The sequence below is a fragment of the Nyctibius grandis genome, chromosome 3 (genome assembly GCF_013368605.1).
Source record: "Nyctibius grandis isolate bNycGra1 chromosome 3, bNycGra1.pri, whole genome shotgun sequence".
NCBI lineage: Eukaryota > Metazoa > Chordata > Aves > Nyctibiiformes > Nyctibiidae > Nyctibius > Nyctibius grandis.
In genome coordinates, this window is record NC_090660.1 from 80711720 (window position 1) to 80783808 (window position 72089).

The 72089-nt window shown below is 43.6% G+C and overlaps 1 protein-coding gene across 1 annotated transcript; it reads left to right on the forward strand.

Moving 5' to 3' along the window:
* Window positions 1-9641: 9641 nt before the first annotated feature.
* Window positions 9642-53776, forward strand: STMN2 (stathmin 2). Its single transcript, XM_068396622.1, has 5 exons — window positions 9642-9705; window positions 37648-37743; window positions 38375-38547; window positions 50665-50856; window positions 53717-53776. Exons 1-5 carry the CDS (start codon window positions 9687-9689, stop codon window positions 53774-53776), a joined length of 540 nt encoding a protein of 179 aa, XP_068252723.1. The 5' UTR covers window positions 9642-9686.
* Window positions 53777-72089: the final 18313 nt, after the last annotated feature.

Genomic DNA, 72089 nt, shown 5'->3' on the forward strand with positions numbered 1-72089 from the left:
GAAACTCCGTACTAGCCAAACAACCAACCCTGCCCTAGAGACAGAAAAAGGCACATGGGGCATCAGTATGTTGTTTAAACCCCCTCTTGGAAACCTCTCCTGTACAAGAGTGATAATAACATCTTGTGTCTATGTATTTTGACAGTCTTTAATCCCTATTTTTGCATAGGACCACTGCTTCATTCCCCAAAAAGATAATCAATATTTTGCTTTCACCTCATAACTCACTGTGTGGCCCATGCTTTGTTTACTGCCCATTATTCAATTGTGTTATCACGGCAGAATTATTAATTTCCTCCAGGGCTTCTCAATGGTGCTCATCACTTCAGTATCTGAGTGCTGCACAAATGCAAATTAATTTAGCTTCACAAAAATCCACAGTGGCAAAGAACAGGTAGTACTAAAATATAGGGCATGGAGGCACAGAAAGATTAAGGGCAGAGGTATTCACTGATTTTAGATGTCCTGACTGAGGCATCACAGACCTAATTTAAAAGTACTTAACAGCTTTTCAATAGAGAGGTTGCAGCATCAGCCGCAGGTGTGACTGCTGAGCAAATTGGATTTAGGACTCTAAAGGTGGTCATTAAAAATTAGATAATTAGAAGCTATTAGACTATTAGAGGTTCCACATACAGAGATCACAGAACTGGTTTAAGTTTCTGTATTAGCACTAGATAGGGAAAGTCCAGTGCATCAGTGCATTATTTCACTCACATGACCTTTCTTTACCCTCCCTTGCTTCGTTCATTAACAACTTCCCAGCTCAAGCAATAAATGAGGCAGGAGTCATGCGGGCATCACTCGTCTCTCCTGCACAGCCCTCATACATCCCTAGAGCAGGTCCATCCTGCACAATGCTTGAGCCAGAAATCCTGCATAAAAACAATACGTGATCACACATGTATCATAAGGGGACCAAATCAAGGTTGCCAAGCAACCACCTGCCCACATTATGCCACAAATCCTTGTTCTTCATCTCTTCAGCAAACAAATGCCAGGTCCTGTCGCATAACCCTACTCTTTCCCTAGTCTGCTTCTGCGACCCTAATTACCTGTGCTCCCAAAGGCTTCTTCATTGCAGTTTCTTTGTCCAGCCAGTACCAGCTTTCCCTCATTACTCCAGTTGTTATTCTATCGCTGTATTCTTCATAATTAGCATTTAGTCCATCTCATTTCCTATTTCCCTGACCAGCTCTAAGTCCCAAAAGATGAGACAGACACTGTTAAAAAAATAAAGCATTCTGAGTGAGGAGAGAAACTTCAAAGATTTTAGCTGTTAAGATTTTAGCAAGTGTCTCCAAAAGCAGGACAAAGCACAGTTTTTTCTAAAGCATTAAAATGTTGCCAAGTTTAAGTGGATTTTTACAGTGAAAAGATAGTCCATCTTTCTACCACCAAAACAACTGCCTGTCAGCTTTCAATTATCTATTGCAGAACAGGGCATGTTACTGCATTTCCAAGAAAAGATCAACAGAATGAGCAAAACATTGTCACATTGCATAAAATTTATCCTCAAAACCAGATAAGACATCTCAGCTGACTTTTTTCAAACATAAACAATAATCAATGGGCAAGCAACACTGAAAATGTCAGATGAAGGTAATGAAGTCTGGCAAAACTCTGACCAAAACCAGCTGTAAAATGAAATTCCCTGTAAACATTTTAATGGGCTAAGAGCAAGACTAGAAATAAAAAAGTTCTCCTACACTTCATTGGCAAAGTGGTTTTCTGCTACTGTTTCCCTCTAAGTGTGAATTTCACCCAAATGCAACCAATATCTTCAAAGTCTATTTTATCTATCTTCAGCATATTTTCACTTTATCATCGTCTGTTATCTTTACTGTGATAAATCACAGAGTAAGTCAAAATAAATTTCAGTTGCAAAAAGAATAGACGATGAGCCTGATATCAGGAACTGGATCCTTCTTTGAGAGCCAGCAAAAACGTAACACTTACTGTCCTAAAATGCACATATCTGTGGATATGCCTGACTACATAAGGAAAAATGCTCTAGAAGATACTTGGAGCATCAAATGGTCTATTGGTCTTCTCCAAGGGGCGTGAAACAAAAGCCATGATGAAACAGCTGATAGCCAGCCAACAGTCACAAGAAATATAGGCAATTAGAAGAGCAAAAACAGCAAAAAAAGTTAAAATAGTCATGTACTTTCTCACTGAAAATAGTAAGGGAGACAGAGCAAAGTGAATTAGGCACTTTGTGGCATAATTTTCTTGTTGATTTCTTGTTACACAAGGCATTTTGCTGTTCACGAAACCAAATCGGACACATGCCAGTATACACCTCATTTCAACAGGACACTTGGAGGACACTTTTAATCTAGGCCTCCTGGTCTTGGAATGACTTGTGATTTAGTTCTGCTGAACATTTGCACTTTTTTTTTTCTAGGAAAATTTCACTGTGAACCTCTGAGGTGTAGCGGATGGCACTGACCCCCATCAGCCGAATCTAACTCCTTCTGCACCATCTACTTGCTTTCTCCCATTTTAAAAGGAGCATTGGATCTGGTATTCTTCCCTCCATTACTTTTTACTTAAAAGAGTGAAGAACCCTATGATTCTAGGACTGAAAGCGTACTTAGTATCCCACATCTGGATAAACATAATGGGTCTTTGTAGGACAAATGCTTAAAATAAGCAAAAGAAGATGTCTCTTTACACAGCAAGGAGCTGGCCTGTGGAACCGACTGCCACAGGACATCGTGGACATTGTAGAAGAAATAAGATCCGTCAAGGGTTACTGTGTAGGAAAACTTTATCAGGCTCAGGCATCTCCTGAGAGCAGTCAGCGGCTGGAATGATCCCTGGGGGAGTACAGCACGTGCTTCTCCTACTCTCAGCCTTCCCCTAGCGTTCACCTACAGCCAGTGACAATAGGGAGAGGCTGGACTACTAGAGGGTTACTAAACATGTGGAGACAACAGGAAGGCCTCAAACCACATATACTGGGAGAACAACGAGAGCTCCATCATATATTCTTGCCCTCCGCCGCTACTCCTAGGCCTGTGTTTATGGCTGCTCTTCCTACACGGTTTCCCATTACAGAGACAGGTGTCAGCTCTTCCCTAAAAAAAAAAATCTTAAGACTTTACCTGTGAACAGTGAACTAAAGAGGAAAGAAATTAGGGAAAACAAATGCAAGGGAACATGGAAGTGGAAACAAGAAGGCAGGGAAGACTCAGAGGATTACAAATGTAGGAAATAGGAATTCACAGGGGGACATCAAGCTGAGCATCTCTAACAGCACTTCAGTGAGCACTCTGAACGTATGCAAGGTCGTGAGGAGGCTGCCCAGTGGTGGCTTAGCCAGAGATGGGTCAGGATAAGAAAACCAAAGTACATCCACAGGCACTGGGATTCCCCTTCAAGTTGCCCCCTCTAAGAGCTGCTGATGACAGGTTCACCCAAGGCAAGAACGTCACTGACTAGAAAATCCTGTATCTGGTGGGGCTTTGGAAGGGAAGGATATGCAATTTACAGGCCCCTTGTCTGATCCCACACAACAGTCCTCATGATCTCATGAACATGCTGTCCTCATTCACAGAATCACAGAATCACAGAATGTTAGGGATTGGAAGGGACCTCGAAAGATCATCTAGTCCAATCCCCCTGCCGGAGCAGGATTGCCTAGACCATATCACACAGGAACGCGTCCAGGCGGGTTTTGAATGTCTCCAGAGAAGGACACTCCACTACCTCTCTGGGCAGCCTGTTCCAGTGTTCGGTCACCCTCACCGTAAAGAAGTTTTTCCTCATATTTATGTGGAACCTCCTGCGTTCCAACTAGCACCCATTGCCCCTTGTCCTGTCAAGGGATGCCACTGAGAAGAGCCTGGCTCCATCCTCATGACACTTGCCCTTTCCATATTTAGAAACATTAATGAGGTCACCCCTCAGTCTCCTCTTCTCTAAGCTAAAGAGACCCAGCTCCCTCAGCCTCTCCTCATAAGGGAGATGTTCCACTCCCTTAATCATCTTCGTGGCTCTGCGCTGGACTCTCTCTAGCAGTTCCCTGTCCTTCTTGAACTGAGGGGCCCAGAACTGGACACAATATTCCAGATGCGGCCTCACCACGGCAGAGTAGAGGGGGAGGAGAACCTCTCTCGACCTGCTAACCACACCCCTTCTAATACACCCCAGGATGCCATTGGCCTTCTTGGCCACAAGGGCACACTGCTGGCTCATGGTCATCCTGCTGTCCACTAGGACCCCCAGGTCCCTTTCCCCTACGCTGCTCTCCAACAGGTCTGTCCCCAGCTTATACTGGTACATGGGGTTGTTCTTGCCCAGATGCAGGACTCTACACTTGCCCTTGTTATAGTTCATTAAGTTTCTCCCCGCCCAACTCTCCAGCCTGTCCAGGTCTCTCTGAATGGCTGCGCAGCCTTCCGGTGTGTCAGCCACTCCTCCCAGTTTGGTGTCATCAGCGAACTTGCTGACAGTGCACTCTATTCCCTCATCCAAGTCATTAATGAATATATTGAATAGTACTGGTCCCAGTACCGACCCTTGAGGGACTCCGCTAGACACAGGCCTCCAACTGGACTCTGTCCCATTGACCACCACTCTCTGGCTTCTTTCCTTCAGCCAGTTCACAATCCACCGCACTACTCATTCAGAACCACACAACTCATTTCTGCCTCAATTTGCACCATCTTCCCCCAGAAGGCCTATGATTATTTATGTATCTGCAACACAGAACAGAGTCTAGATGCAACCAAGTCACTCCCGTCATGAGGCCTTGCACTGCTCTAGCTCACATCCCACGGACAAGGGTATTGAGGGAGATCTCATTATGTACAAACCCCATGTTAGCATTAAGCCATTGCTTACAGATTTCTAGGACAAAAAATATCCACAAATACCGTAATACCATTATTCAGCTTCCCCATGGTGATCCTGAATGCTGCTGAAAGGAACACCATGTGCAGCTGCCAAGTATAAAATCCTGCATGAAACCAGGCGAGCACTAAAGCTGCACTATTCCAGCATGGATGTGGAATGAGCAGCAACTGAAATCACTAACGGTGACATAGTTTGCAATTTCAGACGCAGAGAAATGCTAATAGAAACGTAACAGCACCTTACTGCTTTATAACGCGAATGTTACACAGGAAAATGAAAAGATGAGAAAAATATAATTCAAGAAGAAAATGGTGACCGTGCTTCAGATATAAGACACAGTTTCACATACGTATCTGTGCTCGCTCTTTCTCCCTGTGCTTTCAGTATACAGCTAATCTTTTCATCTGCTTGGTATATTTACAGTGTTCTGCAGAAAATTTCACAAAGAGTTACAAAAAAAGCCAAAACATTACAAAAATTACAAAATTACACATGTGTACGTTTGTAGTCTTCTCTCTCTAAATTTCACATTAAAATACGCAAGGTTTACTTGCTTACTGAAAGATAAACTATGCTAACATCTTCTAATCTATATTTAACCTGCTGTGAAGAATAAGGCTAGACAAAAGATTTTTTCACCCATGTTAGGAAAATATTCTGGAAAACATTCCTGCACGAAAATCTTTCTTGTACCCATGCTTTCAAGGGCACAGAGAACTGTGTCAAGGTTCTGTTTTATGAGAACAGAATGAAAATAAAATATCAACTAGTGCTCACCAAGAGAGTACCATCCCTCTTGTTATGTATGTAGGGAGAATCTGGTGGAAAAAAATAGCATATGAGTATACAACTAAAAACTATATCATGATATATATGCATAGGAAGGTTAATTAAGGATAATTAAGGCTGCACAGGCACCATTCTTCTCTGACTTTTGAGGACTTCATCGTACAGTCTGAATAATATCTTTTACCATAGGTTTTGGTGAAAGGCTGGAAGCAATAGGGATGAAAACAAGCTAATCATGAACTAATTACTAATTAATTTTCTAAAATTGCACAGGCACAAAGAGAAATTGCTCCGGGAGGCCTAAAGAAGTAGGAGTGACCAAAGAAAAAAAAAATCAGCTGCTCTAAATAAGGTCTGTTACATTTCCTAATGACAAAGGCTAAGTGTAAACAAGTCTCCCAAAAGACAATAAGAAAAGGGTGAATTTCTCTAGTTATTGAAGAAAGATAAACAAGGTTGCGAGTCTCCCAGCCTATGCAGCAGAGACACAAAGCACAGGCAGGGAGTGAGAGATTCATGACCTACTCCCATCTCTGCCATTTGTATTGTTTCAGTGCCAATATAGTTCATTTACCTACCAACAACAGTCTTCAAAGCACAAACATTCATCTTTCCAGTATCACCTCCCCTTCTCCCTTGTCTGCATGGGGGTAAAAAGTAAGATCCTTTCCAACAAAGGGAGAAAAGAAGAAATGGGAAAAGAGCACAAAAGTTTTTCAATGATCTGGCCAAGGCCACAGAAGAAGTGTCCAGCAAAAGTGGGATGAAAGCCTCAGTTACATCCCACTGCTATTTAGAAGCAGTTAAGGATTGCTTCGCTCAGCAGCACATCCTTACAGCCCGTACAGCCACAGACCTGGAGGTAGGCTGACCTGCAAATGCATTTTAATGTCTAATCAGGAGAAGGCCCAGCCTGTGAAAGAAAACAAGTCCTAGCCCTGCTAGGACATGCTGGAGCTTAATTCGTGCTCCTCTAAAATTTATGTGAAACACAACATTAAAAGGTGGCAGTGGCTCAGAAATGATACATGGAGTGTCTAATAACTGCCCCCGTATATGCCAAGGGTTTGACGTGACACTGATTGCCATGCAATTTCTTGCACCGCTTTCTCCACAACCCCCACCCCAGGAGCCTGGTACCCCCTTCCCGGGGGAGAGCCGAGCTGCCCCCCTCCGCCCCCGGCCTGACAACCCTCAAAGGCAGCAGGGAAACGCTGCGGTGCCTGCGGCGGTGGGAGCCGAAGGCGAGCTCCCTCCCGCCCTGCCTGCCGCCCTCTGCTGCGGGTGCAGAGGAAAAACAATTAAATCAAAAAGGCAGATGCCAGAGCGGGCTCGCTGCGTGCTGGGCGCGCCGGCTGTCGCGGCGGGGGATGGGGGGAGCCGAGATGCGTTACGGCAGCGCAGCCCCGGTGTCGTCCCCTCCCGCCCCCGGGGCAGCTGAGCCCCGCAGAGCCAAGCCGAACACAGCCGCTTTCCCGGTGCCGCCCCGTGCCGGGAAGGCAGCAGGGCGGCGGGCAGGGGCGGGGAGCGGCCGGGCCGGGCGGAGCCGGCACCGCGGCACCTCACCCATCCGCGCTGCGGCGGCCGCCGTGGTGCAGGGCCCGCAGGGGGAGCGGGGGGAGACAGTCTGCACCGCGCTGGGCTGCCGCACCTAACCCCTCCCGTCCCCGCCTGCCTCCCCCCTGCCTGCCTCCTGCCCCCAGTCTGCCTCCCTGCCTGCCCGTCCCCCACCCCGCCTACCCGCCCCGGCCGGGACGCGGCTGCCCCGGGGAGCGCCGCCGCCTCCAGCACCACGGAGAGCGTCTGGGCACCGCCCGCCCCCCCCCCCGCCCCGTGCAGTGAAGTGCCGGGCCGGGCCGGGCTCGCCGCCTGCTGCCCCGCCGGGCCAGCCCCCCACCACGGCATGCATCCGCCTGAGCCCGCGGTAGGGCCACCCCTGCCGGGGTACTGGGCGCCGAGGGGTGTCTCTCGGTTAGGGCGAGGCTGCCCAGCCCTGTGAGGCGTCCCCCTCCCTCCGCCCCTATATGCGCAGCACTCGGTCGTTTCAGGAATAAGCTGCTCTCGCTACAGACATCCCGGCACAATTAGATCTCTGTCTCCTGCGCACCCCACCCCACACGCAGCCACACAGCTGAAGGCCCAGTAGTGTATCACCCCAAAAGGCCGCAGGGCCCCCGGGGCCGCCTTCCCGCTCTCGGTGAGGGCAGGACCTTCCAGGAAGGCAGATCACCCCCCGCGCCCCACCAAACCTGCCTCATCCCCCTCCCGCCAGCGAGCCGAGGCTGCCTCAGCACGGAGCCATCACAGCATCTGCCGTGCTGCAGCTCACACGCCGCTGAATCACACGCCTCTCGCTGTGCACGCTGCACAGTTTGGGGATGCTCCCTTCCCCCAGCTCACTTCCCGACTTTACTATTCTCGTCTAAAGAAAAAAAAAACTAGTTCCTGCAATTCAAAAATCATCAATAGTGACTCAGAAGAGAAAGCTGCCCTCGGAGTCGTGCTCTAGGCCCTGCTTTACTCAAAAATGCTGTTTACTGACCTCAAGGAAGCTCAAAAAGCATAATCCTGCATTACCTGTCCTAGGGAAGCACACACCGAGGAAGGGCACCGCAGTTAGTGCTGGCATGCTGCGTGGGCTGTGCAGCTGCAAATGGCACCGCTGAAGGAAGGAGAACGGTGCCGATGCCCTGCCTGCTCTGGGAGAGCACACCTCCACCCTGGAGACCTCTGCCTGCTCTCCTACTTTTCTCATCCACCCATACACACCATGAAACAACTCCACGAGGGTTTTGGAGTGTCCTCTAAATTCCAAGCTGAAAAATTGCCCTATGCTCTGTCTGTCTGCAAGCAGTGTGGGAGCCTGTTAGCGCTTTTGACAATAAGGCTGGTTTTCCCCTGGGAGAGGCAAAAGAGCTCCAGTTGGACAATGTAAGGATGAGAAGGTAAAGATGGAGTGTCCTTCTCTTTGTAGCACCGTCTTGGATAAGGTCTGCTCTAGTCCAGCAACTGCTTCCAGCCCCAGGACATGTACAAATAGGTCCCATCACTGCCGTGTTTCTAGCATGAATTTCAACTAACACCCACATTTGTTTAGTGGCTGTCAGTCACATCACTGGCTTTTCTCAAGCTGGGGACAGAGAATCCTTAAAATTAACGTTGAGAATCCTTGGAATGTGTCCATCCCTTTTCATGTAATTATCATATCAGGTCCCATTCTGCACGCTTTATCAAGTGAATCAAGCTCGCAGCTTCCCAGTGGCTCTTGTTATAGTTCATCAGGGAAGTGGTTATTGATAGTTCTTTCCCCATTTATCCTGGTTTTGGCTTTCCAAAGCCCTTCGAGAGTGTGAGCAGGTCCAGCTGCCATTCCCCAAGTTTTAGCAGAGCTTGAGTTGTCCAGGGTTAGGTCTGGGGATACTAAAACAAATACTGAAATGCAGAAACATTCAGTATAAAACAATTTTATATGGTATCTATATACATTTGTAGGAAATGGGATGCAGGGGCGAAAATAATCTGAGCAGCTGTTTTACTGAAGTGATTTAGAAAATCCCTTGCATTGGTCCCTTTTTTTGTCACATCTTTGGAATAAAATGTGTGCAAATGAATTTGTGCATGTTTTACAGGTAGCAACAGCCCAGCCTTCACCACCAATAGGCTTTTTTCATGTAAAACATAAAACATTTGACATGGAATGTACTATTAAAGCCAGACCGAGGGGGGAGAGGCATTCAAGGACTGATTTCCATTTCAAACTGCATTCTGGCACTTTGTACTCCAGCACCATTGGTGGATCAATATTTAATGCCCGGAGATTCTGGCTCTGCAGGAGTCATGTCAGGGGACCTCCAGAGCCAATCTGCTTGGGTAGAGGAGTGATAATTATTCATGGGCTCCTGCCTCTTGCTCCTTCTCTTGCACAGCCCCACTCTGCTGACTCAGTGCCTTATTCAGTCTCTCTCCCTCTCTCCGCTGCTGTAGCCGGACGCCTTTGCCTTCGCCGCCTCTGAGAGCCCGCACGTCCCACCATGGCTAAAACAGCAATGGGTAAGAAACCGCGTCTCTTTTCCTTCAGCCAGTACAACGGCCACTATTTCCTAGGACCGCTACCTACACTGGGTGCTCTTCTCAGTGTCCCGACAGTTTAGAAAAAAATCAAGACCACGCTAAACGTATTTTTAATTTCTTTGATCAGAAAAAAAAAAAGAAAAAAAAAAAAGGGAGGGGGTGTGGGATCCCGGGGCTCTTCTAACGTCCTGAGATCAGATTAATTATTCACTGATGGGTGAGGTCGGCACATGGGCGCAGCCTAACTGTGAAACGGCTTTCGTTATTTTAAAGGTGAATATATATATATTATGGCATTAAAAAAGGAGAAAAGGAACCGGAAAGTTATCGCCGCTATAAATACGCCTCCCACCACCCCCGTAGCCCCCTCGGCCGGGGCCAGCGCTCCCCTCAGCTTCCGAAACGAACCGCGAACGGTGTGGGGCGAAGAGGGAGGAGGGCAGGCACCGCCGAGCGGAACCCGGCACCGCGGCGGCGGGGGGCGGCGGCCCGGGGGGGGCGGACTGGGCCGGCGGCTGGTGGTACCGGGGGGGTGGGGGGGGCTGCAGCGGGGCGGGCACCTGCCGCGGCGCGCACTGCGGGCCGGCCGCGCCCAGCCCGCTGCGGGGGGGCGAGGGGCAGGAGCGGCCGCTCGCCCGCTGCCCCGGCGCTGCCGGCTGCCCGCACGTGCAGTGTGCCGCGGGGCGGGGGACGCTGAAGTAGGTCACTGCATCACGGGTAGCGGGTATTTTCCAGCAGTTCCCACCCCGGTTTTCTGTCCCAGGGGGGCAGCTCACAGGCTGTTGTTATCTTGCGTTTTTCAGCTGCAAGCAAAGCATCCTCTCACCCCTCGCAACCCCCCGCCCCCGGCCAGCAGCCGCACCCTGCGCCCTGCCACCGCCCCCCGCTCGGCCCCGGGGCGCGGCCGGGCGTGGCGGGCTGCGGGAGCTGCGGGCTGCAGCCCGGCCCCGGGGAGCGCTTTGGCCACGGGTCCCTTCTGGCCACGGGGCGCTTGTCCTGGCGCCAGCGGGGGGAGCGAGAGGCAGCAGCCCGGCCCCTTTGTTCGAGGGTGCTGCCGGAGTGGGTGGGGAGTGGAAAATCGCAGTGGAGGGTGCGGGAGCGAGAGAAGAACAACGACCGTGGGGTCAGGCTGCTGAAAGCATCCGAACCGTTTTACTCCTTGATTTTTTTTTTTTTTTTTTGGGGGGGGGGGGGCGGGTAATGAGGCAGGACCTGTGTCTGACGCATTCAAATTCAAGTTTTCACAATCATTCACCATTAAAGTGATGCACACACAAATCCTACAAAATAAGGCTGGAGACCTCCGACGCAATTCTTATCCTTCCCCAAGAAGCAAATCCCATTCAAATTCCCATTCAGTGCAGACTCTGTTATCACTCTTAATCAGGTTGCACGAAGTTGTACCGAATCCTCCTGGCACTGGCTGTAACCGCTGCATTATACATTTATTTGTTTGAATGCTGATGTTCCGCTCCCGAGGAATAATCGGTGTGGACTGAAAGCATTTTAACCTGGCTGTGGTACCCCTGGGAACAAGGCATGAGACAGCTGTAGATGCAAATAGAGGAGGGAGACGAGGGCTGTGGGAGTCTGGCCGGCCCTGCAGTGCCGAGCACGCCGTCCCCTCCCCACTGCAGCAATCTGGTAATCAGGATTGATAATTTGTAGGCAGTCGGGAGACTTATCACTGCAGAAGGCCCTGTTAGGAATTCTGTCACTAGGGAAGAAAGGGCTCTTCAGCCTTTGATTAATGATCTCGCAGCACACAAATACAAAGGTTTCTGCAGCAGGAGAGATGCCTGGAATCATATCATTAGGTTTGCCCAGAGATGAATTGACTGTGTCACGCCAGTTTGCCTATTAAAACCTGGTTAACAAGCTACATACACAAGCAATAAAAAGGACTGTAACTACCTAGGTTTCAAAAAATACTAATTGCAACAGCATTCAATTAAAAAAATTAAAGATACGTTATGAAAAGCATCTTCCCTCTTCAAACTCACAAAGGTTAAGGATCCTCTTCACCATTTCTTTAACCCTTATTCTTCCTTGCTGTACTTAATTGTAGAGAAAATTTGGATCTAGACAGCATATTAGAATAAGCCACTTTCATTTTGAGAGTTTCTTCAAGGCAACAAATTTTATTTTCGTGTGGAAAAATAGATGCATTCTCAGTCATATGCATTTCCAGTTAGTGCTAAATAAGCTACATTTGTTTGTTACTCAAGCTTTACCCAGTAGACCACTGAGAGAACTAGAGTGCCTGATTTTTTTTTCCCTCTTGAGCACCGTATTTCGCAAAGTGGCAATAAAGGCTAGATCCTGCTGCCACTGGAGCCAAGAGAACATTGCTAATCAGCTTAAGCTGGCCCACTATTATGTTTCTGGCCCTGGTCCAGCAAGGCACTTAAGCAGGTGTCTGAGTTTGGGCATATGAATAGTCCTACTGGCTTTGGACAGAACTCTTCACACAACTCAGGTTAGGCTGATGCTAAATACTTTGATAAGCCTGTGTTTATGTTCTGCCATTGAAAGCAAAATTAAGCCTCATTTTCTCTTAGGCTCTGTTAAATAAAAGCTTTTCAAGGAGAGCTCCTTTGACTTGCATAGGAATTTCAATGGCTGCAAGAACTTCTGGAGCTCAGTACACCCTGAACGCCCACAAAGTTCTTTCTTCTGTTTAGTTTACACAGTATATGAATGATACACACCAGGCACACACATGCACATCTCTCTATTTATTTACTTATATTTCAGTGTGTCTTATTTTAAAATTTCATATAATGTGACTGTACAGAAATTCTGGGGGCTTTTAAATTGCATCCTCCCCTTGATGCCATCTTCCAAATGATGTACAGATGTCCTTCATACCTTATGCTCCCTGCCATACAGGTGATGTGTTACAGAAATCAGCTGCTTTTGCAGGTGGGGTCTCTACAGACCTTATGGGCCATGTGCCTGGTTGGATAAACTTTCTTAGGGTATGTACATGGCAGTGTGAGGGTGAAGCAATCAGTGATGCCACTGGAACTAAAAAAGGTGTCTCAAACCATTATTCCATTGTTTCCTTGCAGTGTTTAATTTAAAGAATATTTATTATGAAAACATCTTCAGACAATTATTATACAGAAAGTCTCAGGCCCAGTTATGTTTCTTGTTTATTTTATGGCAAGCTGTTTAACAGAAATACATGGGATATGTATTAAAGTGGTTTAATTCAGACTCCTTTTGAGATAGTGAGGAACTCTGTGAGGTCATAAATGGGTGGGATTATGAGGATACGGGAATTCAGGCAGCCCCACACTGCCTCCTTTGCATATCTCAGTAAGACTGATTAAACTGTTGTAAAAGTGCTTCAGAGATGTTCTTCTATTTATTCATTTGCATTTTAGTTACGAGCTCAGACCTCAATGCTTAGCTTGATGGATGCAATGTCACTGCTAGGTTTGTCTGTTAATGAGTCCTACATTATTGTTTTATCTGGTATGTAAACATACATATGAAGTCATAAATAAGGGTATGGTTGTTGAGATTAACTGGTTCAATTATTTTAATAAGTAGGCTTTTTTTTACTGCAAAAGGGTAAGTGTTTGCCTCTGATCTGCCAGTACACTTAAACAATTGTTTGATCTTCAACAATTGCAGATGAGTAGTCATCTGGACATCAATGTCAGTGACAAGCTTCAAGTTAAACAACATATGGCTAAGTGCCAGGCTGACTTTGGACTGAACATGATCCTTTCCATATTTTGCAGTTTTTAGCAGAAGGTTTTAACCTTTCCTCTTTTATTAATAAATACAGTTCGTCCCCTTTTATAAATAAATGAACACAAGTCAGCACTGAACTATTTTCAGTTGTCAGAAAATTACATATCTGTATAGACAAATACAAAATTACTTTAAGATGAGAAGAATGCAGACAAGATTAATAAAAGAGTTTATTGTCTCATAAAGTTAGCGGAAATGTGATTTGACTGACACCATTATTCAAAATTTTGTCAAGATCTAGCAGAAGAAACATTTCAATTAGTATATTTTTCTGAGAATTTTGATTACTAAGCTAATATGAAGTTGCTGGCAAGTACAGTTTGCTAGAGAACTGAAGGTTAACACCTATTCACATTCTTTTATTGTTTTTAAAGAGTAGATTACTCTTCCTGCTATTGAGAATTCAGGCAGTGATAATTTTAAAAACAGTCCATATGGCTGAGAACTTATATTGCCTCAGAGCAGATCTTTACTTACCCTGTGAAGGGTACAGGCAGGAGGATGGAGCGTCATCTATTCCATCATCGTATGGAAGAGGTCCCATAACATGCTGAGGAAATAAAAATAAAATGCAGCAGCTTGAACACTTCCAAAATGTTCCCTCACCTACACCTCCATCACCTCTTTGTCCCAATATAAGCTCTATTTAGACTAAAGGCTTCCCTGTTTAATAATGTATTCCTGTAATTTGTTCACATTGATTTTTTCAATTTGAATTTCCTTTAATGAATTAATTAAGCCTGGATTTTTTTCATTTATTTGGTATTTGTACTACAATGGAACATTTCTCTAAATCACATTTTGCACACCTATTTTTTACTATAAATATATGTGTAATCTAACCCTATGGTTAGATTTTTCTCAGGTGACATTCATTTCTTTAGAAAAGAATTCTTCATTTTCAAATTAATAGCATTAATTAGAAAAAAATCAGTACAGAAGATGTGACACTAATATCCAGCAATATATTTAGATAGCATTTTAGCCTTCAAAGACTGTACAAAATTAACTAATTAATTCTCCTAAGAGCCTTCTGTGAGAAGTAGGCATTATTATGTAGTCTGAAACACAGAGATCAGAGGGTTCCCACGACAGGTGGGTCTGGGCAATACTTGACCTGTGCAGCATTTTCATGTAGATCTAATTTAACTGCCTTATCAGTTCATAGTCAAAAGGAACAAGAGATGTTCAGCACTCCTGAAAAACATCAAGCCCTAGGCATCCTAAAACGGTGTCACTCCAAATAATTGATACAGTTGGAAAATTAACTCACTGAAAGCTTTGCTAAAGCTTATACAGCAAGAAAACCACCACTTGAATGTAAGGGACTGAGGGTGGCTCCTAGCCAGTAGGCAGCAACACAGCTGGAAGTGAAGTCCTCCAACAAGGCTTCTCACACAGTGTGCTCCCCCCAGGCTGTATATATATTGAGTACATGTGCCTTTTAACTTATGTTATCAGGCTTCAAAGCCCTTTATCCTGGCCCTCTCAGGAGTTCTGCCAGATACTTTAACGAGGAGCAAATGTCACATCATGAACTAGCAGTGCTTACTTACCTCTGCAGTACCTATCTTCAAAAATCCAATATTAGTTCTCCATACAAGTCATCTGTGCAAACAAAATGTGTTGCTGTCATCAGGTGGCTTGTAGAGAACGTCTTCTTCATCAGTATCCATAAAATGAACCAACTTTGAAAATGAGTCTTGCCTTGCTGGAGTCAATGGAGTTCAGCCACTGGCTGCAGCACAATCAGCTGATCCTTAGCCCATGGGGACATGCAAGTTGGCAGCTGATTTGGAGGAATGGCTACTATTCACATTTCTTTCTAGGCTACACACAATCCTCATTTATGAATTCTGTGGATACAGTCTGAGGTGGTATTGGTGAAATTTTATTCAGTTTAAAAATACTGTTGATCCCACTTGGAACTATGAGTCCCCCTGTGAACATCAGCCAGCAATTCTGCCTGGGACACATAACCTCAATCTTGCAAGGTGCTGGGCACCCATGACTACAGTGCAGGCAGTATCTAATGCTCTTATTGCTCAGCACTTTTCAAAACCAGAAAAAAATGCTTTGGAGACCTCAATCTGCACAGACCTGCATCCTCAGTTGAAAAAATGGACTGATGCAGAAACACTGGCCCCTGGGAACAAAATGTTCAAAACATCGTGTGTCTGAGCCATACCAGCATACAGAGCTGCTCTGTAATTATTTCATTTTCTCTTCCATTTATTATGTTTTTCTTGTCTGCTAATACATAATTTAACAAATGAAGTGAATTTAATCCTCTTTCTGCCAGGATGTGCAGTTAAACTGATGCACAGCACCTACACAAAACATTAGGCTTTGCTGAATACATTTAGAAATGTTATTTTTTGAAGGTCTAGCTGTCTAATCCAAGAAGTTCATAAATAAGTTATAGCTTATGCACTCATTCTAACACACAAAACCCATCACTGTCGTAGCAGTTATTGTGTGGAGAAATTGTGATTCTTCACGCACACAATCACAAAATAGGATGGTTGGGTTTCGGTGGGGTTTTTTTCACCAGCTTTGCCCCAAGCAGGTGGTTTAGTTTAGGGAAGTGTCTGAGGATGGAGTTAGTAAAGCTCTAAGGCACCTGTGGTGGGGTACAGGTGTGACTGTACCCCCACAACATGTGGGGAGAGGTCAGCACCTCTGGCGATGGTCGAACAGCACATTGCTGATGTCTGCCCAGAGTGGATGTACAGTCAGTCACACAGAGAGAAATGCAGGAGGGGATGGTGAAACTTCAGTCTTCCCTTGTGCACTTTGCCTGTGGTCATAGAGAAGCCCTGCTTCAGTCTTCACCATTGTGGCAGGAGGCAAAAGAGGTGGCAATGGGTGCATTGCTCCCCCTCAGCCACACAGTTGGTGGCTGGCCTCTGATTGTGGCACTGGGATGTGATGGCCCTCATCCCTATGTGTCTTCCATCCCTGGAGAATGCTGGAGCCACCAAGCTGTGGCCCCTTCCCACCCTCCTGAGGGAATAGCATCATGCTGGAGAGAGGACAAGAGAGCACGCAGGAGGGAGCATGACCTCCATCTGGTAACTGGGAAGCCCTGGCTTACAGGACCATTGCTGGATTTTGCATGATACGGCAAAATAGAAACAGTTGTGGGAGAAGAAAATAAAATTTGAGTTTCTTTGGGTGGCAATTAGGACCCTCCAGCTTGAATCCCCTCATTTCTGACAGAGATTGAAGCCAGCTCTGGCGTTTCCCAGTCCAGGGTGCTCCCTGTAGACAGTTGTCCCAAAGGACAGGAGTAAGACAGCCAGCAACATTTCCCCTCCGCTGCATTTTAAAATAAAGCAGTGGCTGCCCCTGCATTTATGACGGACCCTGTTCTATCTATGTATGTGTGCCACATGCTCTCAGGAGATAGGCTACACAGACCTCTTCAGAGAATGAGGACTGCTTTGGAACAACATCCAACTCCCAGTGTTAGGGGATTAAACATTTAAAGTCTGAGGCACCCTTGCTTGTATAAAAAGTAGCACCCTACAATGCACTACGAATTTGAAGAGCACAAATTGAGGTATTTATGGATTTTTGTGACTTCTCTGCAGCTGTGCAGGAATTTGCAGAATCCATTTTGGACTTACAAGCCTGAATTTTTCTTAAATATCATTTTAGGCACCTAGCTCCTTTGTTGGATTTGTCAGTTCAGTCATTTTATGACCTGACGCTTTCTTCATTAAGATGGGGATAATGTTATGTACTTACCTCCGAATTGTGATGTGAGGTTATGATGTTCCATACTGCATGGAAAGGTATAATATTGCCCTGGTGTTAATAGAAGTTGCAAAAATCCATACTGACCAGATTAGGAAACTTACCTACTAAAGCTGTATCGGCATTCTGTGCTTTTCAGGTACTTTTTATAAAGCTTAGGGAGTTTCGTAGGTAAAGAAAAAAAAATGAAGTATGTAATTTATACTATGCAAATAGGGAAGTTACCTTAAGGTAAGGTATGTTTTACCTGAAGCTGGCTAAGGTACCTTTTAGCATTTAAAGTTTTTACATTTAAATATATTAAGTAGTTACTAAGTGACTACGTAGCTATAACTTTTGATCTTGATACTATTTTTGATCCATTCTAAAGTTATTGAAAACACATATTGTCCTGTTGGGCTAAGTTTTCTGATACACACATGTTCAGATTCATCCTGTGGTTTCTAGTAGGATGGCTCCTGATGAGATTTCATTGGCAGGGCTCCCTGAAGTGTCTAACATAATTACGGTGGTTATTTTTACCTTTTCAAAAGACTGTGGAGACCACAGCCAGGTCAAAGATGTATAAAAATTTTTACCTACATTTGTATATAAAAGTGTAGCAAAAATTAATTTTTTTTATTTATTACTATTTTTGTACTGCAAATTCTCCAGTTCCCTTAATGGAGCTGTAAGAAACATTTGCATACTCCTGGGAAATATTTTAAACTAAAATGAATGCATGAATCAAGCTCTATAATTTTCCAAAGACATTTTTTGGAAGTGAAGTTCATTTCTGTCACTCATTTTATTAGTCTTTAGTAAATATTACATTTAACTATTTTGATATATTTGTTTCCTACATCATTCATGTGAAAAAAAGAGCAACTGATATCACTCAGCAGTCATGTTTATAGTCACCTGAATATACAGTCTTTGTCTCCAGGTACTGGCATTTATTCAATTTATTATGTAGATGGAATACAAAAGACTATTTCTAAGCTAATATCTTTTCTGTGTCTTTAGATATTTTTTGATGCTGTCAAGACTACAGTCAGAGAGCTTTCAAAAGTACACGTTGTCGTTAGGAAAGAAGCCCATACTCATTGTGGTTTAAAAACCGAAGTGTTCAATCTTTGTCAAAAAAAACACTCGTTCTCAAGGCAAATAGCTTCTTGCTGGGGAAACAGTGTTCTACCTCTAAACATCGTTATTTTCTAAGTAAAATATCAATAAAGACTTCTTAAGAAAAGTAATGGTAAGATATCTGCGTTGAGGAGTCAAGTTATTCCCTTTTGAAGTGCATTCACATTTTTTGCAGTGAAACATTAAGAAGGGAAATATCTTTATAATAAGAATAATACTGTGTTAGATTAACAGAATTTCACCTTCTAGTGGTGGGAGGCCTGCAAAACAGCATTAAACATGACAGTGGTACTTTTAAGTGCTCTGCAAAATTGCAATTACCAGTTTGCGTAGCTTGCCAATGCTATTCTAGAGGTCTCAGCTCTGCTAGCATCCTGATTTCTGCACGAAAGATGTGAACAGTACTATCACGGGAAAAAAATTGCAATAATAAGAATAAATACTGAACCCTGGCAGAAAATTCAAGGCATTTAGAGAAGCAAACAGGAGTAATCTACAATACAAAGGTTACAAAATTACAATTAGTACATTTCTATGTAGTTATACAGATATAATTTTCTAGATTAAAACAAAAATTAAGAAAAAGTATCCTGGAAACAGAGTATTATATCAGGTGGACCTCAGTCTGTCCCTGCACTGCTACTCTAATATTTTTATAGTCTTTTAGTGTCATTTACATATTAGAGAAAAGTCTGAGCTAGCAGTCAGAAGGATTTCTGTTTCAGATGACTCTGAACTTTCTTGTGAACATTCTGCCATGCTAATGAGAGTTTCCCATCTGCTCCATCCCCACCAACTGATTTCTAGTCCCAGTCCATTTCCTTGGTACCCTTTCCCTCATTTTCTTAACCCAATCTCATTATCCAGTCGGTCACAGTGTCACTCATTCTTGGTCCAGTTTCAATCATCCCATCCCTTGACTGACTTTATGTTTTGGGTTTTTTTCTTCTTCTTTTTTTTTAATTCATCTGCTCTCAGCAATTTCTTCCACCAGCCAGATTCAACTCTCATCCCTTCACACCGCCCATTCCTTCTGATAATCCCCCACACTTCTGCGGGACCAGAAGGGGAGGAATTAAGACCACAGGATAGTTGTTTCCTCTTCTGTTTCCAGTTTACAGCACTCCTCTGGTCCACAGCGACCAGGAGGAGCAGTGCTTGAAGCATCACTCTCAGCCCATGTGGAATCAGTCATATGTCCAGCACAAAGTGCCTTCAGAGAAATTGGCTGTAAAGCTTGGTCATGTCTCTTCCAGCCATGGGTGAAGCCTGAAATCAGATATTTCAATGACTTATTCCATGGCCAGGCCTGGGCAGATTTTTCAAATGAGGAATGATTTCCTGGCACAAAGTCCTAGAGCCTTTCAAACAAATACAATAAGCACTTGTTTAGTTTACCACGTGCAAGCTATGTATTTATCCCTAGTCATCTTCCCAGAAATAGTGAAATGATTTTTGCTAAAAGCTTCTCCAAAATTCAGCCAGAGGCAGCCCTCCAGCCAAGAAAACTGTAGGCCAAATCATTGTAATTTAACAAAGTGATACTCAGAGAAAGGAGGGCTCCCATATTTTCTAATGCAGTGGAAGTAGATGGGGAATAGCAATGGCTCACTGTGGTGTATGGGTCACACATTTAAGTGACTAAGATGTGCAAAGGCCAGGAACACCAGTGTTGCTGGAATTAGATCCTAAACCAGTGCAAATCTATGGTAGTAGACCCATGTTGATTTATGTCTGGTGAATCCACTTTTTGCCCTTTAAATCTCCTGAAGCAGCAGCTTAGGAAGGAAACATCTCCTTCATTATTTTGAAAAGCCATCTAAAAGCCAGCTACACTAATAAAGGATAATTTGATTATACAGGAAAAGAGACTTTTTAATATGGGAAAAAGAATTTGATTATACAACAAAAGAGAAAAAACAGGCCGTTATGAGTTGTCATTTGGGTATCTCCAGCTCCCGTTACTTTTAGAACATATTGAAAAATGTGACGGCCAAGCCAGTCCTGGAAGTTTGATAAGTCTCTTATAAAGGACGGGCTGAACAACACCAAAAAAAATCTGATTTGCCTTTAATGACAGACTGTTGATGCTGGGATATGCTGGTGCACAGTGCCCTGAAAATCTGGCTGTTGCAAGTGAAGATCCTTTTTTGACAGAAAGCAATGGAGCATCTCTGCAGGGATCAACTCCTCATGTGGTTAATTCAGTAGCAGAGCTGTGTCTCTGAAATCATCAAGATCCTCTTCTGTGTAAGTGGAGGCCAGTACTGCAGAAAAATAAAGACAGGGATACAGATAGAAAGGTAGATAGCTACAGAGAGATAAATAGACTGGCAGAGCAAATGAATTCTAGAAATCTTCAGTAATATTTCAGAACAGGGAAAAAATCACTAAATTGAGAAACAGTATGAAAGAGGGAAGGAGAAGAGAAAGGTGAAAAACAGAGGTGGATCATGAAAGACTTACTTAGGAGCAGTCACATTACTGAAAGTCCGTATAAATTGTTATAGCGTAGATATTTATGCATTAATTTTACATCTTCAAAAATCAATGTATTTCTATCATGCAAATCTGAATAAAGCTACTTAAAACACAGGTCACTTTCTCTGACCAGTGCTTCTTGTTCGAGTTCCATTGTAACATCAGTTATAGCAGAATTATCCCACCAGCAATTGTTCTCTCTCAGCCAATTTAATCAATTCTGAATAATATACTGATTTCTTTGAACCATCAGCATGGTTTCAAAGAAGAGGCTGTCATTCTTTATTTTTCTTTTTTTTTCTCATTCATTTTACACATCTTCTCATTAAAGTACTCAATAATATTTATAATCTGTGTCTAAATATGATAAATTTTAGCAACATGCTGTTGAGTGGTATTATTTTCTTAATGGAGGCAATCAAATGTTTGAATATATGCATAAAGACATGGCAGGATACAATAGTACAGTAGAAGTATAAATCAGGTAATTAGTAATAATAGCTGCATAGTTTAACATCATACAGAAAAATGTGAAAGCCACAGAATAACAGACGTGACAAATAGCTCAAAAATTTCATCTTAGGAAGTCCCCCCGAAAGCATCTATTGGATAAAACTTAAATGCACCGAAGTCAGAGTTTTTAGTTGACTTAAAACAAGGCTGGGATTTCATCCGCGAATGTTCTGATTGCTAATAAAACAGTATTAATCAGCTCAAGATCAGGACTGACAAAAACTTCAAGCTATTGTAATTAATTTTACTGGGAGTTAGGAGAAGTTCACAACAGTAGAATGACGCAGGACATGGGCCATATCTTCTAGATGGGATTCTAGAGGACCACTCATAAATGGCCACAGTTCAGTGGGTGCTCAAGCTGAAGCTTTATTTTAGCATACATGCTTTGCATGTATTTTTTCTCAGGCTAAGAAAGGATGTGACAAATTGGAAAATGCTTGTCACCTAGCAGGAATCAGCATTATTGAAGAATTCAGCACTTCACACAAGTCACTTCATTGATTGTTGTCACTGCCCAGAGCAGTTTTACTAAAAAAAGCAAAGAATGTCCAATTAAATAAAGCTCTCAGATTTATTTTATGGTCTGGATTATGTCTTTAGTTTGACCTGTATTAATGTTTTCAATTGTGCCAATTTCTGGTTAAAATAAGCACATTTATATCTACATGCTCTATTTCCAATATGATTTTATGGTTTCACTCAATAACAAAACTCACAGAAACCCCAGATTTGTTGTGCTACGTAAGTTAATACTCACTGATGACCAGACTGCTATTTTATTTGCAACTATTCCAAGAATGAATTGATCATTTAGACTCTGCAAGTTACACAAAAACTTCCCAGTGAGGCAAAACCAAATTTAAAAGAATGGTGACAATACTCTTTACTTGCTTTTATGTATCTTTTTTATTGCCTGTGTCTATTCTGTATGGCTTATTGCTTGCTTTGCAAGCAAGCTTAAATGCTGAGAGAGTTTTTACCAAATCTGAAAGGGTACTTGGAAGACTGCATTTCAAAAAAGAGGTAGGATGACTGGGGAAGCAGCCTATGGTGACGGCCACATCTGAAGTCCAGCAGCTGAACAGCCGGGGTCTCTTCCTGATGGTACCCCAACAAGGTATTCTTGGAACATGCCAAAAGGAAACTTGAGGTTCTTTGGCAAGAAAGGAGGTAGGATAGAGGGCAGCAAGTGAGTGAGTGGTTGGGGGAAGAGCCAGGAAAGGAGCTCGAGGGATTTGGTTCTGTAATGTGCTGGAAATGAGCTCACCAAGAATCTGCAGCTATTGCACAAACCCTGAATAATAGCAATATGCAGAGGTCCAGTGAGGTGAGATGCTTTTTGTTGGGGTAGCAAGCACTAAAAGATGTGAATAACAAGAGGAGTGGAGCTGGGGCTGTAAGTTGTTAGCAAACCCTCGCTCCCACAAGAGCACACATAAAATTAAGCTCACTCTGGGAACTGAACTGTGGAGAAACTGGTTGGAAGGACATCTAGAGGTTATCTAGCCTGTCCTGCTTGAAGAAGGACCATCGCCACTTTGTCTAGCCAACTCCTCAATGGATGATCTCACAACTTCCCAAGCCACTATTTGTCGCTGTTGTACCTTCTTCTGTTATCTAGAAGTCTGTCATTTCATTGGTCTTTCCTTCCGACTAGTTGTAAGCAGCTAGTATATTGTCTCTTAGCCACCTCTTTGCCCAACTAAACAAACCTGGGCCCCTCCACCACCCTTCACAGACCACATGCTTCAGGTTCCTCACCTGCCTGGTAGCCCTCCACTGGACCTTCACCTGTTCCTCCATGTCCCTCTTAAAGTGAGGGGCCCAAAACTGGATGCAGGACCTCAGGTACAGCTCCACAGCATCAAATACGTTCAACCACTGGTGAACTCAACCTCCCCTCCTGTTGATTCACATACACTTCTGCTTCCAGCCTGCTTCCTCTCTCCATTTTCCCAATATGACCCCTTTAAAAGAAAGGTGGAAGAAATAGCAAAAAACCTCTTCCTTATGAGACTTTCAGAGACAACCTATATATGCTGAATTTATGTCTTTAAATTTATTAAAAAAAAAAAGTCACTGCCCCAGTATCTGTTCCTATTTTGGTGCTTAGACTTCATCTTTCAGCATTGACAGTTATGGGTTTGCATAGCCACACACTGGGACATCATCTGAAATTTCACTTGGGCATTTTTACTGTCTTTAGGACTGTGTAGAAGACTAGCAGAAAGTTATCTTATGTCTTTAAATGCTGTGAAAATAGATTTTCACGGTGAACATGTTGAACACTGACACATCTAGAAGTAGCCCAAGTTTCTAGATTTGAGGACCTGCCGAAAGGTACTTTTCCTAGTCATTCTGCTGCCCACCTGTTAGGAGATAATGCCAAATGAAAAGATGAGTTTTACAGAATCTGCTTTGTATCAACATGGTTGATCAGGGAGTTGCTCTCATTTTTGCTTATTCTGTGCGGTGCTTTCAAAGTCCTTCAAAACCTAAAGACATTATTTTTGAACCAAAAGATTTCTCCAAGGATAAACGCACCCTTGATAGGCTTCCTACATGGGGAGACTTTCTTAAATTAGGGACTAACTTTCTCTAAACCCAGAAATTCAGTCCTTTGGAATATCTTGTAATTAAATAAATACAGCCCCTTGCTTCCATATATGCCCAATTGAGTAGACTCTTAAATTTGTATAAAAGCATTTAAATTTCTATAGTCTTTGTTATGAAAAAAGGAAATTAAACCATACAATATAAAGCACCAGAGTACAAGGCATCTGCAATGCAGTTTCCATTATCACACCTCCTTGGGTTTAAAGCAAAGTCCTGCACAAATACAAGTACATCGACAGACAATTTCTAATATCAAACAGTTTTTTACAGAAATTTAAGTCACTTACTAAGAGCTCATTTTGTTCTGGCATTCAAATTTAAAATGCCATTGTTAATTAACACAATTGTAATGTGTATGCCATTGTTTGTTCACTACAAGGATAGGAACCTTTCATTTTTAAGTAATTACTTACCTATATCATTTGCAATTGTGTACAGAAAGCAAACTAATGCCTTTATTCAAACTGATGAGACAACCTTATTTTAAAATGTCCCACAAAATTAAAATTCCATTCAAAACCCAGAAGAAAACTGGACTTTTCAAACTGTGTCCTTTTATTGTCTTTTGCATTTTGACATTTAGTCAGTAGTCATGGCAGCCAGTAAGAGTGATTGTGTAGCTTAAACATGCAGTTACACGTATTTGACTTTGGGTTAAGTACATTAAATACATGTGGATTGCTCAAAATCAAGCAATAAACTTATGTAAAAAAAGCGGTAGATATACATTTTTATGTATACACATACATATAAAGTAAATAATGAATGCTTCTATGTGTTTCCTATTCAGACACCACAAAATGGGTTTTCTAGGCTATATAAAATGATTAGTTTGAGGAGTACCTTCCACAGCCCTCACAGCAGCTTATTGTCTTTAAAATGGATTCTCCTGATAATTATGGTGTGAAAATAATTGCAATAGGTTCTGCATTCAGTGAAATGACTCAGCAAGCAAGGAATACATTTAATTACTGAAATATAAAGTTCAAGAGCTCAGCCCTACTGCAAATTTATAATTGCATTTATCCCATATAATATAAACACGATTTTCTGCTTAGCTGATTGTCCTCAGTATTTTCTTTGCCTAGAGCAAAAAAAAAAATGCACCTTGAATTTGTTTATTGTTTTCTGAGCCTTAAGTTATGACTAACTAGTATTTTGGCTTTCATCAGTTCAAAGCACAATTTTTAAAATATTGGAAGACATCAAAGATATTTGCACTTTGGAATGGCACAGAATGTGTATTAATGAGAGTTGTGCTTACAACCCCTACATGAGTTATAAAAAAAAAAGTCACATTTTATCTCTGACTTACAGTTCTATTAAAATCACATATATATCTGATCCCAGAAAAACCGCAAGGACCAGACTCTCTGTTAATGGAAACTGGTAGCAGTGCAGCTCTGTTCCCTTCACTGAGGTTCTCCACAACAGTTGAGACTCTCTGAATGATGAAAACAGAAACAGTTGGATTCTTTACCCATTCTTCCTTAATTGCCTGCTTTACTGAAGCATTTTGGGCCATTCCTTTGCTTGATGCTGCATCAATGGCTTGCTTTCAGAACATGTGGGTAATTCCTAAAACTTGCTCTGTTGAGAAGCTCAGTATGGGTCTTAAAACAGTTTGACTCTAATCTCATTCCAAAGATGAGGAGGAGGGATTTCATAATGTAATTGAAATAATATCAGTACAAGTCCAGAAAGGATTACTGTGTCCAGATGAAAAGAAACAGTAGCAGAACTCTTAATTTCAATTGAGAAGACTGACTATGCCAGGATTATGTCATTACTCTCTAGGCATGCTACTACACAGCCGCCATGGAATAAAATGACATCCAGTGTCAGTGGGTGATGCCTGGCTGGGTGATGCAAGACCAGGAAGAGTTTGTCAAACCTACATAAAGGGATCAGAGTGATGAAAAACTAAGTCAGCGGAAGCCTCTGAAGCGATCATTAGGAAAAACTGGATAAATACCACCGTTCCAAACACACATGGCTGAGGGCAAGATTCAGAAAAATAAATGCTGGCAGCCAGCTCTGTCACACCCTGCCCTAGTAACCCAGTCTTACCGTGCTGAAACAGAACCCGCAGCACGATTCATACCTTGGGAAGGTATGTTTGATCGTAGCAAGCTGTGTCACTAAACCATTGCTGTTCTGTTTCATCATACTTGATTTGCATCCTCACTCTAAAGGCTGTTTCACCAGGCAGCACCCGTATTGTCTGCAGCACTCTCAAAGGGACAGCCTGTGCCAACGGAGGTGTCACTCATCCAGAAATCAGGAGACCTGTGTTCTCCACGAAGCTGTCCTGCAGAGCAGGTCTGTGACCTGAGAAAGTTGTTTTCACCTCTGGGTCATTCCCCAACCCAGCATCCCTTGCCTGTCTTTCTCACTTGCACCATAAGCCCTTTGGCTCAGGGTGATCGCATCCAACACGTTTGTACAGAAAGTAACGCAGATCTCAGCTGGGCCTCTGCGTGGTACCACAATACAATAATGAGATGACCTTAAGAGTGTGCTGAGAGACAGCAGCCATATCCGATAGCCTAGTTCCTGACTGCTGGGTGCTCCAGGGGAAACTGGTGTGCTCAACACAAGGACTCACAGAATCACAGAATCAGCCAGGTTGGAAGAGACCTCAGGGATCATCGAGTCCAACCGTTGCCCTGACACCACCCTGTCAACTAGACCATGGCACTAAGTGCCATGTCCAGTCTTTTCTTAAACACGTCCAGAGATGATGACTCCACCACCTCCTTGGGCAGCCCATTCCAATGTCTAATAACCCTTTCTGAAAAGAAATGCTTCCTAATGTCCAACCTGAACCTCCCCTGGCGAAGATTGAGGCTGTGTCTTCTTGTCCTATCGCTAGTTGCCTGGGAGAAGAGGCCAACTCCCACTTCACTACAACCTCCCTTCAGGTAGTTGTAGACTGCAATAAGGTCACCTCTGAGCCTCCTCTTCTCCAGGCTAAACAACCCCAGCTCCCTCAGCCGTTCCTCGTAGGTCAGACCCTCCAGACCCTTCACCAGCTTGGTCGCCCTCCTCTGGACTCGCTCCAACACCTCAACATCTTTCTTGAAGTGCGGGGCCCAGAAATGGACACAGTACTCAAGGTGCGGCCTCACCAGTGCCGAGTACAGAGGGACGATCACTTCCCTAGACCGGCTGGCTACACTATTCCTAATAGAGGCCAGGATGCTATTGGCCTTCTTGGCCACCTGGGCACACTGCTGGCTCATGTTTAGCCGGCTGTCGATCAGCACCCCCAGGTCTCTTTCCACCGGGCCACTTTCTAACCACTCTTCCCCCAGACTGTAGAGCTGCATGGGGTTGTTGTGGCCGAAGTGTAAGACCCGGCACTTGTTCCTGTTGAACCTCATGCCGTTGGTCTCGGCCCATCTATCTGACCTGTCCAGATCCCTCTGTAGGGCCTTCCTACCCTCCAGCAGATCGACACTCCCACCCAACTTGGTGTCATCTGCAAATTTACTGAGGGTGCACTCAATCCCTACGTCTAGATCATCTATAAAGATATTGAACAGCACCGGCCCCAGAACTGAGCCCTGGGGAACACCGCTAGTGACCGGCCGCCAGTTGGACTTTGCCCCATTCACCACCACTCTCTGGGCTCGGCCATCCAGCCAGTTTTTAACCCATCGAAGAGTCCACCCATCCAAGCCCCGGGCAGCCAGTTTGTCTAGGAGGATGCTGTGGGAGACTCGATATTGCATTTCCCACCCAGTGCCTGGATCACCAGCAAGCAGAAAGCTGTAGGCTCGCTGCTGTTGTAGTGACTGATACCTGCATGCCAGGGCTGTGGGGGGAAAGCAGGCTCCTGCAGGCTCTGCAGCCTCTGTCTTTCCAAGCTGTAACTCAGTCCACCCCACACCTCACTTGTAATCCGTTATGAGGACACTGAAGAAGTACTACCTCCTTTGTGCATCCTTCCCTGGTGCTTCAGCCACCAGCACAGACCCAGGACCAAGCCAAGCACCACAGCTTTACATGCAGGAAACACCATGGTTCGGGGGGCTCATAAGCACTACATAGCCACTTCTGAGGGAAGGATTATAAATCTGGGGGTTGTCCTGCTGCAGGGAAGTCCTGAAGCAAACTCCACTAGGCTGCTGTGAAAGCAGGCTAGCAGAGGTGGTAGCCCCAATATCAGAAATGCTGAGACAAGATAACCTGTGTACAGCGGGGCAGTGATGGCTGTGTTGAGGAGACTCTCTGAGAAGCCTTCTGCTTCTCTGGCCGTCACATGTGAACATCATCATTCCTGAAAGCACTCGTTTTAGCCTGAGTGGAGACTTGAGGTTCTGGTTCTGTGCTGCTTACCAGAGGGGATCTTCAAAGTCATGTTAGTGGAAATTTTGGAGTGAAGTATCTGGCTTTTTAAGCCATTTTATATGTAATTTGTTGCAGAAGTAGAAGAGTTTAACAGCTTTATGTGCTGGCAAAAGGGTATGTCACAACCCTTCAGGCATACGATGCAAAGGAAATACATTACACACAGTGAGCATTAAATCATGGAAAGAAATCCGCCCATTCAGAAATTCCAGGGCTTACGGTTTTGATCCTTAAATCATTCACATAAGACTCTGAGTGATAGCTAAGGCGATAGGGATTTTTCTTGAGAACAGGAAAATTAATGTCAGGATCAGACCCAGAATGATAACGTGCAAAATCATTACTACTACTCTATCAGTAGTCCTAAACTAAAAGTAAAAGTGAGGATTTTTCTATAGGATGTGACAGAGCCAAGCTTGCTGCAATACCAGTCAAAAGAGACTGTTTTCGCCGTGTGAAGCTATGTGACAAAACCAACAGCAGTTCTCAAGCAGGTAAGGTGAGCCAAGTAAGGAGGGTTATTTCCTCCTGGTGCAGCTGCTAACGCCTATTCCCTTTTTCCATCCAGTTCACATTCAGGAAAACCTCTTCGGTTTACATCATCCCATAGCTGAATTTCTGCAGTCTTTTGTGCTTCCACAGAATACAGGAGACAGCAGATAGCAGAATGATTACTGGATGGGACTGCCTTAAAGACTTGCAAAGTACTGATGCTAACAGGACTTTCAAGCTTAGGTGATAATAGTGGAACTATCTATGGCTGTGGTGGCCTCTTATGAAGGCAGGCATAAGTTCACCATTTTAAATATCAGCATCCTGCCAAAGCCATCCTGCCATCCCCGGGAAATATGGGGTGGATGCCTTGAGGCAAGGCAGACCTTAAAGAAGGAGGTCTTCTCCCCCTGGGAAAAAATTCTCCAGAATTTTTGTTTTGCACCCTGACTGAAGTTCTTTGAGGTTCAAATGGATTTCAGGAGGACCACAGACCTCTGTATTAGCATTGGGCTTCATTGCCTTCCCCTCAGTCTGCTGGAACTGAACTACCAAGAGCTTCCTCATGCCAGTGTGATGCACTGGCCCTCCAAACGGTTGGCTCAAAGAGAGAGTGCAGTTTCTGGCTCTGCCACTGCTACGGACTAGCAGAACTGGAGGAGGAAGAGAAGCTTACCCATAGCTTTCTTGTCTGGATTACTTCTGTTCTTCCCATGTTTCCACCAGCATGTGATGTCATGAGGCTATCAGGGCCCAAAGCGCACTGACAGGCTCTGGACTGGCACATGTCTGTATTCCTTCCACACTGAACAGACAGTACAATCTGGCCCAAGACCCTCTAATAGTGACTATAGCAAAGCATCTGCATCACTGTTTCAAGTAACTATGACAAGATTTTTTTATCCAAATTCAAAAAACCCTCTTCCATTAAAATCTCATTTTGACAATGTGGTTGCATTAGCCTGACAAATTAGTCCCATTAACTCATGTCACAGATGACCCTAAGAGTTAGGGTTCAGTAAATGGATTTTCTTATTGCTGCAGCAGTGAAAATTGCATAAATTGAAATAATACAATATAGTAACTTCACATCCTAACATTCTCACACCAGAAAATAAAGTGAACAAAGACATTTGAATCCAATCACACACACTAAGTAAAAATCATAGACATGGGAACACTATAGGGCATTAAAGAGGCAGTTCCATCCAGCTCATCTTGAGTGCCTTTGCTTTGAGCCCATGAGCCGTTAGTACAATTTAAAGCAATCTAATTTTTGTTGGGGAGACTGGACAAGTACATATGTACATGAGGTTGTGAGATAGATTCACACCAAATACAGTGTTGAGCAGTGTTTTGCACTCAGAGAGACAGTCGCAAAATAAACTGCACCTGTGTGAACCACCAAAATGAGATGTCACTCATGACTGAGCGTAAGGGGTGGATAAGATGTGTTCACTGCAGGGGCTTTTGCTTTCATTCCCTTCATCACTGGTGACTCCATAAGCCTTTAAACATCCTTAGGTTTTCTGACAACAGAGGGAGATTTATTGGCCTTAAAACAACCTAATTCGTTTATCTTAGACATCTGTGTTGGAGTGGGACCAATCACACTCTGGTGGTGCTTATCTCTTCATTGTCTAAAAAGAAAGCTTTCATGACTGCTGCAAACTAGCTGTCTTAAATATTAGACGTCCAGCATTACTTAAAGTGAATTCCAGACTCATGCATCTTAGATGAGTGCCAAAAATTAAATTATATGTAGAATCCCTATCACTCGTGCCCCATCTTGAGTTTTACTTCCCCCAGTCCCATGTACTAGTCCCAGTACTAGTTCACCACTTTACCAGCACTCATCTTGCAGCTTTCTTCAAATACCCCACCAGCTATGGGGAAACAATTGCAGTTACGATCATATGACACCATTTCATTTGACAGAAGAGGATGCAGCACACTACTAAAATGGATTGTTAAAAAAAAATACTGGCCAACAGAGTGTGCCTGTTGGCATTCACAAAATGACATGGCTTTTCGTGACTTAAAGTATTGTCTTGACAAGCCAAAAACTCGAGCACTTCAAAGGGAGCATTAACAAAGTGAAATTTGTGACAAAAGACTTTGTCAATAACATCCCTGGGAAACTGATGTAAAGGATGGCTGCGGCAGGTCTTCTGTACCTTGTGATTCATGCTTCACCTAATCTTACTTCTTACTCCTGCAGTCTCTTCCAAAGCAGCAAACAAAGCAGGATTTCAGTTCAGTCTCAGAAAGCTGACTGTCTCACAGGTGCCTGGCAAAGGAACACGGGGCTAAGCCGTGTTATGGGTTACACATTCTGACCATGGGCAACGTGCCAGTTTCTGTTTCCTTCCAGGTGTGGAGAACTTCAAGAACTAGTTGGCTAGTGGGACTTGAAGCATCAAAAATCAGTAACACTTTATTATATGCAGACTGGATTCAGTAAGGCAAAAGGAATCAACAGATTTGCCTTCATCAGATGTTAATTATAAGTAACATTTACACTTATCTCTCTGCTTTCATGTGTTAAAAATAGTCTTGCTTGTGAATAATGGTCTCTGCTGTGACACAGCAATCTGTCCTAACTGTGCTTTGCCAAGGAACAAAATGTGACCCAAATTGCCCATGGCCTGTCAGTCAGGACAGATTTTCTTTTTACAGTGTAAACTGTAAAGAATTCCTTATAGCTATTGGATAACAGATGAGAACAGACAGGGTGGTTTTACCAGTGTTTTCCCTAATCTTCCTATTTCTCTCAGCAACAAATAAGTGGTTGCTGACTTCTAATAACAGACATAGCACTCTTCCTTATTAGCTTCACTCAATGGGCAAGAGAGCTGCAGGACTGGCGATGGACTACTGTCGTTAGTGGGGGAATATGGGATGTATCTGAATAAGCATATTATTTGAGATCAGGTGAGCCTTTTGAAGAGAATCATAAAAACACTCCAGCTGACCGTGCTTTGGTTCACACTGCAGAGCGATCTCAGGCTGCACAAACTGGTTTACTTGATTGATAGGTAATGAAACTGGAAGACGTGCATTAGCAGTATATCTACTGTGCTCCAGGCACTAATGGTTGTTCGGAACATGGGACTGAACTAGTCTAAAGAACAGACCCCCAAAATATATACAGCATGGGCATGGAGTCCTTAGAATTGTTTCCTTCCAGAGATCCAGTCTTGCTGTGCTTCCCTGCTCGCTTATGCAAACGTAGCACTGGCGCCCTTGGAAGCCTGCGGGAGATCTTACCTGGACCAGCAAGTAAAGAGCCCACAAAGGAAGAGCATGGAAATGTTCACCCAACGCAGGGAGTGGCTTCACAGTTTCTAAACACAATTGTTAAAAAATAACGGCAGAAGTTTGAGAAAATGGTGAGATTACCTTAAAACAATGATACTAAGGTGCATTTGGGACTCATTTAGAAAAAAATAATGCAATTTTAAGTTTCAAACTTACCTGAGTTTCTTCTTCACTGAAGCTGTCAAAGCTTTTAGGGGCATTAGATAATATTTCCAAGGCTTTCTCTACAGCTCTGGATATGAAGAATTTATTTTTAAAAAATAGATGAAGTTTTGAAACAATCACACAGTTTCAGAATTTAAGATGACCTGTAAATACTAGGATATTCACAGCAAAACTCCAGGAAACGCTAATACTGAAATCCCTTCTGGTTTTAGCAAAAATCAGTGTCCTGCTCTTGCCCAAATTTGAAGCATTTAATGCATCTAAACATGTAAATCTAGCTGCACGTAACTGAGAAGATTCTGTTGCTGTCTTTTGTCAACATTGTTCTTTCCTAGCAATTTCCCTGTCAAAGCTTTTGTAGTATTATGATTACCATCATTTACTTTCCTTCATTTAACTTGCACAGTTAATGGAATTATATGTACCCTACATGACTGCACAAGGAGCTATATAATTAGCAAGCCGGTTGAAACACATTTGAAAAATAAACTTTGTTGCAATGACTGCTTGTCTTCAAGGGTTTTTAAAAGCTCCACTATAAGACAGATAATTTTTGTGCCTATTCCAGTTAACACAAGAGGTCCTGTGCAGATTTCAGGAATGTTGTGCTGTTGGCTTCCTGGCCTACGTGTGCTGCTTTTTGAATGGAAAAACATTTATTTTAGAGAGAACAGGGTTCCATGGCTAAAACGCTAACTCCTCGGGATTTGGGAAAGCACAGTTACCTCTCTGTTCAACCTGTGTGATGCTGGCCAGCCACTCTAATCAGACCACTAACTACAGGTGCCTATGCAGATGTCACTGGGCTAACAATACTACGTTTTTTTTTAAATGTATGGCAGTTTAAGGAAAGGACAGCTGACCAAAGCAGGGCTCCTGCTACTCAGTGCTGCCAAATAAGCTGTTCTTTGCCTAGCCAAGGGGGACGAGTCACAATGATGATGTAGGACGCCTGAGATGTGGGTCTTCAGTTCCTTTGAGGCCCTCAGCCCTTGTCTCCAACAGGACAAACACTTGTCAACACATCAGGAATACGATGCATTGCATACTCTCCCAACGGCCGCCCGAGGCAGAGTAGGACTCCTTTCCCCTCCTCTGATGTGTCATCCACGTGTTGTTTGGTTCCCAGGGTTGCAGCAGCCTCCAGAACTCACTGTTAGTATTCAAGCCAAGTTCCAGCTGTGGTTGAAGGACTTTCTAGGGCAAATGGACACTAAATCAATACCATGAAAAAAGGAAATGTAATGCTTGTAAAGCATGGAAAGTCATCCTAATTCTGTCAGTGGCCAGAATGACATAGGATAATCATTTCGCCAGCATGCTTTCAGTGCAGCTGTTGTGCTGAAAGGAAAGAGAGCTGAGCACGTTCTTATCTTTCTCCAGCCATGTTTTGCAGATGACAAGCTGGGAGAACAAACACCTTTTTCTAATTGTTTTAAATGCTGTTAGAAAACAAGACATATTCAATGCTAAGCAAAGATAAAAACCAATAACGAAGGCCCCAAAAGGCAGGCTTCCTAGGACACTGCTTTGCATGCCTCTTTCTGCAAAGGTGTTTCAAGGTATACATTGTAGGAGTGATTCAGCAGACCTTGTATAAGAACATTTAGTGTCCAGCTTGTGTCATGAATGGCCATGTCTTTAACATGCAACCCAGCATCCATTTTCTGTATGTTTAGCAGCCTCTGAGGCAGCAGTAGCATGCAGGGTCTGATGTGTGCCCACTCCACAACCTCCCTGCTTAAAAGGATGCAGTTTTGGTGGTGTGGGCAGCTGGCTGGACAAGTCCTCTTCAAAGGACAGTCTGGAAAACCGCACCTGTGCTCTTAGAATTATGCATGTGGTTAAATGCTTTGTTGAATGGAGGCCTAAATGAACATATCATTGACTATTAACAGACATCAGTTGGACATGCTTTGTCTCTTCAGAGGATTTTTGAATTATTCCTTTTGCAAGTTGGTACTTAGGTTTCAAATCAAAAAACTTGTCAAGTCCGAGCTTCCTTGACAACCTCAGCTCACAGAAAGCAAAGTCTTCAGTACACTCTTGACCGGAGATCCTGGCTTTCACCAGTGGTTTCTGTAAAGCTGCCTTTGGGTTATTTAGTGACTATGATTGGAGGCCCCCATGCAAAATTTAATTAGATTAATGAATCATCCACTGGCAGTTAGAAATCCATTCCTGAACTGATGTATCATAGAATCATAGAATCATTTAGGTTGTAAAAGAGCTTTAAGATAATCTCAAGTCGAACCGTTAACCTAACACTGCCAAGTCCACCACTAAGCCATGTCCCTAAGCACCACATCTATACATCTTATAAATACCTCCAGGGATGGTGACTCCACCACTTCTCTGGGCAGCCTGTTCCACTGCTTGTCAACCCTTTCAGTGAAGAAACTTTTCCTGATATCCAGTCTAAACCTCCTCTGACACAACTTGAGGCTGTTTCCTCTTGTCCTGGGAGAAGAGACCAACACCTGCCTCGCTACAACCTCCTTTCAGGTAGTTGTAGGCAGCGATAAGGTCTCCCCTCAGCCTCCTTTTCTCCAGGATAAACAACCCCAGTTCTCTCAGCTGTTCCTCATAAGGCTTGTGTTCTAGACCCTTCACCAGCTTTGTTGCCCTTCTTTGGACATACTCCGTCACCTCAATGTCTTTTTTCCAGTGAAGGGCCCAAAACTGAACACAGTATTCAAGGTGCAGCCTCACCAGTGCCGAGTACAGGGGGACGATCACTTCCCTAGTCCTGCTGGCCACACTATTTCTGATACAAGCCAGGATGCTCTTGGTCGTCTTGGCCACCTGGGCACACTGCTGGCTCATATTCAGCCGGCCATCGACCAACACCCCCAGGTCCTTTTCCACCAGGCAGCTTTCCAGCCACTCTTCCCCAAGCCTGTAGTGTTGCATGGAGTTGTTGTGACCCAAGTGCAGGACCTGACACTTGGCCTTGTTGAACCTCATACAGTTGGCCTTGGCCCATCGATCCAGCCTGTCCAAATCCCTCTGCAGAGCCTTCCTACCCTCAAGCAGATCAACACTCCCGCCCAACTTGGTGTTGTCTACAAACTTACTGAGGGTGTACTCGATCCCTTCATCCAGATCATTGATAAAGATATTGAACAGAACTGACACCAACACTGAGCCCTGGGAAACACCACTTGTGACTGGCCACCAAGTGGATGTAACTTCATTCACTACAACTCTTTGGGCCTTTCCATCCAACCATTTTTTTACCCAGCAAAGCGTATGCCCATCCAAGCCGTGAGCAGCCAGTTTCTCCAGGAAAATGCTGTGGGAAATGGTGTCAAAGGCTTTACTGAAGTCTAGGTACACAGCATCCGTAGCCTTTCCCTCATCCAGTAAGCAGGTCACCTTGTCATAGAAGGAGATACGGTTAGTCAAGCAGGACCTGCCTTTCATAAACCCCTGCTGACTGGGCCTGATTGCCTAGTTGTCCTGTACGTGCCCCGTGATAGCACTCAGGATGATCTGCTCCGTAACCTTCACCGGCACCAAGGTCAGACTGACAGGCCTGTAGTTCCCCAGATCCTCCTTCAAGCCCTTCTTGTAGGTGGGCATCACAATTACTAACCTCCAGTCACTTGGGACCTACTGGGTTAGCCACGACTGCTGATAAATGATGGAAAGCGGCTTGGTGAGCACTTCCACCAGCTCCCTTAATACCCTTGGGTGGATCCCATGCGGCCCCATAGACTTGTGTGTGTCTAAGTGGTGTACCAGGTTGCTAACCATTTCCCCTTGGATTATGGGGGCTTCATTCTGCTCCCTGTCCCTGTTTTCCAGCTCAGGGGGCTGGGTGCGCGGAGAACAACTGGTCTTACTACTAAAGACTGAGTCAAAGAAGGCATTAAGCACCTCAGCCTTTTCCCCAGCCTTTGTCACTATGTTTCTCCCCACATCACATAAAGGATGGAGATTCTCTTTAGCCCTCCTTTTGTTCTTAATGTATTTATAGAAACATTTTTTATTGTCTTTTTATAGAATCTTTTTAAATTGTCTTTTATGGCTGTACGGTATCGTTCAAATACCACCATTTTGAGTAGCACCTAAAGGCTCTCAAGCCCTGATCAACTTCAGGGAGCTTTCTGAGTAGGAAAAAAAAATCCAAAAAAGCACAAGAGCATCCATGAGGAAGGCTGAATGACAGCTTCATATGTATCCACAATTTGAAGATCAAAGGACTGTCTGATTTTCCTTAGTAACATCAAGGATTAATTTGGTCTAATCTGTTAAATACAATACTTTCAGCCACAGTTATATTTTAAGCCATGTTTTCACATGCTGGCAGCAAATGTGTGTCTGTCTCTGTAGACATGATTTTGATAGTAGCAGGGGTTTGTGTGTGCCAAGATGAATTTTGAAGCAACTTCTCCCTCAACATACATACTTTATGCAGTGTGGGCAGTGGCTAGGGTATAGCCCCAGGACCCAGGAGAGCTGGATCTAATCTGGGCTCTGTCATTGACTTGCCAAGTGACCAGATACAAGACTATTTTCCTGCTTACAAGCTGGGATGATAGCAATTAGAAAGGGTGAATGCAGAACGTTGTATAATGGTTCGGTATTGGTATCACCATTTCTAGACCACGTCCTCCACAGTCCATGATTGGGGCCTATAAGCATTACAAAGTCAGTAAAGGTAACACTGTAAAGGTACATTACAAGGCTATTTATTGCATCAGCTGATATACACTAGACCTGAGTACGGAAGCAAGTAAGTGAGGAAGGAAAAGCTTTGTTGCAAGTAGTTACGCATATTAAGGGCAATATGCAAAGGATTTGATAAATGCATCCTCATTTCTGGTTTTATTTTTAATTTTCTGGATGACATTTTCATTTGTAACAGATAATGTCTTGAGCATCTGCCTATGACAACACACAGGCAGCATTTCAGAGCTGTTCTCAATTGCATTTGGATACGTCAGAGAATTTGTAAGAGCTTCATTTCTCTCCACCTGCCAGGAGAGAGTGGAATCATGGCACTCTTCCAATGCTAAATACATTTCCTGGTAGCCAGATTCACTTTGTATAAACCAAAGAGGACTGTCTGGGTTAGACCCAAGACTGAGGTCATGTAGGAGATCAGAAGCAGTCTCTGCAGCACTGAGCATCTCATGTATGATTTGATAAAGGCTCAATGTTCAGAAGAAATATTTGGAAGTAAGATTCTAGAGAAATCTGCCAGGTGGGTGATGAAGCAGATTTGCTGGTCCCCAGCCAGTCACCTCAGTTAGAGATTCAGTAAAGAGGATCTGGGGAAGTGAAGCATGCTAACAAGGTCTCTCATTTCAGCTTACAAGGAAAAGATGAAGGAGCTGTCCATGCTCTCTCTGATCTGCTCCTGTTTTTACCCTGAACCTCGCAACATGAACATCTATAAATATGATGGTGAGTGACTTTTACTGGAAATCATCCTGCAGGTGAGATGATGTGCTAGTGCTGGGAAATGAATCATTTCACCATCTCAGTCCATAGTGTTAGTGGATGTTTTGCTGATTTAACAATTCATTTGCTGGTTTTTGGGTATTACCTTCTATTGGTGGTATATTACCCGTGATTGCTGGATATTGTTCCTAATAGCAACTAACTAAAGTCTTAAAGCTAGCCCTCTCATACTGAGCTGTACTTTTCCTACTACCCATTTGAGAATTACAGCTCTTCACAGCTGACATAATTCCCAAGGAAACGAATAAAAGATGAAAGCACGCTTTAAAAATTAAACAGGGCACTGCTCGCAGGGGGTGTGAAATGAGACAGAACCCCAATAAGCTTCTAAAACTGCTGTAAATTTTTATCTTTATGAGATTAAGGTATAATTAAGCTGTTACAGATAAAATGGAATGTACTTCTCCTGAGAACAGTTTTCAGCCCATAATCTGCCATTGTATTTAAAATGCCCAAGGCAAAGATGCTAAACCTTTTGTCTGTGCTTCTGATCCTACACTAACGTCTGTGCTGCTTCTCTTCTCGATACCACTGAGCTATTGAAGGGCTTACTATTTCTTACTTTGTTGTGCAGACATGGAAGTGAAACAAATCAACAAACGTGCCTCGGGCCAGGCCTTTGAACTGATCCTAAAGCCGCCATCTCCGGTCTCAGAAGCACCACGAACTTTAGCTTCTCCAAAGAAGAAAGAACTCTCCCTTGAGGAGATCCAGAAAAAGCTGGAGGCTGCAGAGGAGAGGAGAAAGGTACCTTTCCTTAAAAAAAATGCTAGTAATTAGACATGACTTAATGTACAGAATAACAGTCAAGTTTTCTGTGCATTGATATGTTTTCCATTGACATCACTGACTCACAGTGCCTTGCGTGGACAAAAATTATTAACATGTTCAAACAAACAAATGAGTTTATTTTCTCTCAGCAGCTTGCAAACAAATCTCAATGGTTTTGATGCTTGGGAAGTAGGCGTCACAAGATGCAGATAGCTTTGGACAGGAGACCCATGTGGGTTCAAATAGGCATGCTTACTGTATGAGTGTAAGTGGTTCATTCAGAGCATCTGTAATAGTTGCTGAAAACCAGTGCAGTTCTTCTGGTGTCTTAAGTTTAAGAGACGGATGTGCAATTCAAACAGCTAGCGTATGGGCTACCAGATCTTGACTCCGTGTAGTGCCTATGGAAATTACTCACAAGGCCTGCCTGAGGCAGCTAAAATGTCTTATTTATGCAGTATGGAGGCATGTTGGCCCTGAATAAAGAGTGTTCCGGATCATTCACCACACACTTGAATGAAGATGCTTGCATAGCACAGCGACTAAGAGAGGCATTTCTAGCAGACAGTCTCAGTAGTGCTGGAAGTTGGCCTTGTAGGGTTATCTACAGACTAAGTCTTCCCTTCTTTATGACCTTACCCATAATGGTACAACCCTGTTTCATAATCGGTAAGTTTGTCATGTAGGGTTTGGAAGGGTTGTTATACCTTCTTCACAAAGGTTAGCACAAATGCAGGGTCCATGCAGCAGGAGGTCCACATTAACTGTTTATTTGCTTTTCATCATGACTGATGTGTTGGAGAGGTCTTTATTTGTTCTAAGTCAGAGGTAGCTCAGATTGCCTTTTTTTTTTTTTTTCAGAAGATAGAAGGCCAAATTCCAGATCAGATAAGTTGGAGGATGACAGGAAAAGTCAATGAGACACTCACCCTTGCCAGCCTGAATTGACAGTCTGAAAATTATCAGTGTTCTGTATGGGCCCAGTGTTTATGCTGTGTTGCACCATTTCAGGAAAGTCATGGCTGGCTGCAGTGGCCACAGAGAACTCAAGATGTGGTAATATATTGTCCTGGTTAGTCCATGTTTCCTTTTGCTATGGCACAAAAGGAGAGCCACAGAATCCAGAGAAGCCTCAGGAGCCATAAAAGGAATTTCTGTGTCCTTCAGCCAGGCCATCAATCCTATTTTGTGGCAAATCTGCCTGCACCAGTTAACTTGGAGTTAGAAACTCCTCCCACCCGCTCATGGAGTCCCTGGTAGGGGATATCTGAAAATGAAACAAGCTTAGATGTCTCTAAGCCTTTCATTTATCTCTTGAACAAAATGATTTGTTACTAAAACTGACATTTACAGAATTGTTTCCAGATATGAACAAAAAAGGTATACAGAAGTCCAGGGACAGCAGATATGCCACAAATTCTTGCCTTGCAAGAGAGGTCAAGGACAACAGAAAGGGCTTCTTCAAATACATTGCAGGTAAAGCCAACACTAGAGGCAATGTAGGCCCACTGATGAATGAGGTGGGGGCCCTGGAGACAGAGGATAAAAAGAAGGCGGAGTTACTGAATGCCTTCTTTGCCTCTGTCTATACTGCTGGAGGCTGTCCTGAGGAGCCCCGGACCTCTGAGGCCCCAGAAGAAGTCAGGATAGAGGAGGAATCTGTCTTGGTAGATGAGGGCTGGGTCAGGGACCAATTAAGCAATCTGGACGTCCATAAATCCATGGGCCCTGATGGGATGCACCCGAGGGTGCTGAGGGAGCTGGCGGAAGTCATTGCTAAGCCACTCTCCATCATCTTTACTAAGTCGTGGGCAACAGGAGAGGTGCCTGAGGACTGGAGAAAAGCGAATGTCACTCCAGTCTTCAAAAAGGGCAAGAAGGAGGACCCTGGTAACTATAGACCGGTCAGCCTCACCTCCATCCCCGGAAAGGTGATGGAACAACTTGTTCTTGATGCTGTCTCTAGGCACATCAAGGATAGGGGGATCATTAGGGGCACTCAGCATGGCTTCACCAAGGGGAAGTCATGCTTAACCAACTTGATAGCCTTTTATGAGGACGTAACCCGGTGGATAGATGATGGTAAAGCTGTGGATGTGGTCTATCTCGATTTCAGTAAAGCGTTTGACACGGTCTCCCACAGCATCCTCGCAGCTAAAGTGAGGAAATGTGGTCTGGATGATCGGGTAGTGAGGTGGATTGTGAACTGGTTAAAGGAAAGAAGCCAGAGAGTGGTGGTCAATGGGACAGAGTCCAGTTGGAGGCCTGTGTCTAGCAGAGTCCCTCAAGGGTCGGTACTGGGACCAGTACTATTCAATATATTCATTAATGACTTGGATGAGGGATTAGAGTGCACTGTCAGCAAGTTCGCTGATGACACAAAACTGGGAGGAGTGGCCGACACAACGGAAGGCTGTGCAGCCATTCAGAGAGACCTGGACAGGCTGGAGAGTTGGGCGGGGAGAAATTTAATGAGATATAACAAGGGCAAGTGTAGAGTCCTGCATCTGGGCAAGAACAACCCCATGTACCAGTACAAGTTGGGGACAGACCTGTTGGAGAGCAGCGTAGGGGAAAGGGAGCTGGGGGTCCTAGTGGACAGCAGGATGACCATGAGCCAGCAGTGTGCCCTTGTGGCCAAGAAGGCCAATGGCATCCTGGGGTGTATTAGAAGGGGTGTGGTTAACAGGTCGAGAGAGGTTCTCCTCCCCCTCTACTCTGCCGTGGTGAGGCCGCATCTGGAATATTGTGTCCAGTTCTGGGCCCCTCAGTTCAAGAAGGACAGGGAACTGCTAGAGAGAGTCCAGCGCAGAGCCACGAAGATGATTAAGGGAGTGGAACATCTCCCTTATGAGGAGAGGCTGAGGGAGCTGGGTCTCTTTAGCTTAGAGAAGAGGAGACTGAGGGGTGACCTCATTAATGTTTATAAATATGGAAAGGGCAAGTGTCAAGAGGATGGAGCCAGGCTCTTCTCAGTGACATCCCTTGACAGGACAAGGGGCAATGGGTGCAAGCTGGAACACAGGAGGTTCCACATAAATATGAGGAAAAACTTCTTTACGGTGAGGGTGACTGAACACTGGAACAGGCTGCCCAGAGAAGTTGTGGAGTCTCCTTCTCTGGAGGCATTCAAAACCCGCCTGGACGCGTTCCTGTGTGATATGGTCTAGGCAGTCCTGCTCCGGCAGGGGGATTGGACTGGATGATCTTTCGAGGTCCCTTCCAATCCCTAACATTCTGTGATTCTGTGATTCTGTGAAATAGCACATGGAGCAGCTCCATTCTCCTTTCACTCCTGTCAGACCAGATCAGGGTCGCTTCCAAGAAACCCAGTGAAGTGATAACACTGATGTATGGTGAGGTGTGAGTCCACTGAAGTCAGTAGATCTGGATTACTGACAGGTCCTTAAAACCTGGCCCTCAGTTTTGATTTGCAGTGAAACCTGACTATTCTGGACCTCTCTAATTTGAACAATTCATTTAGGTGAGTGCTGAAGTGTTGCCACGTTTGCCATTTCTGCCACCTTGCTAACACAATACTCTCTGCTTCTAATGCACACACATTAGCACTGTTGCTTCTTTCAAAGACATACTTCTGCCAGAGTACTTGTTTCAGTAAAATGACATGACTGTATGTGAAAGGAATATGCATTTGCACTAGCAGCTGCCCAGAAGTATGAGCCTTCACGCACCCAAATGATGATATGCCCCAAATACTCCATCTGTGAAGTGCCTCTGTACCAAGTACAAATACTCAAGTAAAGATATGGACACAGAATGAAATGGCAGCAATTAAGAAGCCTGATATTATGCATATACTTAGTGGGAAATATAAATTGAATGTCCCAGAGATTTCATTTCATTGATTTCATTACTGTTCATTTCTTCCTAAAGAAAAACTCATTATGCAATAAACTGGCAATCAGTGATAGCAATACAGACACCTGCCATTTCTTCCCCTTGGTACTGTATTAATTTTGAACGAACATATAACTGAGTTATTTTAATAGACAAGATCCTCCACATTAGTGCTCCAGCAGAAATTGCTGGGAAAGGAACAAGTAACAGAGCAGAAAAATTCATTACCTCACTGTTAAAATCCCTGGTGCTCCCACATCTCAACTATTGCCTTCATTTTGGGCCTGAGAAAGAGTATATTGCAGAGAAGGATAAAAAAGCAATCCGAGGAACAGAACATCTTCTGTAAGAAGATAAATTAAATAGTTCACTTTTCAGCTTGGAAAGAGACAACAGATGGAAGATAAGATAGAAGTCTACAAAGTCATGAACGGTAATGAGAAGATGAATAGGAACAATTACATTCTGTTTCATGCAATCCGAAGGTGAAGAAACACTCAATGAAATCATCAGACAGCAATTTCAAAACAGACAGAGGGAATCACATTTTCATGTATTGTTTGATCAAGCTGTATTTCTTATCACAGACTATTTAGAGATTATTAAAATATTATTTATTTCAAAAAGATAATAGTAAAATTGATAGAGCACTACCTTGTAGGAAATTATTACATGAGTGCAATCTCTGGCTCAGAAAATACGTAACTTGGTGACTGCTGAAAGCTAGGGAGATAGATAGATAGATAGATAGATAGATAGATGATTGATAGATAGATAGATAGATAGATAGATAGATAGATAGATAGATAGATATCAAGGAAAGGACCAGGCAGATTTGCCTAACTTCGTCCACACTTTCCCTGAGCATCTTCCACTTTCTGCTGCTAGGCAAACCAGACAGACTTTCTGACATCCAGCATGGCAGTTGTTATCATACTTTTCAATCTATGTACAACAGCTGTCAGGCGTGATCATTCTAGATCATGTCCTTCCAGCACAGTTCTAATTAAAATGAAGTACAACTAATGGATGAGAATTGCCTTTTCAGAAAAAATACTAGTTGATTTCACACCGTTCAGGAGTTAGGTTCTGCTCTGTTAATTAGGCAGTGTTCATTAATAAATTTTTGAACTCATGAGAACTTCTATAGCAATACATGCACTTCAGCAGTCTCCTGCTTATGCTGTTTCCTGTTTATCATTCTTGTTTATTCCCTTATAAGCTTTTACAGGGCTCTTTCCTTTTCTCCCCCTTTTTCTCTACCTCACTTGGCACTCACTGTGAACTCATACTCTCAGACCAAACCGAGAGTTTCACCTGAGGCATTTTTTCCTTTTGCACCACACAGCGAGACCCATTTGGGCTAGTTACAGATTTGTCCTTTCCATTTATAGAATCCTCTTTACAGCATGTCATTATTATCCCATTATTTTTTTGGCATGTATGTGCTATATTTTCCCACCTTGGTGGGTAATCAGAAAGATCTCTTCATCCTTCCCTTCCCTTAAGAAATTAGAGCACAGTGACATTGTAAGTAGCAAAGTTTATTTCTTACAGAACCTTTAACATTTATCAATTTTTATCCAATGGCCTTGAATGTTCAGCTATTATTACACTTGATGTACAGGCTTCAAGAGCCATATGCTGAATTATATATCTTTATTGCCCATGTTCAACTTTCTAGCATAAAAATGAAACACTAAAAGGATGCACATTTCTACTAGACTTTGGATTACGAGAGAGAAATCGTATGTAATTAAATCCTCTTAGTGGCTTTGTATGGGGATGAAATTGAATCAGGCTCATCCCTAGTGCTTAGTGCCACAAAGAATGCTGGAGAACAGTCATAATTTTTGACTTTGGTGCTGTTGGATATAGACGTAAGCTACATGAGTTTTTAATACCATTACTATGAAATGCTGCAAGATAAGCCTCCCGTGCAGCCTAGCCTGGGCAAGGCTCGCTGTGCTCCCTGCAGCAGGCAGGCAGCCCAGGGCATCTCTGCCAGCATCATGGCCGCACTTGCGTCAGGCTTCAGCACCCAACTTGTTTTCCTTTTGAGCCACCCCCACAGCCTGCCCAGAGGCACTTCTTAATACTCTTGATCCATCTCTCCTTTGGCACTGAAAAAGCCACACATGCTTTACTGCATGGTACAGCAGGCTGTTGGGGGAAAAGGCTTCGCCAAGGTGGGGAAGGTGGTGGAGCTAGGGGACAAATGCCCCCTCCTAGAAATTGTGCAGGACCTACAAAACTGCAGTTCCAGGCAAGAGGAGAGGCAGAGAAGGGATCAGCACCTTCCCTGGCAAAAGTGGAGCTTTCTTTGTTCTTCCAGCTCATTCCTATTCCTCTCCTTGGTTTCCTGTAATTTGTAAGCAAGCAGGCTGGGGGGGAGGACAGGCACTGCCCAAGACACTTGCCTCCTGTCTTGCCCATCTGCTGATCTCCCTTTCTGTCACTGCCGGCCCTCAGCTCTGCTTGTACAGAGAGGGAATACAGTATGAAATGCTTTTCCATGTACAGGTCCCAGAAATATGTGTGGAATCAGCACCAGAACCAGGTGTTCCTGCCCCATTTCGATTTACACCCTAGTGTTTCTATATATAGTGCTTCACCCCTAATGTTTACAAAAGATAGCCAAAACCACAAGCCACTCCGCAGCTCCTCATCCAAAAAGCGTAAGCCTATGGGATATGTGCCCGCAGGAGGATGTTTGCTACCAGCGAGGAGAGGGTTTGGTGTTAGGCACAAAGGTCTGTCTCAGAGCACGTGGAGTCAAGAGCAGAGACAGCATACATCCCGATGCTGGCAAAGCCTCTTCCCCCAGTCTGCCATGGGCTTTGCTGCTAATGAACAATCGTAAGACAAGTTGACATTGATCTCTATTAACTTCAAAATGCCAGGCCTCAAACTTCAGCCAATTAAGAAACATCTCTTGAGCAGGAGGGGAAGCATTAGGCAGAGGACTCAGGTGGCACCTCTTGCATCCCTCCAACATGCCTTGTTCATCCCCATGGGTCACAATCCTGAGAACAGCAATTTTGTGCCATTTGAGGAAGAGAAAGTGAAGGGGTTTGTTTCACATTGTGGATGGGCTCTTTTTCATTTTTTTTTTTTTTTTTACTCTTCTTTGTGTTCTTAGTAGCCCTGACCCAGAGCTCCACTGGCAAGCAGGACAAAAAAAAATACATCCTCATCCAAAACCAGGCAAAATTTTGCACCATCTGGTCATCTGGTTTTAGTAGAAGCAAGACTTCACCTACAGTTACAGCTCAGATGTCTCTGCCTCTACTGACATATGGCCGTTCCACTCCTCTGCTCTGTGACCCCATGGAGCAGGAGCATCCTCCTCTTTTTTGTGTCTCTAGACTGTCATTGCTTTGCGAGAGGAACTGCCTCTCCCTGTGTATTTGCATACTGGGACAGTGAGCCCTCACAACAGGCTGAACAGGTTCTAATGTAATACAAATAGTAGCATTCTTAGTGAGGAATAGTGTGTAACTATACAGAGATTTGAAGAAGCCAGTTCCATGAGGGAGGTCTAACTTGAGCCTGTTCCCTTGCTTTTATGTGGAAAAATCCCAGCCTCAATTCCTTCCCCTGAAAACATCATTACTTCAACACACCATTTCTTTCTGATTAATACCTAGGCTTCACCTTGGCATTTACATTCCAGTAAGAGCCTTTAATCCTGTTTTCGTATTATATTCCATTAATTGTATCTCTTAAATCACAGAATCACAGAATCACAGAATCACAGAATCACACAGAATCACAGAATGTTAGGGATTGGAAGGGACCTCGAAAGATCATCTAGTCCAATCCCCCTGCCGGGGCAGGATTGCCTAGACCATATCACACAGGAACGCGTCCAGGCGGGTTTTGAATGTCTCCAGAGAAGGAGACTCCACAACCTCTCTGGGCAGCCTGTTACAGTGTTCAGTCACCCTTACAGTAAAGAAGTTTTTCCTCAAATTTAAGTGGAACCTCCTGTGCTCCAGCTTGCACCCATTGCCCCTTGTCCTGTCAAGGACAAATACACAATACACTTAAGAATACCAAGGTTAATGCAGCTTCTGCTGAACAATTTAATTTTAAAAAAATCCAGCCAGTGAATGAATGTGTTATGAAAGTAGAGATCTCATGACTGGTAGTGTGCCTCATACATTCTAGAAACTAAGGATCCTGGTAACTGAGGTGAATGTGTTCAAGCTGAGATTCCCAGCTGAAAAGTTGTCTGAACCCATTTCTTGCTTAAAAGTAGTCCTTTAATTTTATCTCTGCATAAATTACTTCAATGTTTGGATGTACTTGTCAAAGAAAATTAGATAAATGTGAGAAAATAAAGCACCTGTTACTCAGATAAGTAGAATTTTCTTCCAGTGAGTAATAATTAAAAAATATATGTATCTCCAAAGCCAGTTTCCATAAATAATTTTGCTCATTAAGTGAGTATTTAGTTATCTGCATCTATCTCTGGCCAGCGAAGTGTGAGATGTGGATTTCCTTTTGAAGCACTCATCTCTGAAAACTGGGGGTGCACATGGTCCCTTAGAAATATGACATGAATATCATAGGAGTTTGCCTGCATTAGCCATCTTTTTAGCACAGCGGTACATTTCTAGGAGCAAAGGGATCTGTACCAGGAATGTTTTGCAACATTTTTATTCCTCCACATCTAGCATTAGGTGCTGCAGCTGTAACTGCATTGATTATGCCTTGTTATATTTAAGAAGTCTTCTGGATATTCCCCCTTCAGTATTGCTTTTTCCTTTCCCCAGAATTTCATACTTTTCTCTCCTTATTAATCTTCTTTATTTTTCCTCCCACTCCCAGCCTTTTTTACTCATTTTCTCACAATAGCTGTACAAGAAGCGCTTATCGTAAGCCATTTACAAGTGCGTTAGAACATGGACTATCACGGATTTGAAAAATTTCCTTTCTAGCACTTCAAACAATACAGTGTTGAAAATAAACTTGGAATAAAAGCTTCCTACATTATGTTGGAATCCTTTATCAAGTCCATGGGAGTCCAAACACAGCAGTTAAAAGCCAACACAAACAACAAAGGGTGTCTGTTAATCCCAGCCCCATAAGCTATCTGGGGCATTCATTTAGCCATTTCTGGATGTGCAGTAGACTTTGAACAGAGAGGGTGGCCAAGTTCTTTTGCCAAATGTGTTGGAACTGAAAATCATTTGACAATCCAGTACGAAAACATTCCAACCACCTTCCAAAATTGTCATAAAGGAATTTCAAAAATGGTCCAAACATCAGGGAAACAGGCAGACTCACAGCTAGGGTACAACAGCATTAGAAGAGGGACGTCAGTCTAAATGAGACTCTACCCCATGGATGTTTTGTGGTGGGGAGGGGTGTCCCTTTATTTTGAACCAGTCCTGGGTACCTTGAACGTTTTGAGTGAGGAAAAGGAATGCTGTTTAAGGCATGTAGTAAAGTAAAATCACATTAGGGGTGTGCAGTCAGTTCCTGAGGCCTGGCTTAGCTTTCATTCAGACTCTTACTGGTGCCAATGCAATTTGCATCCAGTGACTACCAAATTAGAGTTTAAGAATTTTCTTTATTATCATGCATTAGTGGATAAATTACTTTTGAATGTGTTGTCTGGCAGCATAGCCTCCAGAACAGTGTGTACTCTGATATGGAACTCTTAATTTTTCACTATTCTCCTGGATTTATGATAATAACAAGTGGTTCCAGAAGGCAAAGGGTTTGAATGGAAGAAAACAAATCCTGAAAAATGGGCAAGTGCCCCAAAGTCTCAAAGGCATTTTGCTACCTCCTGTTGAAAGCCAATGTTCTTTTCAAAAATGCTGTTTATAGGCACAATCCAAATCTTACTTTTTATTATAGCATCTCCGTGGGCCCTAGATATGTCCTTGGAAATGCCTGTTTTCCAAATCTGAAAATGCTTGATTTTATAAAACCTTGTATATACATATTTAAACACCATGAAACGTTAGCCATCCAAATTAACAAGTCACTTCTTAAACATTTCATGGGAAGTGACATTACAATTAGTATCATAGTATCTTTTCTATTCAAACTCCCAACAGGAAGGGAGATAGATACATTCTTAGATTATTAAAGTTACTTTTAGATCACTTAAACAAAGAGTTCACAAAATTCATATCAGCAACCAAAATTTAATGATGATTTTTCCAAAATAGATGAAAGGTTGCCATTGAGCAGTAAATTAAACAGAAAATGCAGAATAGCTTCACAAGCACTGGTCAAACTGAGCCACTCAAGTTGGTCCAAAAATGGTAAAGCAAGATGATGTTCAGTTATTTCAGTTTTACATTGTACCAAATCTTTCAAAATAACTTTTTTACATTTTGAAATAGCCTACAGTTAAAGAAATGTTAAATGCTAAGTATCTGAAATAAAATATTTTACTTCAAAATAACCTATTTTTATTATATGATTGTTCATGGTTATGCTAAACTTCTGGGGCTTTTATGATTTTTCTATTAGTCTACAAAATTTCTTCTTTGCCCAGCTCTTTCTCCCTTTGGCTTATCCTGCTTCCATTTAGCACCAGTGAAACTCCCTCTGCTCTTTGCTGCGCCTGTCTCGGGACTTTTTATTCCCATTTACAACATCTTTTGGCCAGCACAACAGTTATTTTCGGAGTCAAAGGTCTGAAAAACACTTGCTCTATTACTCTCTGTTAAGCATATGCTGTAATGGAGGTAAGAGCAAGGAAGAGCCTTTGTAAGGTATCAACCATTTCAGTAGACCATTCCCATCAGCAAGTGCTCCAGGGATCAGAGTTTGAGAAATGAGCCCTTAACTGCAACCAGGCCAGAGGTGAAAGCAAATGCATTAAGTGGCCGAGATGGATTAAAGTAGCTCTTTCCTCTGATCTCAAGCAAGCCATTACAGCTTTGCAAAGACAGATGTGTTTTACTCCAGTGTCTTGCTGCAAGATGTTCTGCCTGGCTTTTGCAGCCCTTTCTAGAATCTGCCTAATTTTCCTCGTCAGTGCATTTGGCTTTATCTGTATCTTATCTTCGTTAATATACTTGTTTTCTCCTCCTAGTTGGATCTTGCTCATGTGAAAGAATTGCAGTGTTTTTCAGTCCATTTAAAGCCACACAACAGAATTTAACAGGATTCATTACCACTACTTGTAATTATTGGTTAAAGCCCTTAATTTAGGCCTTAAACTAATTCATTTTTATGGATAACAATGGCAACACTGCATTGTGATCTGCAATTAAATACACACTTAGCTTCCTGAAGCCATATTTCATTCCCTGTTTTCTGTTTGCTTTTTGTGCTCCCTCTAATTTATTTTATCCAAAAGTGTACAATGTTTTTTATAATTTCCAAATAACCCTTCTGAAACATACTGTCTTTTCGACTAGACTTGCCTGGAGAATGGGCCCAATGCTGCAAGTTCTTTGGCTTCTCTCCTAGGGTTAGTGGTTTCATGTTAGTAATTTCATGTAAAATAAATAACAAAGCTTATGCTTCTGAGCAATGAGTTTACAAAGAAGAGTAACACAGTATTGCACATCGGCTGCATCCGCTTGATTCCTACATGCAGTTTTCATCTTCCATTTGAATTTTTAACTTAAAATAGCTGGTTTTTTGTTATTTTCTGTAGAATAAAACCCTTTTTTCCCTTCCTAATCAGTGAGATGAAGCCAAACATAAATATCACGGGGAGAAAACATCATCTGAATTGATTCTATTTGTCTTTCACAATGGTAGACTTCAAAGTCTGCATCTGCTTTTAACTATTCAAGCACATAAATGAATAGTCCAGCCTAGGTGAAAAATGCACCTCTCCTGTGTCAGCAGCCTCCTTTTAACACTGTGTATACCTTGAGCCCCCAGTCCCATATCTCTACAAATAAAATGCTTATAGCTAAAAGACTGCAGCTATCAGAGGTTGATCAACCGCTGCAGTAACCCAGACAACCCAGGACAGTAACACACAACAGCATTTCTTGTTAACAGAAGTGCTTTGGACACTTCTCTGCTGCTGCCTAAAGTGTGTACCCCACATTTAGCCAGTGCCTTTAAGCCCCTGTTATTGAAGCTAATCTGGTTTATACACAGAAGTGGTCTTTCCAAACAGTGCGTATAACAACAAAGCAACAAACTTTACGCAGTTTCCAAACTTGTTGAACTGTTGCCCTATGGGGTTTTTTTTCCTCCACATGAGTATTTAATTTCAGCTGCATATCTCTCTCTTTCTAGTCCCAGGAGGCCCAGGTGCTGAAACATCTGGCAGAGAAGAGAGAACATGAGCGAGAAGTGCTTCAAAAGGCTTTGGAGGAGAACAATAACTTCAGCAAAATGGCAGAGGAAAAGCTGATACTGAAAATGGAACAGATCAAAGAAAACCGTGAAGCTAATTTAGCTGCTCTTATTGAACGTCTCCAAGAAAAGGTAACCACACCGTCACTCCTTATCTTAGACTAGAGAGGAAAGAGTAATCAATATTTTTAAGAGATGTTGTGTGTAGCTCTTACCTCAGTTGCTACACCTGAGCAATTTTTGTCAGAGCCCCTGACACCTATCTAAACCACCACTCACTTTTGAAAAAAACTGAACTTCTATAATCATATAATCACAGCATGGTTGAGGTTGGAAGAGGCCTCTGGAGGTCATCTGGTCCAACCCCCTGCTCAAGCAGGGCCACCCAGAGCTGGCTGCCCAGGACCATGTCCATACAGCTTTTGAATATCTCCAAGGAAGGAGACTCCACAACCTCCCTGCGCAACCTGTGCCAGTGCTTGGTCACCCTCACAGTGAAAAAGTGCTTCCTGATGCTCAGACAGATCCTCCTGTGTTTTAGTTTGTGCCCATTGCCTCTGGTCCTGTCACTGGGCACCGCTGAAAAAGAGATTGGCTTTTTGACCCTCCATTCAGGAATTTATACACGCTGATGAGATCCCCCTGAGCCTTCTCTTCTCCAGGCTGAACAGTCCCAGCTCTCTTAGCCTTTCCTCATAGGACAGACTGAGAGATGCTTCAGTTCCTTAACCTTCATTGCCCTTTGCTGGACTGCCTCCAGAGAAAGGCTGATTTTCTAGCTTTTAAGAAGTGCTGTGAACAAATGAAAGGTCACTTGCGTTTAGCTTTCAGCTTCTAAGAAAAGTCATTGATCAAATCAAACAGTTGTCCTGCGTCTGTAGTTCTTGGTTTGTCAGAGCAGAAAGATGAAAAAATATGGGGAAAAGATCTTTCCTATACATCAAAAGGGGCCTGTTCTTCCATAAGTCTTGCAACTAAAAGAGAGTAAATTTTCTTTTGGAGATCTTTGGTACAGCCAGAGGAAACAGGTAAATGACAAACCCCACCATGCAGGATCAAGTGTGCCATTCTCCAACCCTTCCACACAAGAGAGGGAAACGTGCGAATAAAGATTTAGAAGTGTTAAGAAAAAAATAATTAGTTCTGCATGAGTGATCACTTGTTTCTCTCAATGATCAACTTTCTAATATGTTAGTAAATTGACTAACAGAAAGAAAACATCTCTCAGTGGTTTTCAATGAGGTCTTCCCCATAAGCACCTCTGCTTCTTTGATGGAGACAAAAGTCTCGAAGAGCAGAAAAGAAAAAACAGAAAGCAAAGGATGGTGTTATAAGTGACTACACAAATGGGATAATTCTTGAGTTTAAGAACTGTACCCAGATTACTTGACATTTTTGCATTAGATTAGTTTGCAGGCACATATCCCAAAGCTTATGAAAACAAAGCGAAAAGCCAATTAGCCATCCTCAAGGTCCAAAAGGAAATGGGAAGGACAGCTGAAGCATCTCTCTGTATTAGGTAAACGTTAACAGACTGTTAAGCCCTGTTTCCACAGCAATATGATGGCATATGTGCATGAAATTCAAAGAAGGCTTCTGAACAAAGATGACAGTAACCCATTTGGGAACATTTGTACAGACCAGTAATTAAAAATTGCATGACTATACAGTTTCGTCAACACAAAAGTGAACCCTGAGTATGCAGGAAAAGAAGAAGTGAGATATCTGGGTCCAAATTGTCAGAAGTTACACGGAACTGTGGACACCCTGAGGTTCTGGTGGCTAGAAGTTCCTACAAAGATGACTTCTGTATAATGCAGTTAACAAGAGCAAGGAACAAGTCCCGTGTAAAATGTAGCATTCAGAGTTATGGATCTTATAAGAAACTGTGATTTACAGAGTCAGTTGATGCAATAAGCTGTCTTGGCCTAAGATCCATAGTCCAACTCGGACAATAAAAAGATAACTGTTGACTTCAGTGAATTTTTGACCATAAAAGACCCTCTAATGCACGGAAATGCCTAGGGAGTGCCTTAAACTGATGCCAGCTAGGGATGGATGTTTGCTTCTGTAGTCACCTTGTGCTTGTCATTTGGTTGTCTGGGGTTTTTTTCAGTCATCAGACATAGGAGGTAAAAGTCTGATAGTTTGACAGTTGAAAGGAGATAGACATAAACCAAAAACCCTAAAACCCAGAAGCTGCCAAAAATAATAGTTTTATAAACACCCTAAGTAGAACATTGCTAAATTCATTTGACAGCTGTTGTTCCTGACCACAGGCCCATTTCCACAGAAGTATCTGAATATACAGTGGCTCAAATAAGTCTAAATTAATTATGACTGCTTTTGTAAAAGGGAAGACAGCATGTCTGAAAGCAGACAGAAGGGTCTAGCATTGACTTTTGGTAACTGCATCCCTTCTCCATCACAGCCAGAGAAAGAATGGAGAGCACAGCTAGCTTCATTGTTCAGTCTAAGGGATGTTTGAGATGTTCGGATTGACCTGTCTTGGAGGAACTAAATTCTTGAACCTTTATGGTTCCTAAATGCTACAGATAACACAGTAACTAACACTTCTTCTGCATACAGTGTGCAAGCAATTAATTCAAGCCCACTCATCCTTCCCTATATTTAGTTTAACATCTAGGAATTCAAAGGGCAAATGTGAGCATGTGGCACATTTTATGCTGCAGGCAGCATGTCTCTATGTGGGCCTTTAAAATGAAATTCTGTGAGGTGATGAGGATTATAATGCCGTATCAGATAAAAGACTGAGCTCCAGAGCATAAGTAGAATGTAAGCATCAAACGTGCCTCAGGCTGGTCTGGTGGATGACACCTCTCCTGAGTTGCATCCTTTAAAGATGGTTGTGCTATGAAACAAGTTTTGCACAAGCATCAAATGCACAACCTAGAAGGGTTGTCATCAGGAAGCTCCCTGGGCAGGCAGAATGAGAAAGAGGTTTGATTTTTCCCTTCTTGATGTTTTCCAGGAGAGGCATGCTGCAGAGGTCCGTAGAAACAAGGAGCTCCAGGTGGAACTGTCTGGCTGAAAACAGCAAGGGTGGATGTGACCCATCCCCACCATTAGTAAACTCCCCCTGCCTATATTATTATGGATCATGCGATATCAGTATGGGAAATGTATGACATGGTTTAAAAAAAAAATCAAGAACTCAATAAAAAACTTTAAAAAAGAAACAAAATTAAAACAAAAAGAATGCGGTCTCTTTGCAGAATGATTTGCTTGATGTTTAAAAAACTTGGATCTTATTTTGTAAATACTTACATTTTTGTTAAAAAATACAAGTATTGCATTATGCAAGTTATTTCATAATCTTACATGTCCTGTAACAGGCTTCTGATGTTGTCTATTTCCACACGGTTGAATTTGCTGGGTCGGTTCATTTGAAGCACCTCACGTCTAATTCCATTCCCTGCGACTTTCATTCCAACCCACCACGAGGTCAGTAGTAGTTCTATGGTGCTAGAGACCAGTCATTGCCTAATAACCTAGACTGCTTTGCCATCAATAAGCTTCATTGAAACAGTGACTAGATCACAGGTATCGTGACTTCACGTTCAGCTGTCCAAGACAAAAGGCTCTTAAAACGTAGTTTCTTCAAATTATACTTACGCTACAGGACTCTGTAGTGTGCTATATAATTGAGGTTAAATCGCCACACGCGGTACTTGTTGCTTCTACTTTTTGAGGTGAGAGGCAACAAATACAGCTGTGCAACAGAATGAAAGCAAGTGGGATCAGTTTGAGGCAAATTTAAGAGGCACATTGTAACCATCAAGCTATGACAAATTCTGGATGATGCCAAACAGCCATACAAATGCTAATTGTAAAGTGAGCTTAATTCACCACTTGAAAATTTATTGATGGAGCAACTAAAGCATCAAGTGGCTTTATCTGTAGGTGCCATGATCTATGATACTTATCTGATGCTACCACATCACATGTGTAATAGTACAAGAGGCTACCAAATATTTCACCTGGAACCCGTGAGCCAGTTGTTACCTTTTTTTGACACTGCTGACTTCCATTTCCTTTACTCTTCAGTGTTAACCAATCCTACCTAGTGACAGACATCTAGGACTAAGAGGGCTGAAGCAGGAGGAATGACTAGACAGGGTGCTTGTGCCAAGTACAGTATCACCAAACCTAACACATCATCGCCAAAATAGCTGCAGTTTTGAAGTTGTCCCTGCCCCCCTGGAGGTTGCTGCCTGCATATTCTACTCTTCATTAGTGCTATTTTCCTGTATGTCATTGTGAGCAAGCTGTGATTAATAAAGAATTGGGGTTCTGTGAACTGAAAAAGAGCTCGTCTCTTCTCTCGCTCCATTACTTCCCTGACATGTGCCCATGTGAGATGAAAACCTAATGTAGTCCATAAAAGCATGGAAATGAGACTTATATAACACCTATTAATAAACAAAGCCTATTTCTCTGCTAATACAGGAATAACCCCTGCTACGTGTTTTCCAGTGCTTAGGCTGGTTGTTTTTAAAGATTACCATATAAACCGAGCCTGTAAGTGACCTCTAGCACTGAGTTTATTAAAAAAGAGAACTAGCTACACACACATGCACATGCACCCCTGAATCCTGACTCAATATTGGCAGGAAAAAAAGGAATTTGGGGAAAGAAAAGTGAATAATGTAACTCTGGGTACACACATGATTATCTGCAGCAAGATTCTGGCTGTTCACACACTGATTTTCAGGGTAAAAGGGATTCATTTACAGGATTTATTGAAAAACACAGAATCACAAGGGAAACTGCTGAGCTGCAGAGCTGAGATACAAAATTGGGTCAGACCCCATTTAGACCTGGATGGGTGATTGAGAATTACCTCTAGGATTAGTGTTCTGATTTGAAGTCACAAAAGTGGCATCATTTATTTGCTCTTTCAGAGAGATGGACCAAAAGCTCCAGATCTGCAACAGTCAGTTTCTGACCCATGCAGCCTGTTTTATTTCAGAGCCAAATTATGTCCCTGGAAGACTTAGCCTGCAGTCAAAAAGCAGCAGAAGCTGCTCAGAGGTGTCAAGCTCAGCTCTGTGTGCAGTGATCTCTGTACCACAGCACAAGAGGAGTACTCCAGCTTGTTATGGTAGGTGGGTTTCCTTGCCTAAATTCCTTGCCTTTCTGGCAAAATTACCAGGAGTAAACCTGGCAGAGAAGCCAAATAGCAAACTTTGAATCTGGATCTCATGAGCTTCAATGTTGCCAAGCCTTCAAAGTTTGTATATTGCTTTAAGCCCCAGTAAAAAAGGTCATTCAGTTAAGCTTATATTTCAATTTAAGGTCCAGGATCTTGGTTTGAGGGCTCCTGGATTTTGGTTTCATTTCCCAATGGCAAGTCACTTAGAGTTTTCCCTATCCATTGACTTTAAAAAGCTCTGGTTGTGCTTCAAGCCCTTTTCTTGTTTGAGCTGGTGGCTACGCTTGCTCAGAGAACAGGCCCAGGACAAAGCTCTGATGCTGAGGCCAAGCAGGGCAGCCTGCTTCGCCTCCATGGGGCTAAGCTCTCTTTCTGCACAAATCATAGAATCATAGAATTGTTTCAGTTGGAAAAGACCTTTAAGGTCATCAAGTCCAACCATTAACGTAGCACTGCCAAGTCCACCACTAAACCATGTCCCTAAGCACCACATCTACTCATCTTTTAAATACCTCCAGGGATGGTGACTCCACCACTTCCCTGGGCAGCCTGTTCCAATGCTTGACAACCCTTTCGGTGAAGGAATTTTCCCTAATACCCAACCTAAAACTCCCCTGGCACAACTTGAGGCCATTTCCTCTTGTCTTATTGCTTGTTACTTGGGAGAAGAGATCGACATCCACCTCGCTACAGCCTCCTTTCAGGTAGTTGAATACAGCAATAAGGTCTCCCCTCCGCCTCCTTTTCTCCAGACTAAACAACCCCAGTTCCCTCAGCCGCTCCTCGTAAGACTTGGGCTCTAGACCCTTCACCAGCTTCATTACCTTTCTTTGGACTCACTCCAGCACCTCAATGTACTCAAATGAGGGCGTCCACATTCAAAGTTGCCTGTTGGGATGGTCCCTATCATGTGCTCACCCCTGCACAGACCTGGGCATTGCCTGGGAAATGCTTCTCCACAGGTACCAAGACTGCAGCAGGGAAATGAGTGAAGAACAAGATGGTGTGAGCACTGTAGACCCATGTCAGAGCCCAATCTCTGCTCCACTTAGGTCTTTTAACAGCTGTGGGTGTAGAGTTCATTTTATTAAGGTATAACTATATTTTGAAAGCCTGTTTGCAAATACATATTTAATCTATAATAGTGAAAATAAGTATCTGGATAGCTGCAGCGTGGACATTTCCTTATATTACTCCTGTTTACTTACATTACTTCCTTATATTTTGCCTTAATACTGCCTTCCTAGCTCCTCCTCGCTTAGGCTAGCAAAAGCATGTTGATGCCACAGGTCTCTCATGCACAGGTAGAGATTAAAGATCTCCTTGAAAAGTAATAAAATATTCAAAACATCCATTTTTAAAATATTACCATTATAGCTACTCAAAATAGCTCCGTTTATTTTTTAATTCAACGGCAAACGGAGTGCTCAGGACTTTCAGATAAAAAAAATTAGGCCACTTCTTTGATTAACTGCAGATGCCCAACTACATGCCATGAGCTTTGAGCAGCTGACGCTGCAAGGCAGAGTATTTTCCCTGTGCTGCCCAAAACCTCCCGCAGGACAGGAGGGAGCCTGGAGCACCAGCGCTGCACCACGCAGATACTCCCTGCTCTCACTGGGACAGACGATGGCTCAGCAGCAGGGCAGAGCTGTGCTGACACCGAGAGAGGCACTGCTGACCCGTGGCCTCCGTGGGTCCAGGGACTGAACCTCCAAGGGTGGGTAGGGTTCGGTTTCCAACTAGCTAACCCATGAGTTATGTCCAGGCTGCCACGAGAAAACTGTCTGAGTAATCAAACAGGAATGATTCAAACCTGTCACACTTCTCGTGGTCCTACTGAAGCCATAAAATTTATGCTCAAAGTCAAACATTTCCAAAGTCAGGAGGCTTGGATGTAGGGTTTAAACCCATCACTGATCTAGAACTTGAAGGCAATGCCTTTTTTCCCTTTGTCAACACATTTCTTGTCACGTGGAGGGTTTTTTTTGAGTAACTGGAACAAAATCCTAACCCTTCTATAGCCAAATAGTGAAGTCTGTCTGTTCCCTCACTCCAGAATCCCCCAATACGACACTGATGTACAGCAGAATGCTGCACACACATGCAGAGCTGTCTGCCTTTCAGCAGTCCTGTGAGAAGGGTGGCCTCTGTGATCAGTGTACGGAAGAGCTTTACTCTCAGCACCTTAAACCATACAGAGAAGTAATTCTCTCTCGTCTCCCAGAAGGAGAGGGACATGGTTTACAACCTTTACAGCAGCACTAACACCTCCTTTCTTACCCAACTGTTGCCAGATCCCATCATGTTGAATCAAACCCTCTCATCAGGTTTTTGGTGAAGAGCAGAGAGGATTGCACGGGGAGAGGCAGGCCCTACTTCCATGGTGCAGCACATGCGCCACTCTGAGCATATTTCAGCGGTGGAAGGAGGCATCCATTCACTCAGCAGAAGGGATATTGTGAAGGAGGTAATGGGAGAATTTTGGATCATCTTTCCCATGCCGCAGGGCGGGTGCTGCAGTGATGCTGGTGCAATAGTGCCATGCAGTGGTCAGTCTTAACAACGGGGATCATCTCCAAATACACCAGGGATTGCAAGGATTTCCTCTGAAGAATGTCCATTTAGTCTGCTGCACAGTTTACACTAGGTCTTTTTATAAGGTAGATGGTGGCTCTGAAATCTGAAGACTAACTCCAGACATTTTCAGGTTTGACTCCACTGTAACGAGTGGCACAACCAGGGCTAGCTGTAAGACCAAAAAGGGATGCTATTTTTGTGTGGAACAAGGAGTAGCCAGAATTACTATTGCAACACCACCATCAGAAACTCTCATGACTATGAGAATATCTGCAGGACTGAAAGTTCAAACATGTCCAGAAAGCAACAAAAAATACACAGTGGCCAGTTCAAAACAGAGACAGAGGAGATGATAAAAGCAACATGAGAACAGGGAACAGCAAGAAAAGCTAGCATCAAAAACCTCAGCAGATCAGGGACTAAATGAACCATGAAACACCTCTCACATTTGAAAAGCAGGCTGCATCTCCCAGCAGAGGAGAGAAGATGGTCACCCTTGAAGCTGCCATCCTTGAAAAAAACTGAACTCTTTCTTCACTCCCACCCCAATACTCAGAACTAGGGCACAAGACAGAGAAGCCTAAAATCCAGCCCATGGTACATATGTAAATGCAACCTATAGCTCTATGAGCAGCAGAAACAGGAGTCTGCTACAAACTCCCCATGGATTAGAGGATTATCCAATGTGCAATAAGATGCCTGTGCTTCAGGCATTCATAACTTCAGTGTTTTGCTGATGCTTTGGTAGCATCTGAGCTTTAAATTTTCCTCTGAGGAAATTAATGCTGGTTCGTTTTTCTATTCAGATGTCCACAAAGACCACAGGAATGCCTATAACTGATAATTTACTTAGGGAAACATTCTCCGTCTTCAAGTTTACCATGTGATGACAGCCTCCCTTTCTTTTGGGTGGTAGTAAATAGCTGGTGGAAAATGTATTCCTACTGTAACAGGTTGGCTTTGGCCAAACATGCCCCAGGAAAGGGAGCACCTGGGCAGCTCCTGAATGTGGAGGATGTGACACGCATTATCCAAGATACAGCCCAGACTTGTGTGATATAAGGAAACAGCCAAGCTACAACTTAAATTTCTTTTGGCTATTAAAGTTGCAACAGACTTTTGAACAAACTTTGGAAAACAAGTGCACCATAATAAAATACACTTTTAAAACTTTAACTCTTAAAATATACAATTTGCCAAAGAGTCTTTTTTAGATTATAATTTCCACAGGTTCACAAAAAATCCCCATGTACAACTGCTTGTGACCAGAAGAGGGCAAGCTCTGATTATTTAACAGGCAACTACAGCTAGTAAGTTTTGCTTAGAAAAGCCTGTCAAGCTGTGCTCTATCCTAAAATCCTGCTTTAGAGCATCGTGGAGACTGATGTTCTGCATTTGCCCTAAAATCTGGATTTGGGTTTATATACAACATAAAAGATAGTACTTTTTCCTTGCACAAAATTCATTACTTTGGCTAGATTTCCTTAAGAACACAGCACTGGGCAGGCTTTGTATGAGCTAAAGGATAAGGTAGCCATATGAATAAAGAGGTAAAAAGTAGCTGTTTCATTAGTCTGGAGTTTAGGAGCTGGCTCCTGCCCCCAAGGAGTCTGAACCGTCTCTCCTGAGTGCAGGATGGAGGCAGGAAAACCTCACTGCTTTTCAGCTGGGTTTCGAGCAGGCTAGGAAAGGGCAATGCCCTCAGCAGAAGCAACCAGACTCAATAGCTGGGACATCCTTTCCTGCACTGTATTTTACACTTACACATTTGTAAATGGTGAAAAAACCTGGTGGAGCGCTGTGGCATATGACCAGCTCTCAATGAACCAAGAACCAGTTACCCGGACTGCAGACTATCCCTGACATGGGCATTAGCTGGGGAGCAGCACTGGATAAACGCACATCTTCTGCCTCCAGAAACAGGGCTGGAAGCAGCATAGCTGCTTGCTCACAAAACACAGCCTGAGCCTGAATTAACGGTTTCTGTTAGACCTTTAGATGTCCCCATGAAGGGCCAGCTCAGTTTTCCTTGTGCCATGCTCCTAGGACACCCTACCAATGCTGGAGGGAGCCTGACTCGACCCATCCTGCTGTGTCAGCTTGGGTGCCTCCCCACCCAGTCACAGCCTGCAGCAGAGCTGGAGGGAAAGAAGACATCCCGTGGGAACTGCAGGGAGGGAGGAGGCTGATGGCTGCCACTGGGAGACAGCAGAAAATTGGCAGCAGCACCCGAGCTGGGGGAGGACAAGGACAAAGCTGGGGGTGCCGCTTCTGCTTTTGAGTTTCCCCCTATCCTGGGACCTCAGGAGGGGTCCTGGGGGAAGCTGTGCTGTGTGCAGGGTCACAGGGCGTCCTGGGAGCTGCACTCTGGAGCCATCCAAGATGCTCTCCAGCTCTGACACCACTGCATGGGTGTGTGCCCCTGCACTCCCCAGCTCACCAGCCTTGGGCATTATCTGCATGTCCTGGCCAGCTGATGGCTCCATATTAAAGTTGACTGTAGAAATGACACTACTTTTTTTATTTTTCAGTGCATTTTTACCCTCCTGCTTTACTCAATAATCAAATGCTTGGGATAGTTTTGAAAAAGTTAGTGTTTTTCTATGAAAGGATTCATGATGACTTTTGAAGGCAGCCAGGCATCTCTGTTCTCTCAGGAGGCTACCTCCATAGCTTTGATACAGCTCATCAGCAAGCCAAGCTGGCATTTACAACGCTGAGATTAGAGAGATTCTTCCTCGTTATTTCCTATTATTTTAATGGTTATCCAAAGTGGTCAGTCTCTCCACATCCAGGCCAAAGACAGATTTTTTTTCTTTCAAAGCTACATAGCTGTGGAGGACTAAGGAGACAGTTAAAAATAAAAAAGCCACCTAATACCATTCTTCCCTACCTAATCATTTTACTAAGAAGTTGATAACTCAGACATCTTCTTCCAGAGCTCTGGAACATGCAGAGTTTACAGTGTTGCCAGGCCCACTTTTGGCCAGTGCAAGCTGCTGTTGTGCCTGGCAGGTCCCAGGCAGGGTCTGGAGTCCCACCTTCCTACCAGGCAGCCTGCATGCAGCTGCGCTGCTTGGACACTGCCATTGTTTACTGAGACACGGGCTGTTTACACCATTTGGCCTCCATGCCAAGGCCTGTTTAATGCTCATAGATGTAGCAAGTGGTCTTGGCTATACAAAGTCCTTTGCATTGCCCAAGGCATCTGCTGGCTCTTGCAGCACATGCGCAAGGATGTATCCAAACAGCCCTAAGCTCCCTGACCTGGACTCAGGGCCAGCTGAGCTCAGCCAGCTTGAAAACAGGATCTCCCCAGCCAAGCAACTCCATGCCGGGGGTCCCAGGACACACCAGTGCAAGCGCTCAACAGCCGTAGCACAGCGATGTGGGCTCCAGCTCGCTGCCGGCTCTGCTCAGCCGGTGCGGAGGGCAGGCAGAGCCACTGTGCCTGCACGGGTCTCTTGCAGACCCCAGAGTCAAGGCAGAGCTGGCATTTTGTCCTCCACCAAACTCTGGCTCTTTTTCCCTCAGCACAGCTGAGATCCCTCTGGTCAAGGCTTCCCGTGTCGTGGGTCCCCACTCTTCCTGCAGCCAAGCTGGCTGCTCCTGTTTTTCTGCTAAAGTCCAGTTAGTCCATGGAGTTTTTTTGTGAGTATTAAAGCAGATCTGATTCCCTCTCTCCTCCAGGAGGCATTGGGTAAGTCCAATCAGCTGCCGTGATGCTGAGGCTGACTCCCAAAGCCACTTGGCCACCTCCTTGCCTTCACTGCACCCCTGCACCAAGAACTCCACCAAAGGCAGACAGGAAGGGAAGGGTGCGGGCAGGATGTGTGAGTTTGTCCTGTAGCTCTGAGCAGGGCTCTCCAACACATTGACCAATTTTTCAAGCTTTTTCAGGCTCCTCCTACCATTTAGCTCTGAATTAAACAAGTACCTAACTGCCAGAATGATGCCTTGCAGGTTTGATTAATTCTGCATGTTTTGAGCCTTCACTTGCAAGAGCAGCTGCACTGGGTGAGACCAAGTACCCACTTGGCCCAGTTCTTCGCTGCTGCTGGTGGGCTGCAGCAGATGCTCAAAGATTTGTATAAGAACAGTACGGGAGCATGGTGCTGTTTCTCCAGCCTCCAACAACAGGCACTGCTGAAGCTGCCTGAGCAAGAATTACTTAGTACAGTTAACATTCCCGATGGATATTTTCTTTTATTAATATGTCTAATCACTTTTTGAGGCCAATGCAAACTTCTGGTATCTGGAACAGCTCATGACTGTGAGCACCATGTGTGTTTGACTTCACCTGGTAGTGGTGCCTGCTATCTGCTACATCTTCAAGCAGCTCATCAGTTCTTCCAAAAAAAAAGAGAGGCAGGCAAGAAAATTTGAATTTGTTGGCAAAGAAGGGAAATTTCCTGGACAAAGTTATTCTGTTCCTCCAGACCAGCAGCTCCCCAACTCTCCAAACTCTACTCACCCATCCCCTACAAAACACCTGCATGAAGACAGTGTCATTCCTCAAAAGTACAGTTTGCTTGTCTATATGTTCCCAAATTACAGAATCACAGAATCACAGAATGTTAGGGATTGGAAGGGACCTCGAAAGATCATCTAGTCCAATCGCCCTGCTGGAGCAGGATTACCTAGACCATATCACACAGGAACGCGTCCAGGTGGGTTTTGAATGTCTCCAGAGAAGGACACTCCACAACCTCTCTGGGCAGCCTGTTCCAGTGTTCAGTCACCCTCACCGTAAAGAAGTTTTTCCTCATATTTATGTGGAACCTCCTGTGTTCCAGCTTGCACCCATTGCCCCTTGTCCTGTCAAGGGATGTCACTGAGAAGAGCCTGGCTCCATCCTCATGACACTTGCCCTTTCCATATTTAGAAACATTAATGAGGTCACCCCTCAGTCTCCTCTTCTCTAAGCTAAAGAGACCCAGCTCCCTCAGCCTCTCCTCTTAAGGGAGATGTTCCACTCCCTTAATCATCTTCGTGGCTCTGCGCTGGACTCTCTCTAGCAGTTCCCTGTCCTTCTTGAACTGAGGGGCCCAGAACTGGACACAATATTCCAGATGCGGCCCCACCAGGGCAGAGTAGAGGGGGAGGAGAACCTCTCTCGACCTGCTAACCACACCCCTTCTAATACACCCCAGGATGCCATTGGCCTTCTTGGCCACAAGGGCACACTGCTGGCTCATGGTCATCCTGCTGTCCACTAGGACCCCCCGAAATTATTCTTTCTTCCCAGTTTAAGTAGTGTAACTCTTGAGGATCGGTCTGGAAATGGATACCCATGCACACTTTGTATTTTCAAAGCTTCTGGCCTGAGGTGAAAAGCTGCCACGTGGAAACCCTCCCAGCTAGCACAGGTCACCCAGAGACACTACTGCTTACTACTATAAGTAATGAGCACTGTCCCAGATTATACGGAAAACTGGAATTCTTTTCTATGTTTTAATACTGGAAAAATTCCTCTCTTTTTATTTGGACCACTAAAATATAGGGAATATTTTTTCATCTTCCCATTTTACTCCTTTCTGAGATAGATTATATTCTTTTTAGTTTGGAGGAGAATAATTCCCTACACTGGAAGGGGATCCCTGCTTTCCCCTGTACTGTAACACAGGGTGACCACCATGCAGTCAGATACTATTTTACCTGTGGCCTTCTAAGGATTCTCCAGGAAAAGAGAAAAAAGCAAGAGGTTCCTAAATCAAAGACAATTGCTTCTCAGGGGAATAAAGTGCACAGGTGTAGGCTGTATCTCTCCTTTTTTCCACCTTATTACAGACTATTTTCCAATGGACTTAAAGGCAGGACAAAACCAAGAAATCAACAACGTATTCCGCCTTGCTGAAGAGCTCTATATGCATTTTGTAGCTCTAAAGTCCTATGCCCAGCATAGGATGATGTACAGATCTGGAGTGTAAACAAAAATGAATGATTAAAAAAGAAACATATCATGTTTCTAAGCAGTATATTGATTTCTGCAGTGGAAATCAAACACAAATACTCTGATACTGAATCCCAGCACAGCTATACCCGTAAACTTAATCTTTCTTGGTTTGTGTAACATGGGAAAACATGATCTTTCTCCTTATTCTGCTCAGTGATTTATTTGTTATTCTTGTGTTAACAATGACTTATTTTCTTTCCACTAGCCTTTTAGTAGAAGCTATAGTTGACTGAAAGCACAGAAAAGCTTTTGCACAGTGCATATTATCTCACTAAGAAAAAGGTTTAAAACATGCTTTCGCATTGTTGCATCATTATGAAGACAGTATTGTTCTTCAAATGACCACTATATTTACAGTAGTCTTAAAAGAAAGCAAACAGAAATGAAATATGAAATTATCTCCATTACACTTGGCCAGACAAGCGCTGGCTGAAAATACAGCTGCAAGTAACTACAGCAGTTGCAGTTTTATTCAGAAGCTGGTCTTAGAGAAAGGCTATGAATTTAAGATATCAAAATGCCTAAAGAAGAGTTGGAATAAGTCCACAATTTTCTCAGAATTAGGTAAGACTCATGAATCTTATCATCTTGAGGGCTATTTCTGAGAAAATGACTGGAGATAGAGATAGATAAATAGCATCAATGGAGCAAGAGGCTTTACAAAGGCAAGAGTAAATGGGTATGTGGGTGATAATGTTCATGGTATTCATTGCAGTGCATGAGGTAGCTGCTACACATCAACAGAGGTAACCATGTCAGTAACTGCAGATATTTTATTACATCTACATCTGAGGAACAACTCCTCTATGAAATTACAAATGTGGCACTTTCAGTAGCAAGCGTAGCAATCAGCCTGCTGCTGGAGAAACAACTACATGTCTTCATAGGCTTTGGGTATGATATGCCACTAAAGTAATACAATCTATGAAGCATTAACAGCTCCATATGGAATCATAAAATTATTTTCACATAACTATCAAAAAAGCTGCAGAAAAGACCACCATCTGACAAGGGACCAGCAAGGAGGATCCTTCATGCAGAAGGGAGAAATAGTCTATAGTCCTGCATCAAAACAGCCTCCTCATGGAGCGGAGGCCATCTGCAAGACACAGAATGGCCACTCCTGCAAACAGTGGGACAGATAGGTACATGGTTCTGGTGAAAATGTCTTGCATTCAGGTAGCTGCAATTACCTGTCTACCACTGACAGATTTTGAGCTGCCTTTGGAAGGTTGGTGGAAGCACAGACACTGTTCCTATAAATAGTATTAAATTCAAGGCAACTCAAAGCAGAAATTATAGCTTCTCTAACTTTGTCTACTCACCCACACTTTGGATGACTCACATGCTACCTACCTAAATGGGCCTCTCTCATGACCCAAGTCCTCCAGGCAACTGCCCTAGTCACCCTTACAAGCTACCCCAGTGCCAGAAGCATGGCACTGGGCTTCATTTGGTACAGCAGTCATAAGAGAATGTGAATTCACGAACTTCTCAAGTGGTATTGAACGTCTTAGAAAGGACAACCCCCCTTACTACAAACTGCTTAATATTTTTTGGCAAAAGAGGCCTCAGAGGCCATGGTAGAGAAAAATACGTAAAGGAGAAGGCAGACAGTTTCTAAAATATGTCTGGTTTACCCCATCTTATGTATTTTGTATATCATAGCATAAGATAAGATAATACTCACAAGTCCTGGTAAAAATGTTTCATGGCAAATGCAGGTCATTCTTTGGGATTTGCACGAGGGGATGAAACAACATAAATAATAAGGTAACACATCGTTTTGAGTGTTTGGACCTCATCAATTCATGTGCGCTTCCTGAAACAGTGCAATGCTTACCCTGTGGAAACCTGTTTAAGTCACACACAAGGAATTGCACAGAATTCAATACTTGTTGTCAAACTGAAGAAGTGTTTTACTTTGTGAAGAGTTAACTTTACCTTTCAAAAAACACATGTGGATCTGCAAAATTACTTAAGGATAAGTTTCTTTCCTTTTGTTTCCCATTAATCACAATCTGATTTACTTAATTTACGTAAACCTGGACCATTTTAATGGATTCTTAAAAGAGAATGAATTATAATGAAATGGCTGTGGCATTCTGAACATATATGGAATTCTTTAACTAGACATCACTAGTAAGTGCTGCAAATGTTCTTTGCCTCTATCTATACTGCTGGAGGCTGTCCTGAGGAGCCCCGGACCTCTGAGGCCCCAGAAGAAGTCAGGATAGAGGAGGAATCTGTCTTGGTAGATGAGGGCTGGGTCAGGGACCAATTAAACAATCTGGACGTCCATAAATCCATGGGCCCTGATGGGATGCACCCGCGGGTGCTGAGGGAGCTGGCGGAAGTCATTACTAGGCCACTCTCCATCATCTTTGCTAAGTCGTGGGCAACGGGAGAGGTGCCTGAGGACTGGAGGAAAGCGAATGTCACTCCAGTCTTCAAAAAGGGCAAGAAGGAGGACCCTGGTAACTATAGACCGGTCAGCCTCACCTCCATCCCCGGAAAGGTGATGGAACAACTTGTCCTTGGTGCTGTCTCTAGGCACATGAAGGATAGGGGGATCATTAGGGGCACTCAGCATGGCTTCACCAAGGGGAAGTCATGCTTAACCAACTTGATAGTCTTTTATGAGGACGTAACCCGGTGGATAGATGGTGGTAAAGCTGTGGATGTGGTCTATCTCGATTTCAGTAAAGCGTTTGACACGGTCTCCCACAGCATCCTCACAGCTAAACTGAGGAAATGTGGTCTGGATGATCGGGTAGTGAGGTGGATTGTGAACTGGCTGAAGGAAAGAAGCCAGAGAGTGGTGGTCAATGGGACAGAGTCCAGTTGGAGGCCTGTGTCTAGCGGAGTCCCTCAAGGGTCGATACTGGGACCAGTTCTATTCAATATATTCATTAATGACTTGGATGAGGGAATAGAGTGCACTGTCAGCAAGTTCGCTGATGACACCAAACTGGGAGGAATGGCTGACACACCGGAAGGCTGTGCAGCCATTCAGAGGGACCTAGACAGGCTGGAGAGTTGGGTGGGGAGAAATTTAATGAACTATAACAAGGGCAAGTGTAGAGTCCTGCATCTGGGCAAGAACAACCCCATGTACCAGTACAAGTTGGGGACAGACCTGTTGGAGAGCAGCGTAGGGGAAAGGGACCTGGGGGTCCTAGTTGACAACAGGATGACCATGAGCCAGCAATGTGCCCTTGTGGCCAAGAAGGCCAATGGGCATCCTGGGGTGTATTAGAAGGGGTGTGGTTAGCAGGTCGAGAGAGGTTCTCCTCCCCCTCTACTCTGCCGTGGTGAGGCCGCATCTGGAATATTGTGTCCAGTTCTGGGCCCCTCAGTTCAAGAAGGACAGGGAACTGCTAGAGAGAGTCCAGCGCAGAGCCACGAAGATGATTAAGGGAGTGGAACATCTCCCTTAAGAGGAGAGGCTGAGGGAGCTGGGTCTCTTTAGCTTAGAGAAGAGGAGACTGAGGGGTGACCTCATTAATGTTTCTAAATATGGAAAGGGCAAGTGTCATGAGGATGGAGCCAGGCTCTTCTCAGTGACATCCCTTGACAGGACAAGGGGCAATGGGTGCAAGCTGGAACACAGGAGGTTCCACATAAATATGAGGAAAAACTTCTTTACGGTGAGGGTGACTGAACACTGGAACAGGCTGCCCAGAGAGGTTGTGGAGTCTCCTTCACTGGAGACATTCAAAACCCGCCTGGACGCGTTCCTGTGTGATATGGTCTAGGTAATCCTGCTCTGGCAGGGGGATTGGACTAGATGATCTTTCGAGTTCTCTTCCAATCCCTAACATTCTGTGATTCTGTGATTCTGTGATTCTGTGATTGGTTTTGCTCATTCATGTTTTCATCCCTGAGAGAATACTAAATGAATTTTTGGTGTTGAAACGTTATCTCAGTTTTTATTTTCTAAAGAAAAACTGATGGTGCTATAACAGTCACAAATAAACACATCCTCAAAGTAAAATCTTGCTAGTTATAGATTTAAACGTTTGTATTTTGACCATACTTTTAAAAAAAACACAGTTTAAAATTAACTGTAAACTTCATATAACATATAAACTTCATAAAATAAGACTTAAGAGATGCAGTCATTCATTTGATCTGTGCACAGCTAATAAAGGATCTGACCTCAATATGCACTAATACCAACAGAAATTTGTTCCACAATGCCAGTAAATGTTGAATCAGGTTCCAAATAGGTCATTCAACATCTCATAGTTGAAAAGCTGAGTCATTGTAAAAAGCAAACATTTAGAGTTACTTAAGTAATAAGAAAAGGCACAAACTATGGCCCTTCAAACAACGTCTTCTTTTTATATAGATATTATGGCATAATTTTCCCTATATTGGAAAGTATATTGCTGTTGATCTAGAACTACGACAATCATTCGTTCATTCATCACGTGTATCCAAACAGTACCTGTATCTGACTGCAAACTGAAAAAAGCAATATCAGCAAAGGAAATACTCTCTTTGGCTTCCTATAAAGAAAGAAAAAGTTACCAGGTTAAGCACCTGTGACCCCGTGAGGGACTCAGCTCAGGAGGTGCATTTCTCCATTCTCTGACACAGATGAACTTGCTGGTTGGGCTACCTTCCTACCTTCCTGCTTGCCAGAGCTCTCACGAGTTTATCAATCCTTGTTGTGTTATTAATGAAGCCATCAGAACAGTAGGTTTGGTACAAGACATACAAACACTAACAGACTCTACATCTCAAGAACATACCTAAGCAGTGGCATGTATTAAGACCAAGTCCTCGTGTGCTGGATGCGGGAAACACTGGTCTCATGTTGACAGCAAGAAGAAATGCATGGAGGCGCTTGCCTGCTTTATTGTAACTCCCAGTCACAAACCAACCTATCCTCAAAGCAGAAAGTCAGGCCACAGCCCTGTACATCCCGTCTAATCCTCCCATCATGTTAGGTGCTAAACCTAAAGCCAAGGACATGTTGTATAGGTTGTAGTAAGGCATCTGTGAAGATGACTGCAAAGATTACTTATATCCATTTTAATCCACCCCTTTGGAGAGAGATGTAAATGACAGAACCTTTATGCTCACTTGATTTAACGACACATGGTTTTGGGCATGCTCCCAGTGGCCCATCACCCAGAACATTTGAGGGAACCAGAAGAAACTGCCAGGAGTAGGAGAAGTCAATAGTGATCCCACGTTATTTAGGTTTATTTAGGATTCTGACAGCACCATTTAGGATTCAGTAAGCACAGCACCATGTAGGAGCCAAATGAGTGAAGAACCTGATTCATCCCAGCATTAAAAAATGACTGACCTTTGAGCAAATCCACTGCAGTTATATGTACCAGAGCAGGCCTGAAATAAAGACAACAACAGAAGATGCCTGGTGTTGACAGCTAAAACCAGAGTCCTAAAACATATATCTGCTGAACAGAGCCAAGAAAATCATGAGCTGGTGCCTCTGATCAAAGGCCACCAAGTGAGAGCTGAAGCATTCCTTGGCACATTCAGGAGATCCCATGGCTATTTTTGACAACTACCATGCAGTGGCCAGCCAATATATTCTGCGGATGGGCAGATGATCACATCTCGTCGCCAAAAAGCTTTAAGAGATTTACTGTCTTAAAGAGATCCACAGTATTTCTAAGCTCTCTCCCATGCAGTAGCATCTCAGCACAGGGTGAGCTGCAGCAAGGTGTCCAGCAAGTGATGGGGCACTTCAGCTCACTTCTCAAAAGACAATGCAGAGCTTATGGCGCTCTTTCAACCAATCCAGAGGACACCTCAAAGTCAGCCATACCCCCAGAGGAAGAATTGTGTTGAGGCCATGAAGGTGCCTTTGTCATGGGTGAAGGCAATTTCTGGGCACAAGACATGCTGTTTCGCAGTGCATCTCAGGCAACCAGCGAAAACATAAATCTGTTCAAATTTGAGGGGTGCTTTATACAGAGTTGAAGCCCCTTTGAGTAACACTCTTCTGTCAGCAGAAAATAAATAATGTGGATGTTATGCCGACTGAGCATCCCTTTTAGCATTTTCAAACACAATGTCACGTAGGAGGATGCCAGAGAAGTAGTGAGAAAACAAAAGGAACTGCAAGCCAGGGTTTTGCAAGTCTCCAGTGGAAATGGTTTTCATGTCAAATGACATAAGTGTCAAACATGAGTCACTGCTGCCATTTCTCCCTGCCCAGAAGAGGGAAATGTATACTCTGTGGTCAAGGCAGAGCAGGACAGGATGATAGATATTACGCAGTTTGACTCCAGTGCAAATGAGTTGCTAGGGTTTAATAAAGGTATCTCTCTATAATGCATATTACATTTCCATAGCACTCCATGAAGGACTGGAAACTGAGCTTTCCAGCCAGTGTGAGTTTACCAACACTTCAGTGACAGAAAGCAATACTCTTGGAAAGCTCTCCTGAACTGCTGCCCACATTTGGTAGCCGTGGTGACTAATATAAAGCTCTTGTTTTAAAAATGGCATTGGAACAAGAAAACTGTAGTTCTGCTTCATTTTCCTCCCTGATTATACGCCGAGTGGCAGTGATGACTGAGAGTTTGATGCAAAGAAAACTTTAGGTTGGGGTGTTATTATTTAGACATAAAAAAGATGAAGCACCTGCAAAAGTACATACACATAAAACATGTTTTTTCTTTTTGAGAGCATGGTCTTATATAAAGGGGGCTACTTAAACTAAGAGCAAAGTGGGCCAGTCCTCAGCCATTACAACAGTTTGAGCAAAGATCCACCAGCTCACCAGTGCCAAGCATCTGGCCTCTTGTCTGCCTTTCAACCCCACTTCACTGTCTGTGAGATTCACCTTCAGTTTCCCCAAGTTTAATGTACTTCAGGAACTCAGTCAACAGAGGGAAGTAGATGGCAAACATTCCCTCCCAGAAGCCTGGGCTTACTTTCTGGCAGTTTAGCAGCGTGAGAGCCACCGCTGATGCAAATCCTCCGGCCAGCACCGCTGTGCTTTGCCATCAGGCTTCCCCTCTAGTCAAGGCATCAGCATCACTGCCTCTTAAAAGTCAAAGTGACATGGTTCGTTTTCGGTACCAGCAGTGTACATGGTTTGAATCATATCTCACTCCTTCAACAATTTGTCCAGAATGAAGCATCTGTTAGGAAAAAAATTGTAGCACTGATCCTTCCCTGCTCGTGTGGACACCTTAGAGGCATGTGCGGCGCTAAGGTCACACTGTGTCATCCCTTGCACATGATGCGCAAGCTGTGTTATCTCTGAGATTACAGGAGGAAGCTCAGGGGCCAGGAGGGAGGATTTGCAGTGATGCCCGCAACTGCTGTTACTTTTTATGTGTGCTTGTATGTGAGCCTGCGGGACTCGGACAGTTCAGTGTGCCCACCGAATTTCACTTTTCAGACTGGGCTTCTCCAATACTATTTTCTCATTTTTTAATAACAGTTAATTCAAACCTATTAATAGTGACTATTTCAACAGAGCATAAACACAAGCCCTCATCTGGAATAGGCATTTGCAGGAGCGTGACACTCTCGCTCCATGGAGATGCCAGTACAGCTCCAGAGCAGAAAGATATTTTCTGACACTAGATTATTTTCTGTAAGGGATCTCTCAGTGCTCAGTGGCACTGAAATTATTATTTTGCAGTTTTGACCATG

Coding starts and splice junctions, on each gene's coding strand:
- STMN2 (XM_068396622.1), top strand. Junction 37,744..38,374: donor GAACATCTATAAATATGATG/GTGAGTGACTTT, acceptor TTTGTTGTGCAG/ACATGGAAGTGAAACAAATC. Junction 38,548..50,664: donor CTGCAGAGGAGAGGAGAAAG/GTACCTTTCCTT, acceptor CTCTCTTTCTAG/TCCCAGGAGGCCCAGGTGCT.